General features: G+C 43.3%; 1 protein-coding gene across 1 annotated transcript; it reads right to left on the bottom strand.

Annotated features, from left to right (window-relative positions):
* Positions 1-29,426: 29,426 nt before the first annotated feature.
* On the bottom strand, positions 29,427-56,688 carry LOC144791713 (phospholipid scramblase family member 5-like). Its single transcript, XM_078666479.1, has 7 exons — positions 56,199-56,688; positions 51,646-51,720; positions 49,541-49,733; positions 48,380-48,491; positions 35,995-36,094; positions 32,004-32,062; positions 29,427-29,453 (listed from the first exon to the last, which is right to left on the bottom strand). The coding sequence occupies exons 1-7, from the start codon at positions 56,686-56,688 to the stop codon at positions 29,427-29,429; spliced, it is 1,056 nt and encodes a 351-aa protein (XP_078522605.1).
* Between the last annotated feature and the right edge of the window lie 6,145 nt (positions 56,689-62,833).

The raw sequence follows: 62,833 nt of genomic DNA, 5'->3' as shown, positions 1-62,833 counted from the left end.
CTCCAGTAAGTGAGAGGTAAATGGATCTGCAATATATAAACACAATCGCATAAACAGATTGATAGGTGAATTCCCTTCAAGAGGAAGAACATGGAGGAGAAAAAACCGTGTTATTTATTCACAGAAAAACATTGCTCTGCTTACTAACTCCCCAATCAGACCACAAGATTATTAGGATCTAATATACCAGACATTTTCTCGTATCGTGATTACACTGCAAAGAAAATTGTACTTTGCAAAACAGAGCGCTGCTCATAAATCAACAGAGCTCCTGAACTTATGTTTTGTCAATACAGACTATGCTTAAAAATACCGCACTACATTTCGAGCGGATCATAATGCATGTCATGTGAATATATATCAATCAAGGAAGTGCATAGTTCGTTAAAATGAGAACATCTTCAAAGGGAGCGATAGAGTAAACTGTGTCCGTGGTACTCACAGTCTGTGGCTATTCGAGGCGCCCCTTAGGCTAGTGGCAGGGGGAAACCTTCACGCCCAGCCAGTCTGCAGGAAAAATGGGCAACAAAGATAAAGTCCGTTACTAATTATTAATCACGGGGAAAAAGATTTGTTTTGAAAGGCGACACCCGCCAGAGCAACCGAAGGCGTTTCTCCGTTCACTTACTTGATGCCGGGCGACTGCCCTCCTCGTCACCTACAAAATCCACATCCACAGCCCGAAACAACCAGGAACCGGTCTGGTTTTAAAGCTTAAATGAAAAACGTAGGGGACGTGACTGGCGATCATGTGACAGCGTCACTCCCGGTCACGTGGCCATCTCTTTGGACTACGTTTTTAAAGAAACAATGTTGTTTATTTTAAATAAGGATTTTATCGGGTAGGATTAAATGGATCAAGAGTAGTACGTGTATAACGTTATTGACAGGGAAAACTGTCCAGAATGGGCAAATTGAAATAGCAATATAGCAAAATTGTGTCATGGCCTGTATAGTTAGTATGAGCCAATTAGGTGTGGTTTCTCCATCATCGTGATTAAAGATATAAACAGGACAAGTCCCAAGGTTTTAACCATAAAAAAGATGAAGAATTCGAAACCCAAGTTTGGAGAGGTCACTACATGTCAACCTATATCCTACGGTAAAGTATTATGGTAGAATTTACAGAGACCAAAAGTATTAATGCCTAATCCCTATGTGGGTAGAAATACATATTTGGGGTGCTTAAGGCAGAAAAACAAGGTACAGAATTAATGTCCAAGATAGGTTCATCTCCGCATCACTGACCCCCAAGGAATATCATCGTTGAGGCCATGTGTATGTGTGGAAAGGCGGTAAACCCATCTTTGCTTCTTTTCAAAGATTTTATTCTCATTGGTCTGGGACAACTGTTCTATTACAGTCCATCTTATATCATTTGGACAATGTCCACATTCAAGGTAGTGAGCCGTGAGTTTAGTGGTACTCCTGCCACACCTCACGTTACTACGGTGTTCCCCAATACGTGTTTTTATTTTTCTTGTGGTCATACCCACATACCTAAGGTTGCAGGGACAGGTTATCAAATAGATAACATTGCTCGAATTGCAATTTGTATGGCCTCTAATGTGCCATATTTTACCCTCTTCCAAATTCAAGGTTTTTACACTTGTAGTCAAATGACAAACGCTGCATCCTCCACATGGGAAGTGGCCTGTTACGGGGGGTAAGCCCCATACATTTTCAAGGGTCTGGTCATTTGAAAAGTGATTAGTTCTGGGGCGTGTATGAACAAGAGCATCTTGTAAACTTCTCTCACGTTTGTAAGAAAAGAGTGGTTTTTGCCACACACGGCCATTGCTGGTAAGAATGCGCCAGTGCTTACTGATGCAACGACTCACTGCATTGGAAATATTGTTGTAGGTCGTTACACAGGTCAAAGGAATTTCAGCATTAGTCTCCCTGTTATGATCCTCCAAGAGGGCCTCTCTATTGTTATTTCTTGCCCGTTTGCGACTCTTATGGAGTATTCTTTTCGGGTAGCCCCTAGTCAATAGCTTGTTGGTCAGATCTTCTGCTTGGCTGTTAAAATCCCCGAGTTTACTGCAATTTCTGCGAATTCGCAAGTATTGCCCAAAGGGTAAATTTTCCCGCAGCGGGCGTGGGTGGAAACTTGCGAAATGCAGCAGATTGTTTTTGCTTGTAGGTTTGTAAAAAGTTTTACTTGTTAGGTGGCCATTTTCTTTGGTCAATGTAACATCCAGAAAAACGATGGAGTCTGGGTCATAATGATGGGTAAATCGTAAATGGGGATCACAAGTATTCACCCAGTCGAAAAAGGAGAGGAGACTTTCCTCGGAGCCTTTCCAAATTAAAAGCACATCATCAATGTACCTCTGCCACAGGATAACATTGAGAGAATACGGGTTGGAAACTGCCAAGATATGCGTCTTCTCAAAATTGTGCACATACAGCCCTGCAATGCTCGGGGCAAAAGTTCTGCCCATCGAAGTGCCAGTCTTTTGTAGATAGATGGTGTCTTCATTTGGAAGAAGTTGCGTTTCAAGGCTAGGGTGGCACAATCGATGACAAAGGTTTTGGAGGTGGTGTAATTCCAATCCGTTTGATCCAGCAAATCCGCCAGTACTTTCAGAGTTGCATCTTGTGGGATGCATGTATATAGACTTTCAATGTCTAAAGACACCAAGAGAGAGGCCAAATCAGTCTCAGAATTGCCACTTAATTGGAGCGAGATAGATAAGGATCACACACTCACTTTGGGTGAATAGGAAAGCCCTCACACACCGACCTAGTCAGTGTCATGCTTCATCATTGGGCCCCACCAAAGAGGCCGAGTGCCTCTTTGGTGTGCTACAACGCCAGAAAGACTGCGGAGCTGGTTGTGTGAAGAAGGGCGTGTTGTGAGGGTGAGTTAAGTTAAAAGTGTCTAGACGAGTATCAAAAATAAAAATTTTAATAAATGATCCCTAAGACACGAATTTACAAGTATTATGTGTCTGAATTTAGTTGCCAAGGTTTAGGAATGGTAAAATTCAGAGAAATACAATAAATCAGTCAGTCAACATGTTTCTGCCATTTTGGAGGCTTAAATTTACCAAGGCATTTATCAGGACTATACCCCGGCGGTATGGACTCTCTAATCGTCCACCCTAACCAAGGGACGTGAAAGTGAAAAAAAGGGGTGAAAAAAGTGCATAAAAATGGGAGAGCGAAGGCTCGATCCCAAAAAAACTCCAGAAATCTCCTGAATTTGGAGTTTTTTTGGGATCGAGCCTTCGCTCTCCCATTTTTATGCACTTTTTTCACCCCTTTTTTTCACTTTCACGTCCCTTGGTTAGGGTGGACGATTAGAGAGTCCATACCGCCGGGGTATAGTCCTGATGAATGCCTTGGTAAATTTAAGCCTCCAAAATGGCGGAAACATGTTGACTGACTGATTTATTGTATTTCTCTGAATTTTACCATTCCTAAACCTTGGCAACTAAATTCAGACACATAATACTTGTAAATTCGTGTCTTAGGGATCATTTATTAAAATTTTTATTTTTGATACTCGTCTAGACACTTTTAACTTAACTCACCCTCACAACACGCCCTTCTTCACACAACCAGCTCCGCAGTCTTTCTGGCGTTGTAGCACACCAAAGAGGCACTCGGCCTCTTTGGTGGGGCCCGATGATGAAGCATGACACTGACTAGGTCGGTGTGTGAGGGCTTTCCTATTCACCCAAAGTGAGTGTGTGATCCTTATCTATCTCGCTCCAATTAAGTGGCAATTCTGAGACTGATTTGGCCTCTCTCTTTTTGTTTATCTACATTGAACCGGGGACTGAGAGAAGCCTCCTTGACTCTCCCTACCTCTCCCATTTTTGTTTTGTAAAGACACCAAGAAACATGGTTCTTCAGGCAATTTGACAGTTAGAAGCATCGAAAGAAGACTCTTAGTGTCCTTGATGTAAGTACTGGTGGACTGTACCAATGGTTTAAAAAAGAAATCGCAATATTTGGAAAGTGGCTCCAACTGGGAACCAATCCCTGAGACTATAGGTCTCCCCGGAGGCGGGATCCTATTTTTGTGGGTTTTAGGAAGTGTGTAAAAATTTGGGATTTTTTCATCAGAGTTGGTTAGGAAGTCAGCTTCCTGTTTAGTTATGTAGCCATCTCTCTCTGCTGTCATGACCAGTTCCATGATTTCGTCTTTCAGAAAAGGGGTGGGATCTTGTTGGAGGATGATATAGCTGGTGGTGTCACTCAGTAGTCGTCTGCACTCCTGATCATATGCGGAGGAATCCTGTATGACAATACCACCCCCCTTGTCTGCACTCTTAATGACAATCTCTTTGTTCATCTGGAGTGATTGGATCGCTTTATATTCACCAGCTTGTAGGTTCTTGAAAGGGGTCGGTTCTGCTAGTGATTCCACTTCACTGAGAACTGCCTGCTCAAAAGCTATTATGTCAGCGGGAACTAAATGTGCTGGTGGTGTGAAAGAGGATTTCTTCTTAAAGTTAGTGTCACTAACTGCGGCCTGATTTTCTATTGAATTGTGTTGTTCAAAGAATGTTTTCAGCCTGAGTTTTCTGAAAAACTCGCCGAGTTCACATTTTAATTTAAAGCGATCAAGGCGTGATGTAGGTATGAAGCCTAATCCTTTTTCTAAGACAGCAGTCTCTTCAGGGTTTAGGGTCACCTTTGACAAATTTGTTATTAAGGTTTGATGTTGCTGGGTCCCGCCCTCTGATCCTGAGTTTTGCTTCGTGTGTTGTCCCCTACTGCTTCTGTTGTGCCCCAGTGGACTTGGTTCCCCCCTCTCCTCTTGCCCCTGCCCCTCCGGCCAGAACCTAAAAAAGGCTGGGGAATTTTGCTATATTGCTATTTCAATTTGCCCATTCTGGACAGTTTTCCCTGTCAATAACGTTATACACGTACTACTCTTGATCCATTTAATCCTACCCGATAAAATCCTTATTTAAAATAAACAACATTGTTTCTTTAAAAACGTAGTCCAAAGAGATGGCCACGTGACCGGGAGTGACGCTGTCACATGATCGCCAGTCACGTCGCCTACGTTTTTCATTTAAGCTTTACAACCAGACCGGTTCCTGGTTGTTTCGGGCTGTGGATGTGGATTTTGTAGGTGACGAGGAGGGCAGTCGCCCGGCATCAAGTAAGTGAACGGAGAAACGCCTTCGGTTGCTCTGGCGGGTGTCGCCTTTCAAAACAAATCTTTTTCCCCGTGATTAATAATTAGTAACGGACTTTATCTTTGTTGTCCGTTTTTCCTGCAGACTGGCTGGGCGTGAAGGTTTCCCCCTGCCACTAGCCTAAGGGGCGCCTCGAATAGCCACAGACTGTGAGTACCACGGACACAGTTTACTCTATCGCTCCCTTTGAAGATGTTCTCATTTTAACGAACTATGCACTTCCTTGATTGATATATATTCACATGACATGCATTATGATCCGCTCGAAATGTAGTGCGGTATTTTTAAGCATAGTCTGTATTGACAAAACATAAGGTCAGGAGCTCTGTTGATTTATGAGCAGCGCTCTGTTTTGCAAAGTACAATTTTCTTTGCAGTGTAATCACGATACGAGAAAATGTCTGGTATATTAGATCCTAATAATCTTGTGGTCTGATTGGGGAGTTAGTAAGCAGAGCAATGTTTTTCTGTGAATAAATAACACGGTTTTTTCTCCTCCATGTTCTTCCTCTTGAAGGGAATTCACTTATCAATCTGTTTATGCGATTGTGTTTATATATTGCAGATCCATTTACCTCTCACTTACTGGAGAGACAATAGGAGACAACATCAGTGCAACTTACACAATAAAGGTTGTATAAACGCTCCCGCCCACCCCACATGGTTTCGACACCTTAGCGCGTGTCATCTTTGGAGTGAGGACGGTGTTTTATTGGTCCTGACGAATGCCGAGCTGATTATTAGCTCACTGGCAGAAACATGCTGACCTTTACTTTCACTTTTTTTGATAGGACTTTAAGGTTCAAATTAACATAACCACGTATAAGTCCGCTATTCCACTGGTTTTAATGGAGTTAGAACTACCCTCTTATTAAATAAATATTTCATTTTGGGGAGTAGTCCACACTCCTTTTACCTCACCTGTTCACTATACTATGGATATTTTCCTTTCCAATAAGAACCCAATGAAGACAACTGGCTACCAACTATATGTTGGTGCCTGAGGGTTCTTTTTCTTTTCACATTGCATGCTCACCTAACCTCCCTATATTCTGTATTATTTGTTCTTACCTATCTTGGTGGTATTGACTACAACTACTCCATGATTGGTTCTTTTCTTCCTCTATTGTGATGCGGTCACTCTTCTGTTGTTTATTACTGATATTTTTGAGGGGTATAAGAGTGTCCCTTTTTGACCCTTTCTCTTTGGTTGATTACATTGTTAATGAAATAGGCCTATTAGATGTAATAATAATATAATAATAATAATCCACATTTGTAAAGCGCACAATCACCCGTAAGGGTCTCTAGGCGCTGGGGGCCGTCGGGAAGATTAAGCGAGCTATTGCCCAGAGTCACATGGTGCTGGGCTAACCTGCCGCCGGAGCCGGGGATCGAACCCTGATTCCCAGATTCCAGCGTCAGTCGCCCTGGCCGCGGCGCCACACCTCTCCCAGTATGTAGCGCTGGCATTGGGAATGTCATGTCAGGTTTCAGAACCCCTGCACCTTCACACATACCTTTCAGACACATCAACCGCGCGGTGCCTGCTGCTTTGTAAATGCAAATGAAGGGGGGTATCACAGGTACCCCCCGTGTGCACCCCCACCTATACTTCACTCTGGGGGCCCACAAGGGGCCCCCAGAGTGAAGACCGCATGTCTTTCCGTGGCGGCATCGCCGCCCCGTAAAGGCACCTAAATACAACCATCATAATATGGCTGGCGGTGTCTGATAGACACCGCCACCATATTATTCCTTTTCCGCCCCGGCCGCAAGGCGACCGGGGCGGAAAAGCGGCGGTCGGTCTTTCCGTCCGCCGAGGTCCCCCCGCCATACTAATATGGCGGGGGGGGGAAATGAGTGTGGATGTCGGGCGGATTGCCCCCGACAGGCTGGCGGTGGCTACCGTCAGCCTGGCGGGGGCAATCCGCCCGACATCCTTATGGGCCCCTAAGTGTGCTATTGCCCAGAGTCACATGGTGCTTGGCTGAGCTGCCGCCAGAGCCGAGGATCGAGCCGTGAACCCTATGCTCCGAAGTCAGCTGCCCTGGCCGCTGCACCACACCGCTCCAGCCATATTTGTATCCAACCCCATGGAAAGGAGGACACAATTCTCATTCTCCGGCGTTTGCAATCACTCAAAAGCCTCCTTATGGGAGTTTGAATTAAAGGAGCAAAAAATAGGGCACAGAAATCGCTTCCTAGTATGAGAATACAGAGTGAAAAATACAATAAAGTGCAATGTGCTTTGGGTGACTATGTAATTGCATCGATAGATAGGCATTGTGGTTCTCCCCGGACTATATTCCTAGGAAACGTAACTATCAGGTGCAGTAGACTCAACTGTGATACACTAAGGCTCCCCGTTTAATGGTATTTCTTTTTTTGACATTTCCGTCTGTATTTATCCATATTTATTTTTTGACAACTTTATCTGTTTTTATCTATTATGGGCTTTGTGAAAAAAATAAAGCTGGAATTAGTATATTTCCACATTTATTTAATTGATAAATATGCACTCATGCTTGAATGTCTGCCAGGTTTCAGTGCTGTGAACACCTGCTGAAGATAAATCAATGGACGTATATGAAATATGCACAGTATCTGCCTTGTGCATATCCACTGTTGTTTAAACCTCTTTGCTAAAATAGTTTTTTAACCCCCTTACCTATCAATCTACCCAGTTATTGGCCTGGCAGGCATGGCAGACAGTATTTAGAATCACTCAAAAAGTACCCCATTTCCGTTTTTGTTCGCATTTAAAAATAAATACAGACAAGAAACTAAATGGTTTTCTGTCTGTATTTATCTGCAAAAATCAGTAAAAACGGAAAACAGGGAACCTTAGATACAACATCCAAGGAAGGTCGATCACTAGGGGAGCCTACTGGTCCCGATGAAGGCCTGGAGCTAACACAGTTAAGAATACATCAAAAAGAAAGACAGCTCCCTTGAACAGACGGCAACAAATACTTAACCTTTCCCCGCGGCACGAATTTGGCAACGGCGCGGGTGGGGCTAGAGGGTGGGCGTGGCGCTCTCGTACTTATGGCGCTCCACGCCGTCATGAGTCATGGGCGGCGTGTGCTCATGACAGCGTGGAGCAATCATGACCCCGCCCACTCACAAATTCACCGGCACAGGCGGGGAATAAGTGCCGCGTGGGGGAGCGGCACTTGCATGACGGCTCCACGCCATCATGAGCATACGCCGCCGTGACTCATGACAGCATGGAGCCGTCATGAGCACGGAAATGGTTAAATACAGTGCTGTATTCCTCAAGGCAAAAAAACAATCCACGACAATAGACACAGATATCCCAAAACGCTTAAAATGCAATTATTTACAGCATTATTCAGTCGTGCATATTCTGAAAGAAGACATTTTAGGCGATCTGGATCAATAAAATAGTTACTTTAGGGTTACTCATCTGTGTTGTGTTTTGTTTTTCTATTTAAGATTTGTATATAAGGCGCTATTTAACTAGTACAACTAAAATAATTTTATTGCTAGTATTTTAGGGATTTTAATCTGATTTTAAATTGTAATTTGAAAGTATTTTATTGTGTCAAAAATAATTGTGATATATATTTTGCACAATGTGTTGTTAATAATTTTATATTTTAAGATTTTAATTAATCAATAATACATCTTTTCATTAATTCATCTGTGTTGGGCATCCAATTAAAAAAGCAAGAACGTCAGCACGCCTTCTGTAGGGTTGTGGAAGAGTTGAACATTTTAGAGGGAAGTACTGGCAAGCGGCTACCTAATTTTAACGACACAGGACACCAATATTTGGCAGCCTTCGGGTAAGAACAAAAAAGGAAGTATCTTCTGCCCATACACAGTGGCTTCATTGTGCTCCCCTAATCACTAGGAATTTAATCATCTCCAGTTAAAGAAAAAAACAAAATCCCCACATGGAAGACACAGGAAGAGAATATCCTACCTGCCAAAGGTAAACAAAAGCTTGGCAGAGAGTTCATAATAGGTTCCTTGTTATGCAAACATTTTGCATATTACTAATGCACCTGGCATGATATATAAATTGTCATAAGAAATCTATGACTATAAAGAAAACTACATTGTCGAATCAGGAGTCCTGTTTTAAATATCTGTATCTGACATCAAGTAGAGTGTCATTTCAAGCTCTATATGGGGCATTGTCACATTACCCCTGATTAATTTCAAAATAGTGGTAGGAGCACTGCAGCAGGTACTGGCCTTTAACACCAAGGGTGACTAATGCTAGGCAGTACATTGTATTATAGGCAATATTTATTTAGCAGTGAATGTGTTTTACTCTGTGACCCCGATTATGAGCAGGTCAGTGTTTTCTGACTCCTGCATAACCCCCTGTGTGCACAGGGAGCAGAATTATGAGTTGGGGGAATTTACCACATTTGGTAATTACCAGGTGTGTTAATATCTCATCCTTCATTACATTTCAGCAGGTCAAACCTGATGCTATTTGTCGAGGGAAAAGTGTAGTTATTTACTGTACTGTGTGGTAAGCACCAAAATCCACTTGTTATTCCCCAGAAAACTCCTAATGTGTTGTATTTATCACACACAATAAAATAAGGTACCTCTCAGTCATGTGTCCTGAAAATGAAAAGATATAGGGTGTAAGAGGGCATGGCTGGGACACCCTGAACCCCTGGACCTTGTTGAGGGATCAAAGAATGACCACCCCACCATTCGTGGCAAATAAAAAAGAAAATAATTGGGATTGTCCACGATCCCTTAGGAGTCCTGCGGAAGCTAGCATGGCCCCTGCACTTCCAGGGAAATGCAGGGACTGCACTGGCTCCAGGAAGGTATTTTGGGAATAGAAAAAATTAAAACATAGTGGGGCCTGAGTGTTTGTGGTGGGTTGCTCAGAAAGGGCAGTAGACCCTGGGGCTAACAGTGCATATGTACCGCAGCACCAGGATGCCCGCAGGGTTACAGTGCGCTATATAATTTTTAATACAATACAATACAATACAACCCCGCCACACAGAGACAAAGGCCATGCACGCTGAGGGGTGGATGCAGCCAGGCCCTGTGGCCAACCCCATACTGCGCATTGCCAAAGGCGGGTGTTGGCTGACCTCAGAGGTTTGGACACATGGCCTGGCAGCCGGCCAAGCCCTGTAGCTAATCCCACAGGCCAAGCCCTGTAGCTAACCCCATACTGCATACGGCTGAAGGCCGTGCACAGCGAGGTGTAGCGACTCGCAAGGGTTGGGTGCAAGCCGGGCCTTTGGCCAACCCCTCTGCAGCACACAGCCAAAGGCTGTGAACGGTGGGGGTGTTTGCTGCCGTCGGTTGATTGGGCACAGTGCCTGTCTGCAGGCCAAGCCCTGGTGCCAATCCCACATCGTGTATGATCGAAGGCGGTATGCGGTGAGTGTTGGCTTACTTATGTATGGTAAAAAACATTACGTTACGTAAAAAAAAATACATAGAAATTCACTGAAAAAAGACAAAGGTTAAAGTGATGTTATAGTTAGGTTAAATTTTAAATGTAGCATTTAAAACTAAAAAACACAGAAATCTACCAGTTATAGTTATTTCATGTAACTATAATTCTCGCCCTCGCCATGCCCTCACACATTAAAACACTCATGGCATCTTCTATAAAATTAGTGATTACATCACTGATGACAACTGAAATTATATAGTTGATGATAACACTATGCATGGCGGGGGCACTTGCTGTAGCCTGTCAGTGGCCAGGCCCTACACTTGACCCCCTTGAGCATGCACGGCTGACTATGACATATAACAACGTAAAGGGTGTCATAATAAATTAGGCAGTGTGTTTAGTGTATCATATCCTATGGCGCTTGTAATATGTCGGATGGACAATCTGTGACATTTGTGGCAGAGTATCCCATCTGTTTACAATGCTGTCGGTACAACGCAGTGCCATTACAACGCAGCGCCATTACAACGCAGTGCCCATTACAACGCAGCCACTACAACGAATGCATCGTTATCACGCATTCTATTACAGCGCAAGTCATTACAACCACTTCTCACACTCAGATCAGGAGTGTAAACACCGCCAGGGATTTTTTGCACCCGAATTTCAAGAAGGCTTCGAATGATGACGTGTTAATGTGACACACAAGCTGTTGCTTTTGTTGTGCTGAGTACTGAGTCCTCCACAGAGACCTTTTAGTGTCACCCACAGGCGAAATGCAGGGTTCGGAAGAAGGACTTACACTACAATGGGCATTTTATGAGCTTATGAATGAAATGAATAGTTGCTAAAAGAGCTAAATTTAGAAATATTGTATATCAGATGAGGAAGTGACCTTTTATAAATAGAGGGAAGAGGAATTCAGGGGTTATTTAAGAAATATTTTTTCAACATAGAAAACATGGTGTAAGATTAAGGAACTAGAAAGTTCCACAGTTACAAATGCCCCAGAGCACTCTCAAACCTATATAAAGCAATCAATAGTAGAGTCAAATAATATTCCTGTATTCTTCTATTTCAAGATTCACAGGTGTCTTGAAATCCATAAGCCCACATCTCTTGAAATCCACACAAGCCAATACATGTTTCATCACTCTGACATATTCGTTTCTGACTTAATCAAGGCCTAAAGCAAATATGTCACATTTTTAAATAATTGTTTCATAAACTAAATACTTATTATCTCTCCACCAATCCAGATAGTGAATGGGATAAAGTAGCATAGGGAAAGGGGCACAGTTTATAAGAATACCAAATTAGTACACAATGAAACCACAAAGTGTAAGAGACATATGTACTTTGTTTAACACAAGCCTGGCCGTATTTCATCTGAATGCTTAAAAGCGTGAGATGGATGGAGTCACAAGTTGAGTTTTGTTATAGGATGGTGTTGTAATCACAATTATATTCAAAAAAAAGAATTGAGCTTGACATGGGTTTTATTATAGCCTTATAGCCCACCATAGTGGGCTACACTGGATAGTAAAGGCCTGCTCCAGCATTTGGCAAGGGCCTTTAACAAGGGACCGGGACTTTAATGCCGGTATAGCCCACTACGGATGGCTATAAGGCTATTAGAACATTCCACCACTATAGGGCAGAATGTTCTAAATAGTAAAACAAAGACGTCACTGAGCCAGAGGGGGTTGAAATCCCCTCAGGCTCTTTGAGGCCTTCGTTAAAAGCAACAGCAGTGAACGAACATTGGAATGTTTGAGCTCTGGGCTTCTACCGGCCATTAGAAGCCTGGAGCACTCCATTGTCTTCAATGGAGCTCCCAACATTACAATTTTCTAATATAGCCTTATAGCCCAATCTACCAGGCTCTACCAGCTATTAAAGGCCTGCTCCAGCGTTAAAGGCCCGATCCAAAGGCGAGAGCCTTTAACAAGGAAGTGGGCCTTTAATGACCGGTAGAGCCCACTACAGAGGGAGCTAAGGCTCTTTAAACATTCCGCCCCTAGAGGGCAGAATGTTCTAAATTGTAAAAGCAAAGGCCTCTTGGAGCCAGAGGGGGTTTAAATCCCACTTGGTCTCCGAGAAGCCTTTCATCACAGCAACAGCTGTGAAATAAAAAAAACACTGGAATGTTGCTTCCGGGCTTCTACCAGCGAGTAGACATTCCAGATGTTCTAATATTGTTTCACTCTATGCATGTGGAGTTTCCTTGTGCACCAATTCTTTCCTCTATTGCCATCTCTTTGTTGTCTCATTTGGTTTCCATTCTATCTAGATTTAGAATCTTTCCATCTGAAGTTCACGTATCTTTAAAGTCCATGAGTGTGCTTCCCTATCATGACAGATGAGAGGAGTCACAGGAAAGGCATTTTCCTTTATTTTTCCATCTGATATTTTAATTTGTATACTATCTTATAAACAATTTAATACAATAAATATTCTTTAATAAAATGTGGATAAAGTGCATATTGGAATAGCTGGTTTCTGGTGGTATCGTCACCACTTGGGGAACAGGGAGAGACCGTTATCACTAACATTTTTTAAAACAGGATGAGGCGGAGAGCATTGTTGGCTCATTCCACAAACTTTTACAGCTTTCTAGCCAAAGAACCTGATTTTCTGCCGTTACATCATAATAAAGCCACAGGATCAGCCAAGCAAAGCTGGGCAAGTGTTGGGAAAACTGGTGCTGCTTTAGCAATCAAACAATCAGGGGTTTATAAAGTGCCACTACTCACCTGTGAGGTTCTCAAGGTGCTGGGGAGGAAGGCTGCTGGTCCCTCTGGGTGTGGAGGCTCATTCAAAGAGCCAGATCTGAGGTCCTTCTTGAATTGAGTCAGCAACGCAGATTGCCTGAGGAGGGGGGGCAGGACGTTCTAGGTCTTGGGGGTGCGTTAGGAAAATTAACTTCCTTCGGAGGTTTTATTGATCCTTGGGATGGAGGCTAGGACGCATTGGGTGGAACAGAGTTGTTTGGCGGGTACGTGGAATGCAAGGCGATGGTTCAGGTATGCTGGCCCTTTGTTGTGGAGAGCTTTGTAAGCATGTGTGAGTAGCTTGAAGGTGACCAGGTGCCAGTGGAGTTGTCGGAGGTGTTGAGTGATGTGGCTACGGCGGCGGATGTCGAGGACCAGTCTGGCAGTGGCGTTTTGAACGTTTTGTAGTTTCTTGAGCTGTTTCTGGGTTACGCCAGTGTAGAGTATGTTGCCGTAGTCTAGTCTGCTGGTGATAAGTGCATGAGTGACATTCTTTCTGGATTATGTGGGTATCCATCAGAAGGTCTTTTGAATCAGGCGGAGTGTAGAGAAGCAGGCTGTGGAGACTGCGTTGATTTGGCGATTCATTGGGAGCGATGAATCCAGTATGATGCCAAGGTTTTGTGCGTGGTCCGTAGGGGTAGAAGGGGGTCAGAGAGCAGCTGGCCAGCAGGAGTCGTCCCAGGCTGAAGGGGTGGGGCCCAGGATGAGTACTTTGGTCTTGTCCGAGTTGAGCTTGAGGCAGTGGTGTTTCATCCAGGTGGCGACGGCCTTCATTCAGCTCTGGAAGTTGGTTCTGGTGGATGTGGGTTCGTTGGTGAGGGAGAGGATCAGCTGCGTGTCATCGGTGTAGGAGACGATGTTGAGTCCATGTCTTCTGACGATGCATGCCAGGGGGGCCATGTAGACGCTGTGGAGAGTGGGGCTCAGGTAAGCCCTGGGACACTCTGCAGCTGATCTCTATGGGTTCTGAGAGGAACGGAGGTAGTCTAACTCGCTGAGTCCGGCCAGTGAGGAACAAGAGGATCACGTCCAGTGCCTTGTCGCAGATGCCGGAGTCGTGGAGTCTCATGAATAGGGTGCAGTGGAAAACAGTGATGAAGGCAGCTGAGAGGTCCAGTAGGATGAGGGCTGCGGCCTCGCCCCGGTCGAGGATGGAGCGGATGTCACTGGTGACAGCGAGGAGTGCAGTCTCTACGCTGTGGATGCTTCGGAGCCAGATTCGGAGGTGTCCAGGACATGGCTCACTTCGATGAACTCAGAGAGTTGGGCATTGATGGCTTTTTTGATGACCTTAGCTGGGAAGGGGAGGAGGGAGATGGGTCTGAAATTCTTGAGGTCTGTTGGGTCTGAGGATGGCTTCTTCAGCAGGGGGTTGATCTCGGAGTGTTTCCAGTCGTCGCGGTAGGTGGCAGTTACAATGGAGCAGTTGATGGTGCGGCGCAGCTGGAGGGAGATGGCAGCAGCTGCTCTGTGGAAGATGTGGTACGGGCAAGGATCCAACGGGGCTCCTGAGTGGATGCTCTTCATGGTCTAGAGTGTGTCCTCTTGTGCGTGGGGTCCAGCTGAACATAGCCTTTTGGGGTGCGGCGTGGTTGCGAGTGGTGGTGGAGGGTGTAGTGGCAGGTTCTGGGGCATCGAAGATGTAAAATCTGTCTGATCTTGTGCTGAAAGAAGTTGTCAAGTTTGTTGCAGAGGTCTTGGGAGGGTAGGACATCTGATGTCTCGTTGTTGGGCCTGGCGAACTCCGTGATGATGGCGAAGAGTTCTTTGCTGTTGTGTGAGTTGGCGTTGATTCTGTCTTGGAAGGCCATTTTCTCTATGGTTTTGAGGAGGAGTTGGTGTGCATTGACGGCGGATTTGAAGGTCCCGTGGGTTTCCAGGGTTTTATTGTTCCTCCATTTCTTCTCAAGTCGTCAACAGGTATGTTTGGACTTCAGGAGGGCAGGAGTGAGCCAGCTGGCTTTAGCCTGAAAGAGCAGTGCCCTGGTATATGACTACAGTAACAATGCGAGCACTGGTACTCTAGAAAGCCTCCAGGGACAAGGGCTCTTCACACCCACACCTGGCCCAACTCCTAACTCTGGGGACCAAGAACCTCACTGCACCTTGGATTTGCGAGGAAGCATCCATCTGATGGCCTGCATCCCTGCTCTCTGATCTGCTGCTAGCACCATCTAGTTATAACAGCAGGAAACAGAAAATTGAGCAGAATGAAGTACAGAAAGAGGAACTACTAAGAAAACAACCCTTTGCCAAGTCTGCTATGCTTAAGCGTAACTTGCCAGCATAGTGTAAACGACATTACGTGATTTCCCTCTGTTAATGGGGAGCTGGTCTTGAACCAGATGAGTTTCATGCCCTCTGCCCTCTCGCATCCCAAAACCTCCCAAACGTCAGCAATCCCTATGGCGGACAAGCCCTAGCCGGGTGGCCCTGCCACCCCCTAGATATGGCCCGAAACTGAGCATGGTGGAGTGAGGTGTAACAACCGAAGGTACAGGTCCCTCTTTCTATTGAGAGGCCTAACTCACTCTGGGAATCAGATGGTCAGAGGCTTCCCCATCTTTCCAATTCACCTTGGTAGTTGATGGAAGCCAGATCCCTCAGATCACTCTAAGGGCATTGAGGTGACATCATTGTGACTTTCTGTCTCAAAGGTCCCAGCCCCACCTCCTTCTACAGTCACTCATCAGTGCAAAGAGAAGGCACTTGCTGTGCAGCCGAGTTGCGCAGTGAGAGCGCGTTGACCACATAACCCAGAGGTCGATGGATTGAAACCATCCTCTGCTAAGAAGGGCTTTGCTTCTCTTGTCCGGCTATGTTCAAATTTCTAGGGATACAACAATCCTCGGCCGGCTGGCAAGTGGTCAGTTTCCTTTGCTGCCTCTATGAGCTCCTGATAGGGACCGGTGGACCTTAATGACACCAGCCAGACCCAGGCTCCTCTTTTTGAGCTCCTGTGGAATGTGACCCTTTCATTTTAGGGCCTGTGTCATCACTCTGCTTCAGAGTCTATGAAACCTTTTATCTTTCCCTTTCTTCTTACTTTTTCTCCTGCATGGAAAAGGCGCTCCTTTACAGGAATCAAATGTCCTCTTGCATTTTCCTCTCAGTTGTTATGTCTTTGCTTTCTCTTCTCTTTGCAAGCATCCTTTTTGCTGAAGTCTTTGTTTCTTTCCAATGCCTATGTGTGGTTCAGTATTGTGCCAGATGGCTGGAGAATACACTATGGACTTTTTCCTTTCTTTCATTGGTCCCTTCTTTTGTGATATTGCACAGTAACTGAAAAAGTTTCATACAACAAATTGAGTCCCAGAATGTGGCCAAAATGTTGTCAGCGGCCACTGAGTTCTGGTGGTATAGTGGTGAGCACAGCTGCTTCCCAAGCAGTTGACCAGCATTTGATTCCCGGCCTGAGCAGCTTGAGTGGTAGCTGCTAGGGAGTATTAGTGTGTATATTTTGATAAATCTCTGCATAGCTTGCTAGACCCATCCTGCAAAATTTAAATAGAGCCGGGACTTCTCTTGTTATGTCACAATAGGGAAACAGAATCAGCTTGGCAAGTGCACCTCTAGGGAAATGAGGTGACATCATTGTGACTTCCTGTCTTGAAGGTCCCAACCTCACCTCCTCCTCCAGTTACTCATCAGTGCCAAGAGAAAGTACTTGCTGTACCTCAGAGTTGAGCAGTGCAAATGTGCTGAGCTCATAACTCAGAGGTTGAGGGATTGAAACCATCCTGTGCTAAGGTGCTTTGTTTTGTTTTTCTTGTCCTGCTATGTCCAAGTACAGAGACCACAACAATACTCAGCGGCCTGGCTGGTGGTGAATTCCCGTAGCTGTCTCTATGAACCCCTGATGGGGACCCCAAAAGAATCATGACCTTCTCTCCAAAGAAATGCTAAATAGAAAATATGGCCCAAAATGACACCAGCAAGACATAGGTTCCTGTCTTTTCAGCCCTTTTGGAATGTGACACTTTCATTTTAGGTTCCATGTTGTGACTCCACTACTGATTGTATAAAACTTATTTTCTTTCCCTTTCTTCTTACTTTTTTTCCTGCAGGGAAAAGGTGCTTCTTTACTGCAATCAACTTTCCTTTTTCATTTGCCTCTCAATGACCATGTCTTTGCATTCTTTTCTCTTTGCGGGGTTCCTTGGAGTTACTCTGGTTGTCCTGGGTGCAAGCAGAAAAGCAGGTCTCAAGCAACCGGGAAGTCCTCTGACGTGCACAGTAGGCCACAGGCAGCAGGGAAGTCTTCTGAGAGTCTTTCTGTAGGTCCAGGAGTAAACTGATGAGTGGGCCAGACAGTCCACCTTTTATACCTGGTGCCAGCTTGGAAGTGGAAGAAACTTTTGGAGCTTCCCCCCCACATATCTGTCTGGAATTTCTTGCCTCCCTGCCTAGGCTCCACTAGGTCTAGGATCACAAAAGGCTAGGGTGAGGTTCATTGTGTATATGTTGAGGTAGTGTTTTTGAAGTGTATATGACACTGTGCTTAGTTCAGCTGCTAAGATGGCCCATCCTGCCAACATCTATACCCCATAATGTGCAGCCTTGGAGCAATACTCAAAGCCAACTGACCAACTGACCAACTACACCTAATCATGTGATCTAGGAACCAGGCTGCAGGTACCAAATGGGTATGACAAGAAAATGTCAACATTCTAAAAGTGGTATTTGCAAATTGTGACACACAATCTGACTTTACGATTAAAGAGGATTTTAAATTCCAAATTCTTAGACACCTTACATGACATTTCTAACTGCCCCCACACTCAAGTTATCACTTAATAAATGTAATAGGGTAACCCCATGTTATCCTATGGGTTTGGGTTGTGTGTAGGCCACACAAGAATGAAAAACGAATTTGTGAATTTTTCACTACGAGGACATGTAAAACTTAAAAGTACATGTCCACCTTTTTAAATACAATGCACCCTGCCCAATGCGCTGGTTAGAGCCTACGCTATGGATGACATATATGCATTAAAATGGGAGTTTTAGGCTTGGCAAAGTAGATACTTTGCCAGGTCTAATTGGCAGTTGAAATCTGAGACCTGGCCTGAAGCAGGTTTTGAATGGTTATTTAGGTGGGTTGCACAATATGTGCTACAGGCCTCCAATTAGTATTTGATTTACCATCCCTTGGTATATGGTACACTACTTTACAAGAAATGAGTAAATTAAATATGCTAATCAGGTGAGAGTCACTGTTTCAATGTTTTTGGGAGTGAGCACAAGCACTTTAGCACTGGTTAATAGTGGTAAAGTGCACAGAGTCCTAAGACCAACAAAACCAAATTCAGTGAAACAGGAGAAATGAGGCAAAACGCTTGGAGGAAGATCACCCTAAGGCTGACAGATCTAACAGCTATCATGTCAGATAATAAATTTACTCCGAAATGTTATTTACAGAGTGCAGTTTAGAGCTCTTATGTCTGCAATAGGTATTTTGACATGGTGGTGAGAACAGTCATTTCCCTAGCAATTCTGCTGTATTTGCTTCTCTTCCAAAGCCCCTGAAGGTGTCACCAATTTTAAAACTAAGCTCACCTTTAACTACACTCTTTATGTAAAAAGTAGATAGATGGAAAGATTTGTTAAACTATTCAAAGAAATATAAAAGATGCCTGTCCTTGGAGCATGGTCTTGTATTATTCTGCTATCAAATTATTATCCTTGATTCCTTGATGATGGGATTATTGTTCTCGCGATCTTTTTGTGCCTTGATATTTGTCTCTGTTTTGTTTTACTAGAAACGATTATTTTAGTGGATTAGTCAGACTTCCAATGCTAGTGCCAATCTTAGAACATGGAAGAAAGGTGGAATTCTCTAGGACCTTGAAATATTGCATACAGTGTAAGCCAGATTTGTTGTGCTACAGGGTAACATTCTTTTTGCTATGTCCCACTGAGTTATTTCTAATGTCCATTGGTGTTCATACCTTCTGCGATTTGTCAGATACATAGACCCCAGTAGTGTGGAGGACCAAGGTGACTAAAATGTGCAAATGGGTGATACCACTTTGGATATGAATTTTTCCATGACGATTCCTGTTGTGAAAATTATCACTGACTGATTCTCATGGGTATATCCTACTTTCCTGTTAAACAAATTCCCTTAATAATCATAATCTGTCCATATATTCCCTCTTCCTATGGATCCAGAGGGTGTGTGTCACTATCACATCTCCAATAACCTTAACCTACTGTGCCTTTCCTGAGAAATTCCCTAAATTTTCATTGACCCATTGCTAGGATATCACCATAGGATTTTGAAGTGGTTATAGGAGCAACATATGCCCTACAACAGTGATTCTTAACCTGTGGGCATGGACCCCTGGGGGTCTGTGACATTTATACTGGGGGTCCGGGACATTTTTGAGAAACAAATAATATTAGCAGAATAATAAAGCAGAATATAACATTGAAAAATATAAAACGCTCTATAAATGTGAACAAATTTGAAATTAGAGGCTGAAAATTACCTTTGTATCCCTAGTTTGATACTTCGGCAAAGTCCAAGTACAGAATGAAATAAAATGGGCGATCGGTTGCCTCAATTAAAGCACTATATGTGAGCTGGATGCTATAGGAGCAACAAAAAAGAAAGAAAAAGTAATTTGCTAGAGTCTGTTATATTACTCTGCCTTTTAGAAACAAACACCAATTTTGAACAACTACACCCTCCCAATTAAATTAATATTTAGATTTTTATACATTGCTTTGTTGATGAAGTAAGGAAAATATTTCATAGGTTATGTATACTAGTTTTGTGTATTTTTTTAGGTTCAAATTCTAGCAACCAGTTGGGTAGAGTTCCCCTATTTTTAATAGTGAGTCATTGGGGTTTACAGAAGCCAACGTTTTAAGAACCACTGCCCTGGAGGTGGAGCCAGACATGCGTCAATGCACAAATTACTTGCATTCAGAAAATTGTTGAAAACCCTGCTGTTTTGATCATCCCGCACCAGCTCAATTAGGCGGTCCTAGCACGGAGATACCCTTATGGGGTAATTCGGGCGCTCTATAAGCAAATAAATAAAATAGAATAATGGTGCAAGATGGCGGCTTTGTAGTGTGCTACCCCACCTGGGGCCTTAGAAGGGGTGATTACACCTATGACTGAGGGGCCAGTGCTGTAATCATTAGGGCTGGGGATGCGCGAAGAAAACCCCCATTGCCTGCAGCAAGAGGGGCTCCTCTAAATATCACTAATCATATACCTCTGGGGGCCACAAACCCTTCTATCGCTGTGATGCTGCCTGCAGCTCTGTGGTGCCAGGCTAAGCTCATCCTGGGCAGACCGCGTGAATGCGAAGATGATCCATCAGCTCGGACGCCCCATCAGCTTATCTGTATTTGGAGGTCTACCCCGACGGTCAGTGGGACCCGCCTCGCGGCCTAGGAATGTGAGCGACACACTCAGCACTGCCATCAGGCCGACTCACTGGAAAAGACCGGCGGACCATACGGGACTGGCCTACTGGCCGGCCCATGGCCTCAAAGCATCATGCCCATGGATGACTTGCCAGAGTGGGCACTCTCCACAGACCTCCCTGATTGTCTATGCAGTTTCCCTCGGGCCCAAGGAACAATCGCAACACACCTGATTCAGCTGAATTGCCAGCCTACAGGAAAGGGATTCCCTTCTTGACGGCCTGACACACAAGTGATTCGGGGACCGAGGATATATACAATTGAAAACAAGAGGTGCTCAGCCCTCTATCTGAACTTTATGTCCCCCACTTGTGCCCCCAAGCCAGCCGACAGGCAAGGAATCGTTGGAAAAAGTTGGACTGAAACCCCTAGACTTCACGAGTTGGCCCTTTGTGATCTCCTCTGAACTCCATTCGTGGAGGTCCCATGAAGCCGGTGCTGCAGATAACCAGCCGATCCAGGCAGGCAACGTCCACCCACCTCAGCCTCATCTGGACCCAATGAGGTGACGAGAGAACCTTATATAGTACCAAAAGCCAAACCCACTTCACAGCCCTGCCTCTCTGTGTGATCTATTGACTGCTTTCCTTCACCCTACAATATGGTGAGGCCCTTCCTAACAAACTGTCATGACTTGAGGAAGCTACGTGGGGGCTCCCTCTGGGTCCTCCCCACCACTAATCGCTCTCCTCCAAGGGCTAGGCCTGCCATAACATGAGATTGTCTTTAGAGTGGCCCCATGTCGAGCTCTAAAGTGTCACACCAACTCTCATTCTCAGAGGCGCTAGCAGGTTCAAAGTCCAGAGTTGCCTTGAAACAGAACATGGTGCTAGACACCATACTCAAAGAAATTGTGGGGCTCTGCTCCAAAATTCTCTGCCTTCGACACCACAACAAATGGCCTGCCACAGAAATCGTATCACTCTGAGGCAAATTTTCAACAGTACACAAAGCCTCAATGGAGTGGACGAGCGCACAAAGGAAATGGATTGGTGAGTGACCCAACAACCTGACTGGGGCACAGAGCTCTGGTGCCTCCAACAGAAATTCAAGGACTTAGAAGACCCTTCCTCGCTGAACAACATACCCATTCTCAGAGTGCAGGAGGTGGCTGAGGGGAGTGGCACAGTGGACTTCCTACTGGCATTGATGCCAAAACTAATGGGCACAGGCTTTAAGGAACAGCTAGAATTCCTTAGGGTCCCAGACCCAACTCCTAACGCTCTTGTGGTCCCTCCAAACCTAGGACAATTATTGCATGCCTCCGACATGCCCAGGTGTAAGCAACTCTGCAGGTGGCCAAGAAACATGAGGGCCCATTACTCCTGGATGGCTAACTGATCTACTTAACAGTGGACTTTGTGCATAAGATGGTGGTAAAGCGCAAAACGTTCCTTGCCCTTCGCCCTTGCCTCTGCCACCACTGAAGGACGGGCACATTGAGGATGTGGTCTCTGTTACAGCACACCCTTGAGCCACCTTCTGCTCCTCTCCAGCAGAGCTATTAATGTTTATTAATTTCCTAAGGGACTGCCACTAGAGGAATATGTTTATATTTTGCACTCCTTACATAGAGAAAAGCTAGAATCTTGCTGCAAGTTTCTGCACATTATGAGCTACTGCAGTTTTTTTTATTAAGAAAAAAATTACTTCTATCAAACTGTTGTAACACATATATTTATAACGGTTTGCAAGAAATATCTAACAGGTTTTTTGTGTGTTTTGCACTGGCGGTTTTATTTTTAATCTTGATGTTTGCAAACATGCTCACTCTTTGTATGAAAGAGCTACACACTAAGGTTTTAAGTGGTTTGTTGGAAAGGTGATGGTGTGCCAATGTATTATATGGGGTAAAGTACCCCTGGTGTACAGGATAAGGATGTTGGGAGTCACCTTCATTCTCGTTCCTCTATATGGTTATGGAACTCCTCAGTGGCTTGCATTTGCTTATAATGTATGGCACAGGATACTTTAACCCTAATATCAGTATGGCCTTTCCGCCTGTAACTATTCATAGTTATTTTTTGCTAATCGTATCTATGTTTGCCAAATTTAATTTTAGGGTTTGTGAAAAAACTGAAACTTGTATATTTCCATATTTATTTAACACATGAATGTAAACTCATACTTGAATGTCTGACAAGGTTTGATGATATGAATACCCAGAGATGATAATTCAATACGCTCATATTTAAACATGAATAGTTTACTATCAACCTTCTTCACATCTACAGCTGTTTAACCCTTGTTAGGATATTTTCTCTTTTTAACTTCCTGAACTGTTGCTCGACAAAATTACTGGACTGGCAGGCATGGCTGACAGCATTTAGAACCACTCAAAAATAAACTAACTTCCTTTTTGATCCATATTTAAAAATAAATACAGGCAATGAAAATAGATGGTTTCTGTTTGTATATATCTGTAACAAAAATCTGTAAAAACGTAACATAGTCTTAATTATAATATAGGCTAACATAAAATACTTCATTTTGCATTTTTGCACAGAATTAGCAGTAAATCAAATTATAAAACTGGTGAAAGAGCTTTAGTCAGTCAGGTATTAGCATGGAAAAAACTCCTTTAATGGACAGAATTGAAAGAATTCAGGGGCATATTACCAAGCAATAGCGATAATTATCGCTATTGCTTGGTTAGAGACAAAAATGTATCGCCGACCTGTGGCGATTTTTACCGCAGATAAACCTTGGTATTACCAAGGTTTATCGCAAATGCGATAAAAATCGGCCACAATGCATGAATATCGCTGAAAAGTCAGCGATATTCAGGCATTACCGAGCTAATGCTCTTAGCCATGTTATCCACCTCCCAGTGGATAACATGGCTAAGAACTGCTCAGGGCAGGTGTTAACTTTTGGAGATATTCGCGCTTAGCGCGAATATCTCCAAAAGTTGGTAGTAGGAGATAGCGATGTTAGCGACTGTTTCCAGTCGCTAACATCTTGGCACGCCCACTTTGCATGTCATTAGTGATAAATATCACTGACATGCAAAGTGGGGCCCAAGATGGTCGCTATCTCCTACTAGCTGTCGCTAACTGGTGTTAGCGACAGCTAGGTAATAGGGAGATAATTTTATCTCCGCTTTCTTGGCTTTTAAAGCCAAAAAAGTGGAGATAAACCCCCTTGATAATATGCCCCTCAGTTCTAGGCACTCTCCCTTGCTCATCAAGCAATGCATAAGAAGGGACCTTGGCTGATAAACAAGAATACTAACACCCTACTACTCTACAAGAACGTTGAGCTCCACTAACCAGCAACTGTTCATAGTACCCAGGATAAAGTCAACTAGTAGTACAAAACCCTCCTTAGCTTTCCTTGCTCCCAAGTTCTAGAATGCTCTCCCACTACAACTAAGGAAAACCGAGTTTGAAAAGCAATTAAGGAAATTGTTCAAAACTGTCCTTTTCATATAATATGTCTGCTCCAAGGCTATGTAACCTGAATTCTGTCTTAGCACTGGGAGGCCCTTCTGGGTAGCCACGCGCTTTAGAAATCCCAGGAACAAACAAATTAACATATTTTGTTACCCAGTCATGCATATGTGTAGCACCCAGGTACTCATAACCAATCAGGTAGGTGTTAACTTATTCTGCTAGTAATTAAATTGTAGTAGGGAATATGGAAGCCAAAATGTTGACGGGTGACTATATTGCGATCATAATATTGAGGGACAAAATATTGAATAGGTACGTTTACAGGTAGGCATGGATTTACTATTCTTTACTCCACATTTACGTACCTTGAAAACATATATATCACCAAGGTACATATGGGTGGAGGTAGGTGTAGAAAATCTATACAAACTTAGAGGCAGATTTACAAGCCCCTTGCGCCACCAGTGCGTCACTTTTCGAGATGCACCGGCGGTGCATTTCACTGCCCACCTTGCGTGACTTTTCATATCCTTGTAAATGTAGCCCCTTTACACGCAACACTTTGCGTGAACAGGGTGTTCCATGGGTGTTGCTGTGGGTGTTCCCACGCAACACCCATGGACCCTGACACATTTCCAGATTTACGATGAATCGTAAACCTGGAAATGCGTTTGAATGCTATGCCGCCCTAGGGGTGGCGTAGCGAGGCGCAACGAGGAGTAATGTTTTAATTTCTCCTCGTTATTTTCCTCTTTCAATGCGTGCTGCATTCTACAGCACACATTCAAAGAGGAAAAAGCCTGTAGTGATTGTTTTTGGGCAGGAATGTCCCCTTCCTGCACAAAAACAATCTCCCCATGATGCAGGCTTCCTTGCACCATGGTGTAAGGGTGCCTGCTCCGGGGCATGGCAGCTGTTTGTGCGCCAGCGCAGGGGAGAGCACAGGAATATGACATATTATTGTAAATATGTCGCATTCCTGTGCTTTGAAAGTGCCGCAGCGTGGCCCTGCCAAAGGGCTTGCGGTGCTACACTGTGGCATTTTCTTGTAAATCTGCCCCTTACAGTTGAATATATTCGATAATCTGGTTCAGACAGACTTGCTTTGACATTCCCGGACTAAACTTAGCTATGAGCCGGTGTGGTGTCATGTTTCATGTCAGTGGGCGGAACAGGTCATACGCACAGACATGATCAGCTGTGATTGGGTGATTGTGTACCAATAGGAAGGCTGCAGAGAGGTGAGCACATAGATGCTGACTCTTTATTGGATGGCTGCTTCTACCCTCCAGCCGTCCATCTCAGGCGCCTCCATGCTTCAGACAGGACGAAGACCCAAGTGCCCCAACAAGGGCGTTTTGAACCACCCTCTTTCCTGGTTGGTGGCAGCAGAGGTTGACTCTGGGCCACTGCACTATTATTTTTGACTCTTCTAAGCTTTGATCTTTGGTTCCAGGTCTGTTCAGAAGATGATAAATGCAAAGTGACACATTATGAGAGCTGTGGTTCAGAAGCAGAGGGGTGCCAGAAAAGCACAGATAAGGGAGCATCAGAAATGATTAAACTGTCAAAGAAAAAAGTGAAAGGGGCATTTGAAAGAATGCATGAAAAGGAGATGGAAGGAAAGACAGAGGAGAAGGTAAAGACTGAAGGAAAGAATTGTGGCAGGAAAAAATCAAAGATAGAAACAAGGATGGAAGGAAGAAGATGAAAGAGATGGATGTATGGAAGAAAAGAGATGAAAGTAAAGGAAAAAGGAACATGAAGAAAACAGAGATGAGGCCATGATAGTAAGGATACATGATGGAATACAGATATGCTGGAAGCCAGGAAGAAACAATGGAAAGATGCAAGGAACGGTGCCACAATAGAAGAAAGTTTGATAGAAAGCTGGAAGAAAATCCAAGAATGAAAGGAAGAAATGAAAGGTCGAAGGATGGATGAGAAGAAAGAAAGAAGGAAGGATGGAACTAAAGCTGGAAGGAAGGATGAAAGGTGGGTCAATGGAAGGAAAGGTGGGATGAAAGATTCACGGAAGGACATAAATCATTTAAAATACTATAAAAGGCATTACCCGGCATGTTTATTTTTATTTTCCATAGCTTCCTCAGAGTGAACACCAAGCACTGCTACATACAATGAGGCTTGTTTACTTTGCTTGCTTGCTGGTTGCCATCCAGAGTATGGCTTGGTTCAAAGTGGAGGGTGTATTATTTTTCTGGCCACTCCCTTGTATCTCACATGAATACAGTCAATGCAGCTCAGAAGGTTATTACCAAAGCCTTACTCGGCTTTCCCTCACAGCAACTTCTGTAGAGCAATATGGAGCCGAGAGCCACCTCACCTATACCTATGTCATGAGAGTGTCACTTCCTGCCCACTCCAGTCGTCACTTCCGTCAGCTGGTTCTGTGACTATTGGCTTTACACCTGTTCCCAGCCATAACTTGTTTTGCCACCAGAGGGCACCCATTTTGTGTCCAGGGCCCAAAGCCACACCTATGTCTCCTGCCTGGTTATTCAATGGTCTTTTTTACCTACACCTGGGTCTTGCCCCTTCTTTGGCATCATATGCCACTTAACCCCTTCGCCGCAGGGCTAATTCCCCCGTGGCGCGGGGGGGCGCGTGCGGCGCTGCGGTGCTCGTGGCGAGCTCAGCTCGTCATGCAGCACAGTGGAGTTGTGCTCATGATGAGCTGAGTGCGTCACGACTCCGCCCACTCAATGGAACGCACCGCACAGGAGGGGAATTATCCCCGCGTGGGCGTTCCGCGGCAGTTCTTACGAGCTCAGCTCGTCATGAGCACAGCTCCACTGTGCCTCATGACGAGCTGACCTCGTCATAAGCGCCGAAGGAGTTAAGTGCCAACTTGAGCTGTCCACCATTGCACAACATCTCTCTTTGCCATGAAAGTTCTGTGTGTGTGAGAGAAGCTTGCACTGCTGCCTTCCATGTCCTGAAACTTCTCTCTTCAGGAAAGAATGCCCTGCAGCAGCCAGTGCAATACCTGCTGTGTGTTAGGGAAGCTTGCTTTACTGCTGCCTGTGTGGCATCTGTGCTGCCTGTTTGAGGATATGCCGCACTGCTAACGCCCAAGCAATGCCTTTTTTGTATGTGTGAGTGAAGCTTGCACTACCATTAAAGTGTTGTTAATTTATAACAAAGTAAATTTGAAGTAGGCTGAGAGAAGTTGTATTGTAAGGATTCCTGAGAAGCTAACAAGCACATAATTGTACTATCTTGCATTAACGTGAAAGGGTTCTCTCAAGAGAAATGTGTGTAGGTGCAGCAAAACTGTTAGAATTGTATTGTGTGATTTAAGCTACTGCAAAGTAGATTTTCAAGCAGACTGGACTGGATTTTAATACAGTTTAAAGCAGGAAAGAGTGAGAGATTTAAAAGACTGTCTTAATTAGAGAACGGTTCTGCATTGCCCTTTCCTTTGAGGAGGCTCATTCGGCGTTCGTCCTCTGATATATAAGAGTTTGATTTAATTTTGAATTGCATATTAATCAACACTTTTTGATATTTACATTTTAATCGAATGTTTGCCTTCTGTAAACCTTTTAATCTTTACTAGACCTTTATGGGTTGAAAACAACCATCCTCTGTCTTTCTGGTAGAGCCTAATGTGTGCCCCATTTAGTAATGTAATGATTTGTTGGACAGCATCAGTTGTGAAATTTGATCCATCCAATAGCGCTTTATGGGCACTGGAATTTGCACAAATAAAACGCTAAAAGTAAAATAATGTCCACCTGTTTCCTGTTCGGGGTTTGTGATGGAAGCACCCATTTCGGATGTCCATGTGAAACATCTTCTATATGTCTTAATTAGGTTCCTCACTGCACAAAAGCTAAACTGCTGGTACTGTCAATGTTTGTTTAATGTTATGCGTGTTTTAAAAGCAGTACAAATGTTTTTAATATGAGAGAAGTAAACCGTTGTTAGTAAAGAGCAACACAGTCAACTCTCAGAGGCTCGTAGAGGTACCGAGCAGGTAAGACACTTTGGGGCATGTGCACGGTCATCCATGTCCAGTGTCACATGCGTGGGCACTACAGACTCTGGGCCCGATTCACAGAACTAACTTAAGACAAAATCCTAAACTTACTACTTTTGGTATTCACAGAAGTTAGGATTTTGTCTTAAGTTTGTCTTAAGACAGACTTAAGACAGACTTAAGACAAAATCCTAACTTAAGTCTGTTTTAAGTCTGTTTTAAGACAAACTTAAGACAAAATCCTAACTTCTGTGAATACCAAAAGTAGTAAGTTTAGGATTTTGTCTTAAGTTAGTTCTGTGAATCGGCCCCATTATGATTTTCGGTGGCCTGTCATCAGCGCTTTAAACGGAAATGGAAAAGTGCAGGTACTCACTATTTAGAGTGCCTGTTTGCTCTTGAGAAGTGCTGAAACTCTCCCATTGAATGTATTGCAGCAGTGCTGAGAAGTGCAGGCACTCTCCATTTTAAATAGAAAAGTGCAGGTACTCAGTACCAGACAGTACCTGCCCATTTAAAGCGCTGCCTGTCATACAGTAGTGACAGCATGTCTTGGTGACATCGACTGACGTCATTTGCATTCATTCCATGCCCACTAACGTGGCACCAGAGCAGTGATTATCACAGCAATGGCGTCATATCCCTAATGCCAGCATCACTCTGATCTCAAGGCAGGCCCAAGAAGTGAGCAGTCAAAGGGTTAATTAGAAAGAATGACCACTGGGGTGTGGGATAGCTCAGGAGTCAACGCCTTTAGGCGCTTCACAAAACGTAGACTCAATAGGATATAAAAAATAAACACAACAGAGAGCTCGACAGCCATTCACATGTCCAGGAAATAGGCAATTCTCACCCACTGCAGAGTAGAGTCACTTCTTTGAGAAAGTCCCTTGAAACACATTAACACACTGAGTCAAAGGTCAACATGTCACCCAAAGTAGAGGCACCCAGAGCTTTACAAAAAAATGTCTTCGTATTTTGATAATTTCCGACACCCTTGCTAAGGATTCCCCTTGTTCCACCTCAGCAGCCATGGGTGTGCCCTTTGTTGCAGCAGAATTGTCAAGCAGATATCTTCCCTGTGTTGTATCACTAGAGGCCAGAAGTTTCAGGAGAAGTTTCATCTAGGGGCGTGTTTTTGTACTGATGCTCAAAATCTTGTTTGCAAGAATGTCCGAATCATGATTTCTTCCTGGAGAGAAGGCATCTGAAGAAGTAGCTTCAGCTCATTTCAAAGAACATATAATTCTGGAAAACAAAGACAATATAGAAAGTGAATTATTATTTTTTTTACGAAAAACATATACTTTGTTTCCTATTTATGTGCAGCCTGTCCCCCAGTCAGTAAAGTCAAGCTCAAACTTTAATATTCCTGTAACTTGACCATAAATAAAGTGAATCGTCCACTTAGGCATCTAGCGCCTAGTTTACATGATAGTGGTGGCAGGGCCGGCCTTAGGCATGGGCAGCGTGGGCGGCTGCAGAGGGCCTCGCACTCAGCCCACCAGCATGGGGCCACGCACTGGTGATGCGTCCTGTCGGTTCCCTGGCGATCTATTACAAAGAAAGGTGTCGCCTGCAATTAAGGTCCATTGGAGGGGGCCCCCTCCCCGGGCCTCTCCTGGATGCTGTCCTGAGGCATAGGGGAGGGAGAGGGAGACGCTCCCTTCAATTGAAAGAAGACCACTCACAGACACTGTGGGGGGGCCATTTTCCAGCATTTTGGCCCCCCCACAGTTTTAACTTTTAGACCACAATCAATTCTCACACCTATCAGACTGAAGGTGTGAGAAACGCTTGTGGAGTAAAAGTTAAACTGTGGGGTCGCCAAAATGCTGGAAAATGGGCCCCCCACAGTGTCTGTGAATGGTCTCCTTGCAAGGGGCCACTTATCTAAATTAGAGGGGGCCTCGCATGGTCCCTTTTAGCCCAGGGCCTCGCAAATCCTAAAACCGGCCCTGAGTGGTGCACTGAACAGGCGTCAAAAACTTCATACCAGGTTCCACATGTCGCAAGGACTCGTGTCTAAGTTAAACAAATGTCTACAGGGAAAGAGGTGACATTGCAGTGTCTGGCGCCATCTAGTGGTGTTAGCTGTGTTACCTGTCATTGACTCTTAACTCGGGGTCCCCAGGCCCCTGGAGGTCCGTGACGCCTACTCAGGGGGTGCGCAACTGTTAAGTACAATAAATATTAGCAGAGTAATAAAGAAGTATGTGTACATAAAAAAGCAAACCGTAATTTTGAAAAAATTAAATGCTCTGTAAATGTGTAGGAATTTGAATTGGAGGCTAAAATGATGTTTGTGCTTGATTCATAAAAGCAGCACAAATACAGGCCAGCAAACAGACTCTAGTTTTAGGAATACTCGAAGGTATCTGCCCCAGAGGCAGCTTTCTGGGAGTGTACAAGTCGTAAATGTACACTCGTGCATGTATAAATGCAGTGTATTAGGGCAATTTTGCATGTCTCCACATTGAAAATGTTTCCCATGTGCAGCAACTGCTTCGCCTACAGTCCCCGTAAATGTGTGTCTTACCTCTACCTGAAAGACTGATTTACTCCAGTCCTTGGAAAGTAAATATTTGAAAATGGATTTCAGGGTCATAATCTACCTACAAAATGATTGTGAAAAAAATTCTGCTACCTCATTTAGCACAACAGGCAATGCACACTGATTTTAAATGATCCCTTTACAGTACTTAATTTGTAAAAAAAATAAAATAAGTGCCAAGGTCCTCCAGGAGGCCACTACAGCTTGCACCACCCGTTCTCCAAGCCAGTGCCACCAATGACAGTGCTGACAGAACTACTAACAATCGTTCTCCTACAAGTGTGCCAAATCAGACTATTCCAGGACCTCAAAGCCATAAGAATGGCTTGGGCGGCCAGTATTAGTCATTTTAATGTACAATGAATTAATAAACAACTGTTGTTGTGCACAGCGCCACCATGTGGTAGACTGCCATGAATGCTGGTATTGGCAGTTAAGTGCTGGTGCTGTGCACCAGAAACCACGGCTCAAATTAAGCACTGCCTATACGAGTGGAGCAGTACAGATGGCAAGAAATTTGACAGCGTTAGCAGTATTTAAATGTAAACGGTCACAATATGAGGCACGTGATGTTGGATAACAGAAAACCTTTTTGGCACAGCATGGGGTTCACACACTTTAGCAGGGTGACCAGGGATATAAGGATGTTGCTGTGGGCTACATTGAGACTAGTCTTGAATATAGTTGTGCAAAACTAGTGTAATTTGCTTTTGTGTATTATGCTAAAATTCAGCATAACCATGCAAAATGAGTCATATTTTTGCGAAATGCGAAACTGGCATTTGGCCCTGTGTTTTCGAAAAGTGACCTCACATTCAATTTGGAAGTGTAGATTCATTCCACACACAAAAAGTGCAAAAAAACAACAAGCACAGGGAACAACAGTCCCTCATACTCTATTGTTCACTTATAATCTCATGCATACATTTTACACAATTGTGTTTATTTGCAAACTGCGGCGTAATAGGATCATTTTGGGAATTTCATGTAACAAGAATAACGCAAAATTATCAAAAGTATCCTAATTACATCAGGATAACGCAAATTACATCAGGGCCTAGTCTTGAGAGGCCAAACTAGTCAATTTTTCACAGTTTAAACAAAGATTTTACAGCCATCTCTTGGGTAATGTTTGGCAGCTGACTATTTAAAACACCATTATTTAAAATTATTTCAATTTTTTGCATTAATATTTCATTTTGTGTTGATCGAAGCTGCTTCGTTTTTTTTTTACTACTACTCACCAGCAGAAATGCAGCCGCCAAGAGGAGAGCTCTGTTGCACTGACTCATTTCAGCTGAAACTGAAGGACATTGACGGATAAGTCACTCAGAAGAAAAGAAGGAGTCTTTACATTTGACCAACACCCCCCTCCACTCTAAGGGCCCGATTCACAGAACTAACTTAAGACAAATTCCTAAACTTACTACTTTTGGTATTCTCAGAAGTTAGGATTTTGTCTTAAGTTTGTCTTAAGACAGACTTAAGACAGACTTAAGACAGACTTAAGTTAGGATTTTGTCTTAAGTCTGTCTTAAGACAAACTTAAGATAAAATCCTAACTTCTACCAAAAGTAGTAAGTTTAGGATTTTGTCTTAAGTTAGTTCTGTGAAGCTGGCCCTACCCCTTTATCGCTTCCATAGTGCTACTCAGGCATCCCATGTGTGACACTGAAAACATCCCCATGCCTACTTGAACAAATTAATCAAGAGTGAGCAAGAAATGGTGGCTGGAGCACATCACCAAGTTCCCAGGTAAAGAAGAATTTGATTTTTTGTAGGTTGTGATACTCTTGATTAAGCTAAATAATACAAAACTGATTTGACATATTACAATCATGGAAAAGCCATATTCCCTCTTTAAAGTTTTATTACAAAGCTAATATTAGAAACCCACTTGCCCCAGCTTTACTTCCGTTAATGTTTTACAATTCCCCTAACTTGCCGCCATGCCCTCTTACTGGTGTCTTAATTTAACTTTTCATGCTCTTTCAAATGTCTTCTCTTGCAATTGTATTTGTGGCTATTTGTAAAGTACACAACACCGTTCAAGACATAGCTGTGCTATAGAAAGTAGTGATTAAAATGAATAAATACCCTCTTCTTAAATGGGGCAGCTGACCATATATAGTTGAGTTTACCTGATCCCTAAAGCTTACTAGGAAAAGGGTCTTTACTGGTTACAAATGATATCCTAATAATTTCATAGAAAGCAAATGCTCTTCATAATGTAACAAATAGTTTTTCTGCCTTTTGCAATAAGAGAGTTCTAAAATAAACTTGGCCAAGACAAAATGAAGGATCTTCAATCCATCAAGAAGATATGTGAAAGGCATTCCATCTAGAAAATTAGGCAATGGGACATGTCCATGTGTTTGACTGTCTAGGTGTTAGAATCATGTTGAATCTAATTGTTAAAAACAGATTGACTTTAACTCATAAAGCTAAAGGTATGTCATCTTTTCCAGGATGCATAGGGCCTCAAAAGGTTTCAACACTACTAGTAGTGTATAGAGCCCAGGCCCAGACTTCAGCATTCTATAGTGTAGAGATTTGTTGATGTTTTTAATTTCAGACAATGGTAGGGGCAGACAACTGCTTTCTGAAGCGCTTTTAGGGATGGGAAAAAGTGTCCCAACTACACTAATGATGATCAATCTAGACTTCAGAAGTATTGAACACATTTTTAAACAGAGGCCTTAATCTCTTGGTGCAGGATTTGGCCTTATTACCATAATAAAGTTTTCTGGGCAAGTGTGGATCAGGAGAGGCTACTGGGCAATAATTGTGGTAGAATAACTGAACACTTAGGCCCCCATTAGGATGGTGGACGGACTTTGTCCGCCTGCCATCCCATCGGTAAAAAGGATCGCCCGCCTTACGGACGGGGGTCCCGATGTATGCATTAAGATGCACCCGCCACAGTTGCGGTAGCATCCCTCATTTTTAACATTGTGGCGGGCGGTGCTCACTGCACCACCCGCCACAATGCTAAAAATGTATGCAAGCATTTGCATACATGACGCGGCAGGCACCGCACAGTGCCTGCTGCTTCGTGTATGCAAATGCTGGGGGGTACCTGTGGTACCCCCCGTGTGCACCCCCCACCCCTCCTTCACTCTGGGGGCGCGCAGGGGCCCCCCAGAGTGAAGACCGCATGCCTAAAGGCATCTCTTTTGGCCCCTACTAATATGGCTGGCGGTGTCTATGAGACACCGCCACCATATTAATCCTTTTCCGCCCCGGCCCCAAGGCGACCAGGGCAGAAAAGCGGCGGATGGTCCTTCCGTCCGCCGCAGTCTCCCCCACCATACTAATATGGCGGGGGGAATTGATTTGATGATGTCGGGAGGATTGCCCCCACCAGGCCGTCGGTGGCTACCGCCAGGCTGGCGTGGGCAATCCACCCGACATCCTAATGGGCCCCTTAGTATTGCCCAAGCATTTTCCTACGTAAGAGATATAGTTGGATTTAATACAGCCGTTCCCAGCTAAGGCATCATGCATCATTGTTTTTTTTTTACCTTTAGAGGGTTTTTATGTGAACTGGAACTTTCATGGGGAATACTCAAAAACTATTGTTTAAGCACACACCAAGTAGAAACTCAAGTGCAGTTTCTACTCCTCTGTCCTTTTTATGACAGAATTAGAAGATGGTTACTATTTCTGAAATATGGAATTCATAATCACCTGCTGGTCTCTAAATAAGCATGGACCTTAACATCCCTGTAATGATGCTTGCACGTTACACTCTCTAGATTCTCACTGTACGCATGGAAGCTGAGGTCAAAGAAAATCGATGATGTATTCTAACAAACCGTGCTACTACAGATTGTAGCTACCCTGATAATTTTTGTATTCATTGTATCCAACACCTTAATTGGAAATAGGTGTTTTATCTCTACTGTGTATTGTGGTATTGTAAATATTGTTTTTAGATATGTTTTGCTGCATTTTTTTATCTTGCTGTGTTTTTTGTTTTTTTATCTGAAAAAGAAATATGATAACAATGAAATATACGAAGCAGGTGTAGGACATTCATTTGTAAAACTTCAAAGGTCCCTTCTTTGGATGGAGTAATCCTACGTCAATTGATGTAATCTGTGCAATCTAAGGCTGTGCATCACAAAGATCATATTGGACAATAGTCATTGGGACTGCATAATTCCATGCTATTGGCAAAATTGTCCATTTCATTACTTGGTTTGTAGACTCTTAGGACATCCAAACATTCAGAAATGTGAAGATGGACACGCTTTGAAGCTCTTGACTGGGATAAATTAATGAATCCTAAAAACAGTGATGTATATCAGTCAGATGAACCACTCCTAGGCTCACTCAGGAAATGTATGGATTTCAGTCTAAAAATTGTCCAAAAACCCTGGACTATTTAGTTACAGCTCTGTGTATGACTTTGATATACATCTGGCATTTGTAATATTCTAAGATCCTTTGTTCAGTTTGATAGCAACATGTTTGCCTCAAAGTGCTGGAGCGGGAGATGTAAACTTAGGGCCCGATTCACAGAACTAACTTAAGACAAAATCCTAAAATTACTACTTTTGGTATTCACAGAAGTTAGGATTTTGTCTTAAATTTGTCTTAAGACAGACTTAAGACAGTCTTAAGACAGACTTAAGAAAAAATCCTAACTTAAGTCTGTCTTAAATCTGTCTTAACTCTGTCTTAAGACAAACTTAAGACAAAATCCTAACTTCTGTGAATACCAAAAGTAGGAAGTTTAGGACTTTGTCTTAAGTTAGTTCTGTGAATCGGACCCTTAGGATCAGATGAGAGTAAGTGGAAGGGGTGGGTACAAGAAAGCAGGAACAGAGGGAATGAGGCGGCATCCAAGTAGCTCCAGCGGTTCTCCCTAAAATGCCAGACAGAAGCCAAGATGTCTGGTCCACATTCAGACTGAAGAGGTGTTGTGGCAGTCAGACATTAACTATAACCATGTTCTGAATAGTTGTCAGGAAAGACCAGGTCCGTGTATGAGTTTTCAGTAAGCATATAAAATAAATGCACATCTAGTGAATGTAAATAAAACATATTTCCCAAAGTTATTCAGAAAATCAGGCAAAGTCTGTCCTCCAGCTGGACCTTTGTTGGACACCCCTGTCCAATGGTTTTCAATATCATAAGCTAGGAGAAAAGTCTGGGTTGCTATAAAAGATTAATATGTCTGATGCATGGAAACCCTAATCTTTTGCATCACAAAAAAGTCACACTTACTATCGAGCCCGAAGAAGTCGTGGTCCATATTGCAGTCCTCGTTATAGCCCGGCCATCTCTTCCATATCACCGCCACAGGGTGTCTGTCAGGAGAGGTGACCTGTGGGACCAAGCCAGAAGAAAGGGGCTTTGAGAAAGCTGAGCCAGATACTTTGGATTCAAGTAAATTCCTGTGATGCATTTCTATCTGAGAAGGGTTCTCAGGAGACCAGCAGGGGCTGGTTTAAAGGAGTTTGATAATGGAGAGTCTGTCAAAAAATTATAGATTTCTTTTCCACATTATACCTTCTGTATTTAGGGTATAATAGATCCATCCATCCATCCATCCATCCATCCATCCATCCATCCATCCATCCATCCATCCATCCATCCATCCATCCATCCATCCATCCATCAATGTAGACCCTTCTGGCTGTGCTAGAGTACAGAGTTAACTCCCCACACACAGTGGTAGATGTGTCACCCATGCTAGTGTGAATGGTGGAATAAACTGCTTGAAAGAACACAATGGAAATGGTGGCCATGTTTTAGGATAAAGTCAGTATAGCTCTTCTGTCAACCTAGGAAGCCCTAACATTTACTGGCCATTATCAAAAATGGGGTGTCCCAGTATCTGGTCAAGGACCTGGGCTACATATGGTATCAAACACAATGGTCCAAGACTAACGATCATGTATGAAATAAATATACGCTTGCAATCATTATTTGCATTTTTTGGAACCTCTAAACAGTAAGTTCATATTGCATGAATCCAGTTACTCAGTGTTGGGTATATGCAACAACTGACCAAAAGAGAAAGATAGTTTCAGAGATAGAGTTTATTAAGTCACTCCATCCTATTAACTCAATTATATTTTGCTTTTACTTTTCAATTTTTCAGCAGTTATCGGTACAAAAGGAGCATAGTGTGTCCAGGAATGTGCAAGGAAGGGTGCTTGGGTTATAAGAAGGGGTGACGTGAAAGCATCAAAAAAGTGAGAAAGCGTGTAATCCCCGTGCACTCAAGTGTGTGATAAGTTTTGAATAACAATTTTAGTCTGATAAGTTTGGCGCTGCAGACGTCGCACGTAGTCAGCGTGCCTTTCAAAATGCAAAGGATTGTTGTGAGTAGCGTCCCCTACCCACCAATCTGTGCGCTCAATAAGTTGTGAAACACTATGGTTTCTTCAACAACATAAAGTTTATTCATAAAGAGTCTTGTAGTTTTTCAAAATAAAGTTCTTTTTGAAAGATTTCATAAATTCTTTTCATTTAATCATAATGTCCATCTTATGATGCAAATTGCGACAAGATTGAAAATGTTCACATCCACCCAATGCATTTCGGGTCATAGGAATGAGACCCTTCGTCAGGGGTCTGAAAATAAGGGTCAAAACAGGACCAAATTAGTTACTCCTCTGGGGTAATGCAATACATTAAATCTAGAATGCTAATACATCAAGCAAATGCGCAGTGGTTAAAAGGTTGCATGCTGGGTGAGGACCTTGTGATGGATAGGACGCCCGTGTGTTATCTCTTCAATGTGACGAACCTAAAACTGATGTACTGTGTCCGTGTTAGTGATAAACACCAGAACGATACAAAAACGTGAAGGTGCTTCCATCGAAATCAAAATTAAAAATTAAAAGTTAAAACGTTAACTGATACACACAAACACTCACATTCGTGCCGCAACAAGCCGGGCTTTCAAAATCCTCAGATAGTTCACCCTCGAATGAATCGCGCTATGATTAGTGCAAAAGTAAGTCACGTGTGCCGTTTAAAGAACCAAAGGGAAAGACGGTGTATCCGGGAACCCTCACCATGTGACCCGAGTGCACCAGCTTCAAACGCGGAAGTGTGTCACGCAAGCTCGTAATCAAATAACAGGTGCTGATGAGTAATATCTGGATATGTCAAAACATAATCGTAACAAGCTGAAAATATATATGACTAAAGTACAACTAATAATGCGCAATTTACTATGCAATGCGAATTCGGATGATCGTGGGGGCACGGAGGACTAGCTCAAACCAATGCATAATAATACAATGCTCAGTGTATACATTATAAAAAACAAGAAAGTTCAATCCGATCATTCATCCCGAACGGATGAATGGAATTCAATGTTCTGATCCAAAAGAATTCAGCTCTCAGTCTCTGTCTTAAGGGATCCATGTCTCGACGTTGTGGGATGCTCTCCAACACCATGAACCTCAACTGTGAGATTTGGTGACCTGCTTCCTTCCAATGACAGGCTATATTGGATTTCATGTTGGCTAGCCGTATATTGCTTTTATGTTCAGTTATACGAACCTTAATTTTACGTTCCGTTTGACCCACAAATACTTTGCCACACGGGCATTTGATGACGTATATACAATTCATGGTGTCACACGTACTGAAGTGACAAAGTTCGATAGTGTGACATTTCGTGGGATGCCTAAAAGTTTTACCTTCTATCACATTATTACAATGTGTGCAATTATGGCATTTGAGCATTCCTCTCCAATTGTGCGTGGTTCTTTTCCGTGAATTCAATAGTTCTTTCAGATTCTTCGATCTTTGAAACGCAAATGTAATTTTGTCACTGTAAAGATCCTTCAGATCAGGTTCAGTTGTGATCAATGACCAATGAGAGTTAATGATTTTCTTGATTTTGGGTGATTCTACAGAATGCTTCAAGAAAAAATGAATCACTGAAATCACAGACAACTAAGTACCGACACAGAGGATATCCCCAAGAAATCTTGGACACAGCACTGAGTAAGGTTGAAATATTAACCAGAGACACCGTGTTACAAAGCAAAGAAAAAGACATTGTTAAAAAGACTGTATGTGTCTTGAAGCATTCTGTAGAATGGAGAGGAATGCTCAAATGCCATAATTGCACACATTGTAATAATGTGATAGAAGGTAAAACTTTTAGGCATCCCACGAAAGGTCACACTATCGAACTTTGTCACTCCAATACGTGTGACACCATGAATTGTATATACGTCATCAAATGCCCGTGTGGCAAAGTATATGTGGGTCAAACAGAACGTAAAATTAAGGTTCGTATAACTGAACATAAAAGCAATATACGGCTAGCCAACATGAAATCCAATATAGCCTGTCATTGGAAGGAAGCAGGTCACCAAATCTCACAGTTGAGGTTCATGGTGTTGGGGAGCATCCCACAACGTCTAGACATGGATCCCTTAAGACAGAGCCTGAGAGCTGAATTCTTTTGGATCAGAACATTGAATTCCATTCATCCGTTCGGTATGAATGATCGGATTGAACTTTCTTGTTTTTTATAATGTATACACTGAGCATTGTATTATTATGCATTGGTTTGAGCTAGTCCTCCGTGCCCCCACGATCATCCGAATTCGCATTGCATAGTAAATTGCGCATTATTAGTTGTACTTTAGTCATATATATTTTCAGCTTGTTACGATTATGTTTTGACATATCCAGATATTACTCATAAGCACCTGTTATTTGATTACGAGCTTGCGTGACACACTTCCGCGTTTGAAGCTGGTGCACTCGGGTCACATGGTGAGGGTTCCCGGATACACCGTCTTTCCCATTGGTTCTTTAAACGGCACACGTGACTTACTTTTGCACTAATCATAGCGCGATTCATTCGCGGGTGAACTATCTGAGGATTTTGAAAGCCCGGCTTGTTGCGGCACGAACGTGAGTGTTTGTGTGTATCAGTTAACGTTTTAACTTTTAATTTTTAATTTTGATTTCGATGGAAGCACCTTCACGTTTTTGTATCGTTCTGGTGTTTATCACTAACACGGACACAGTACATCAGTTTTAGGTTTCTCACATTGAAGAGATAACACACGGGCGTCCTATCCATCACAAGGTCCTCACCCAGCATGCAACCTTTCAACCACTGCGCATTTGCTTGATGTATTAGCATTCTAGATTTAATGTATTGTATTACCCCAGAGGAGTAACTAATTTGGTCCTGTTTTGACCCTTATTTTCATACCCCTGACGAAGGGTCTCATTCCTATGACCCGAAATGCATTGGGTGGATGTGAACATTTTCAATCTTGTCGCAATTTGCATCATAAGATGGAAATTATGATTAAATTAAAAGAATTTATGAAATCTTTCAAAAAGAACTTTATTTTGAAAAACTACAAGACTCTTTATGAATAAACTTTATGTTGTTGAAGAAACCATAGTGTTTCACAACTTATTGAGCGCACAGATTGGTGGGTAGGGGACGCTACTCACAACAATCCTTAGCATCAAAAAAGTGACATAGAGAGAATATTTACAATGGTTTTTGTTAAAACTGGTCATACACTCCCAGTTCTCAGGGCACCTGGCCACTGGACTTTTGTAATATCAAATCAACATCATAAAAAGCAATAGATAGAAAGTTGTCAGCTCGCGCTCTATTGTCAACAGTGCTAGGTAGAATTATTAGAGCTGCTACTAGGGATAATAATGACGTCTATCTATCGTCATGAATAATGTTGTAAACCACATTAACAAATTCATATACAATATATCCCGAGCAGAATCAAAGTGTGTACAAAACAAGTATTAAATAAAGCATCATATTCCAGATTAGATGTCAATCTTCTTCTTTAATGTTCTTTACAGCCTCTTTGGATTACTAGCCAACACGTGTTTCGGCTATTTGTTGCAGTATATGCATATAGACTTCATCAGGGCTAGAATGCATAACAGAGACAACAATTACTAACTAAATATGTCAAATAATACATATTTAAAAGCAATTTAAAAAGGGCAAGTTTTAATCTGAACCTCGTCACAGCCTTATTATTACAAATGACAGGAGCGTTCAGAACCAAATTTCACTTTTTTATCAGTGTAGTTAATTTAGATAAAAACAAAAAACCAGTGTGAATCCACCATTACAAATAAACCAAGCAAGAAGAGAAAATCCTACTTTTAGTATAAGAAAAAAGGGAAGTGCAAAGACAGCTTATGAAACCCTGACCAAAAAGACCAAGATTAAAATTAATTAAAGTGAAAAAGGAAAGAATCTTAGAAGAGCATATCCAGCCAAGTGTTATTCAAGAGATAACCTCCAGATACCTCCAAACCCTAGATGGCTCACAAAACGTACATAAGTGAGAACCCGAAGTTAAAGCTCACCATTCTCATTATTTGCGAAACTGGCGTCACCATTAACTTTCTATTCCAAGCGGCGTTGTGTGTGAGCTGAACATCAAACCAATCATAAAGAAAAGGAAACATTTTATCATAAGAACTGCAACTCGACCCCAGAGTGACATTACCACTCTCACTTTTATATCTCATCTCACTACGTAATCAATTCAAAAGACCAATTCTCAATACTCACTAATGATCGTAGTCGGATGGTAAAGTCAGCGAAGAAGTAGCACCTTTATTAATATTAATGAACATGAACCCTCGTCAGGGCAAGTCCGGTTTCCACATCTAAAACAAGCATTGGAAATGCAATAGGTCTCGCAGCATTAGAGTTAGTGCTTTTAGAATTGTTTATGGTTTTTTTTGTAAATCTTTAGCATTTTTGTTTCCTGTAGCCAATGCTAAAGAATTAAAAAAAAAAAAAACATAAACATTTCTAAAAGCTCGAACTCAAATGCTCCGAGACCTATTCCACTGTGTGAGGGTGAGGGGTTGAGGGTGAGTGAGGGTGAGTGAGGGTGGGTGAGGGTGAGTGAGGGTGAGGGGTTGAGGGTGAGTGAGAGTGAGGGTGAGGGTGAGTGAGGGTGAGTAAGGGTGAGGGTGAGGGTGAGTGAGGGTGAGTGTGAGTGAGGGTGAGTGAGGGTGAGTGAGGGTGAGGGTGAGTGAGGGTGAGGGGTTGATGTTGAGGGTGAGGGGTTGAGGGTGAGTGAGGGTGAGTGAGGGGTTGAGGGTGAGTGAGGGTGAGGGTGAGTGAGGGTGAGGGGTTGAGGGTGAGTGAGGGGTTGAGGGTGAGTGAGGGTGAGGGTGAGGGGTTGAGGGTGAGTGAGGGTGAGGGGTTGAGGGTGAGTGAGGGTGAGGGTGAGTGAGGGTGAGTGAGGGTGATGGGTTGAGGGTGAGTGAGGGTGAGTGAGGGTGAGTGAGGGTGAGGGTGAGTGAGGGTGAGTGAGGGTGAGTGAGGGTGAGGGGTTGAGGGTGAGTGAGGGTGAGGGTGAGTGAGGGTGAGGGTGAGTGAGGGGTTGAGGGTGAGTGAGGGGTTGAGGGCTTTCCGTGGCTCGCATGCTGGCTGGTAGGCGGCTGCCCCGGAGCATGCTGGGATCGACATGGATGCCTTCGATCTGTTCCGAAAGCTCGGAGCCGGGGCTAAGTTTGACGTGCGACGCTTCAGTGGGGATGCGGAGCGGTTCAAGGTGAGGTCTGCTACGGTTAGGAGCGGAGCTAGAAGTTGGTATATGAATTTTCACTGGCAGTTTTCCGGTAGAGAACTTGGATTGTTTTGAAGGTCTACTCAGTGCACACAGGCGTGCACATCAATTATGTGGCACTGAGTGTGTGAGGGTGCAGTGTGTGTGAGGGTGTAGTATGTGTGAGGGTGCAGGGTGTGTGAGGGTGCAGAGTGTGTGGGCGTAGTGTGTGAGGCCTAAAGTAATTTGAGGCTGCAGTGTGTGTGTGGGCTAAAGTAGTGAGAGGGCGCAGTGTGTGTGTGGCCTAAAGTAGTGTGAGGGCGCAGTGTGTGTGGCCTAAAGTAGTGTGTGGGCTCAGTGTGTGTGTCATAAAGTAGTGTGAGGACGAGTGAGGACGAGTTCCAAGCCTGGTAGAGGAATGTTGGCTCGGTCATATTCCACAGGAGGCGCCCCAGCCAGGCTGGTGGTATGACACCAGCAGATGCAATATTTAGCAATCAGACAGTGTCAGAGAGGAAACGGACAGTCTGGCTGCGAGCAGAAGGCGTCAGAGGCATGGAGTGGGAAATCAACACTGGAGGAGACAGAAGCCCGTGAAGAAAGCACACATGAGATGGAGGAGCAGAAATCCGGAGGAAGAAAGCTTGAGAAAGTTGAAGGATGGAAGGATAGGGAGAAAGATGCAGATAAAGTCAGTGAGGAAGGAAAAAATGGGGAGAACGGAATGGACCTAGAGCAAGAAATACGGAGTTAAAAGGCATAGAGGAGGCTGAGAGCACGTGGCTAACTGAGAACATCTAAGCGGCCGAAAGGGGATAAAGGAGGTGCGAGTGCACGCCGAGGTGAAGGACTGTGCTAGAAGGGAGGGGGAAATGCCAATAGCAGAGGAGCCTGCAGGCTGTTTAAGGCAGATGGTGTCTGCGCGCAAAGTACTGGGCGAGAAGGGAGGGGGAAATTCCAGCAGCAGAGGAGCCTGCAGGCTGTTTACGGGAAATTGCATGAAAAGGGTGGTTCATAACATTCAGAAATCCGGAGGAAGAAAGCTTGAGAAAGTTGAAGGATGGAAGGATAGGGAGAAAGATGCAGATAAAGTCAGTGAGGAAGGAAAAAATGGGGAGAACGGAATGGACCTAGAGCAAGAAATACGGAGTTAAAAGGCATAGAGGAGGCTGAGAGCACGTGGCTAACTGAGAACATCTAAGCGGCCGAAAGGGGATAAAGGAGGTGCGAGTGCACGCCGAGGTGAAGGACTGTGCTAGAAGGGAGGGGGAAATGCCAATAGCAGAGGAGCCTGCAGGCTGTTTAAGGCAGATGGTGTCTGCGCGCAAAGTACTGGGCGAGAAGGGAGGGGGAAATTCCAGCAGCAGAGGAGCCTGCAGGCTGTTTACGGGAAATTGCATGAAAAGGGTGGTTCATAACATTCACATTAGAAGAACCACACCAGTCAGCAGAGTAAGACCATCTGCAGCGTCTAAAGACAGGAGTGTAGCCAGCAGCATCAGAGATCAGTTGCACTACTTAGTTGCGTTATGTATTTTAAACATGCACAATTTATATTGGTATGTATGTTAAACGTACACACACTTTATTTTCTTTTACAGCATGACTGCTCATGTGGCTCCACATGGCGCCATCCTTAAAAGTTACCGAACAGTGCGATGGTCGTTAGATGAGTGCCATGCTGAAAGCAAAATGTTTTTAAAAGTTACTGACAGTGCGGTGGCCTTGATATGGGTGCTAAGAGGGGCGGCTTGAGAAACAAGGCAGAGCGCACCATATGGAGAGGGAGGGGGGTGGCAGTGGGAGGGTGATTGATGGGCGGGGCAGTGCTGGGGAAGCCTTTGATGTGGCCTGGCGGCCGTGGAAGCCGGGCCTTTGAAGTGAAGCTAAGCTTCACTTCGAAGGTGTCGGAGGAATGCGGGCGGCTGTGCACGCGCTTTTAAGCTCAATGCGCATGCGCATTGAGCTTAAAAGTCACGGGCACTGCAAGGAATCGCCACGATTCCTTGCAGTGTGGATAAAGAGTGGATGAGCCCCTATAGTCTCGCTTGCTCGATGCGCATGCGCATCGACAGGCGAGACCTAAAAAGGGGGGGGGGATATTAATGTTAAGACCCCAGCATTGTAATGTATTAAATTATCTAACTAAAAGTCACTAAATTCTTATTTAATAGCCCAACTCGATCTAATTTATCATACTCGAGTCCGGGCATGCATAATTCATCTTAACGGAAAACGTCTCAAGGGATTTCCGATTTTTCCAGAAATTATTGTAACAATGTTCAACAATCGTTCAAGATTATGTTGAACGATCAATTCTACAGTTTAGGGGTTCAGAGGGGGTTAATTGCAAAGCTCTTACCAATGTAGTATTGGTCGTTTTCAATCAAGATGGCATCACGAGTACGGCGTCTAGCACCCGCGCCATCTTTTGATGTTCCTATATACTACGTCTCAGACACAGGGGAGGGACCAATTGTTCCTCGGTCTGAGACTTTCTCTCAGATGTGGAAACCGGACTTGCCCTGACGAGGGTTCATGTTCATTAATATTAATAAAGGTGCTACTTCTTCGCTGACTTTACCATCCGACTACGATCCTTAGTGAGTATTGAGAATTGGTCTTTTGAATTGATTACGTAGTGAGATGAGATATAAAAGTGAGAGTGGTAATGTCACTCTGGGGTCGAGTTGCAGTTCTTATGATAAAATGTTTCCTTTTCTTTATGATTGGTTTGATGTTCAGCTCACACACAACGCCGCTTGGAATAGAAAGTTAATGGTGACGCCAGTTTCGCAAATAATGAGACTGGTGAGCTTTAACTTCGGGTTCTCACTTATGTACGTTTTGTGAGCCATCTAGGGTTTGGAGGTATCTGGAGGTTATCTCTTGAATAACACTTGGCTGGATATGCTCTTCTAAGATTCTTTCCTTTTTCACTTTAATTAATTTTAATCTTGGTCTTTTTGGTCAGGGTTTCATAAGCTGTCTTTGCACTTCCCTTTTTTCTTATAGTAAAAGTAGGATTTTCTCTTCTTGCTTGGTTTATTTGTAATGGTGGATTCACACTGTTTTTTTGTATTCATCTAAATTAACTACACTGATAAAAAAGTGAAATTTGGTTCTGAACGCTCCTGTCATTTGTAATAATAAGGCTGTGACGAGGTTCAGATTAAAACTTGTCCTTTTTAAATTGCTTTTAAATATGTATTATTTGACATATTTAGTTAGTAATTGTTGTCTCTGTTATGCATTCTAGCCCTGATGAAGTCTATATGCATATACTGCAACAAATAGATGAAACACGTGTTGGCTAGTAATCCAAAGAGGCTGTAAAGAACATTAAAGAAGAAGATTGACATCTAATCTGGAATATGATGCTTTATTTAATAGTTGTTTTGTACACACTTTGATTCTGCTCGGGATATATTGTATATGAATCAAATCAACATCATTGATTTACAGAAATAACAATCTAGAAATGAATTCCTAATTAACAAGTTGGTAAATAGTATGTACAAGGAGTGGCGACGCCCATTTTTTCTTGCGCCCGGACCACTCCTTGTACATACTATTTACCATTTTTATGTAACTTTTTTATGCTTTCACGACACCCCTTCTTATCACCCAAGCACCCTTCCTTGCACATTCCTGGACACACTATGCTCCTTTTGTACCGATAATTGTTGAAAAATTGAAAAGTAAAAGCAAAATATAATTGAGTTAATAGGATGGAGTGACTTAATAAACTCCATCTCTGAAACTATCTTTCTCTTTTGGTCAGTTGTTGCATATACCCAACACTAAGTAACTGGGTTCATGCGATATGAACCTACTGTTTAGAGGTTCCAAAAAATGCAAATAATGATTGCAAGCGTATATTTGTTTCATACATGATCGTTAGTCTTGGACCATTGTTTTTGATACCCTAACATTTACTGGGGCAATTTCAAACAGCACCGACAGGAAGCGCATTTTCATATGAAAGGTTTCTCCAAAAAAGAGACGGGTCCCATGACAGACACTGTCAACTTTGTGAAGAAACTACGGGGCATATTTACAAGCCCCTATAGCACTTTTAGTGGCGTTGTGGTGGCGATAGGGGCTTTGCCTTCTTTACAAGGCAGTGTTAAGCCACTTAAAGTGGCTTAACGATGCCTTGTAAATAAGGCACCCTGGGCCAGATGTATGACCCTTTTTCCAGACGCAAAAGGGAGAACCTCCCGTTTGCGGCCACAAAAAAGGGTAATAGCATGTACAAATACTAATTTGCGAGTCACTGACTCGCAACATAGCATTTGTGATTCTCGCTATTAGGAAGGGGCGGCCCTTCCTAATAGCGAGTCAACATGCTATGTACTAGTGTTTTGCGACCGCATTTGCGGCTGCAAAACACTCGCAGTTTACCATCTACTTCAAGTAGGTGGTAAACCACTCGCAAAGGGGAAGGGGTCCACATAGGACCCCTTCCCCTTTTTGAGTATGTTGGAAAAAAAAATGTAAGAGCAGGCAGTGGTCCCAGAGACCACTGCCTGCCCTTAAAAAAATGAAACAAAAAAGTTTCATTTTTCTTTTTTAAATGCAACCCGTTTCCTTTACGGAAAACGGGATGCATTGAAAAAAACTGCATTATTAATAAAGCAGTCCCAGACATGGTGGTCTGCTGGGCCCACCAGACCACCATCCCTGGGAGGGCCTGTAATTCCCAATGGGCTCGCAAATTGCGAGATGCTCATTAATATTCATGAGCCTCACAATTTGCGACCCCATTGGGAATCGCAAACAGTGTTAAACACACTGTTGTACATACAAAATAGCGACCCGCAAATTGCGAGTCACAAATGACTGGCAATTTGCGATGCGCTATGTTGCAGGTCGTTCATCTGGCCCCTTACTGTACTTAGCGTGAACGGGGAGGGCAATGGTTGTTGCTGTGGACGTTCTACCACAAAACACATTGATTTAGACACTGTTCCCTTTTTACAAGGGCAGCGTAAATAGGAGGCATCCCCAAAATTAAGACCAGGGAAAACCTGGTTTTAAGCAGGCAAGACGAGGAGAAAAGCTTTATTTCTCCTCGTTTTTGCTGTTTCCATGTGTGATGCGTTGTGCAGCACACATAGAAACAGCAAAGTGCCATTGATTGTTTATGTGCAGGAAGGTGACCCTTCCTGCACATAAACAATCCCCCAAAAATTATGTTTTGCAACTATGTATGCTGCATTAAGCAGCACACATAAAAGTTACAAAACGTCATTTAAAGGGAGACCTTCCTTCCCATAAAAATCTTCCTCTCAACGCACACACCCTTGCACTATGGTGCAAGGTTGCCTGCGTTGGCGCCAGGACGCAAAATTTAGCGTCACCACATGGGGAAATGCAGGGCTGCATCATATTGCTGTAAATATGGTGCAGCCCTGCGTTTCTGAAGTGGAGGAGTGAGGCGTTAGGCCAGGAAGGCTAATGTTGCACTCCGTCACTTCCAAATATGCCCCTGCGTTTACCCAGAAAAATAACCTTAAGTACAGCAGAAGTTCAACCACTGCCTTGGTAGAGGTTGAGCTTCACCATCCAACCTGTAATCAGGCATATTTATCACCTAGTAAGCAGAAAGCATAGTGATGGGGGTGGTCCTGAGACCCTCCAGAATGTATATGAAAGTCCTCCACCGCCCGCCTCCACCAGACAAAATGGCCGCTTAAAAGAGGTTCTGTGCATCTGGAAGTTGATCAAGGAAGCCTGTGTACCTTCGGATCTGTCACACCTTTGTAGCCATCTGCTTAATTTGTGACTCTATTTTATTTCACTTCGAACCTTTCTGAGTGGCCAATTAATATGTCACATCTTTCATATCTACATATTAATTTCTGCACATAAATTGGAAATCTTTATTTATTTCTATGTGTTATATAGTACCGCTCGACCTAAGAAAGGCTTTACATAAGGAACAATATGGATGGGTACTGACATTATTTCAAATGAGACAAAAAACAATAAACTAGAGCTTACATTAAACTCGGCATTACAAGAGGAGTAAATGATTTGATGCAGTCATGATGTCATACCTGGAATTCTTGGTCGGCATAGCAGCGGGTGGCGCTCCAGCATCCATGGATATTCATCACCCTGTTTCCGTCAGAGTCACACACTTCCAGGAGGGGACTGAATAGACTCCACCTGTGATAAGAGACAGCTGTTAGGATAGCTCAGTGAGCTAAGAGCTCCCTAACAGGGTACACTCACACTCTCCCTGGCCCCTCTCGCTCGGCTACAGCGACTGGACTTGCAACACAAAGCAATCCATTCAGACTTTCACTTTAATAACTAAGGGCTAGATGTACGAAAGTTATGGATAGCGAACTTAATTGCGATTTGTTGTGAATCGCAATTAGGAAATCGCTTTTTCTAATGTATGAAACTCTTTTTAGTTTCATTAGCGATTCCTAGTGGGTTGCAAATAGACCTACCTCATGAATATTAATGAGGGTGGACCATTAGGAATCACAGCCATCACAGGGATGGTGGCCTGCTGGGGTCAGCAGACCACCATATCTTCGATCTCTTTTAAATAAAGCCTTTTTGTTTAAACACAGCCCGTTTTTCTTAAAGTAAAACGGGATGCTTATAAAAACAAAAAAATGAAACTCAGAAGTTTCATTGCCTGCTTAAAAAAATATTTTACCAACCATTCTCAAAGGAGAAGGGGTCTCTTATGCAGCCCTTCCCAACTGCGAATGGGCTTCCACCATTATTCATATGACTGTAAATTGTTAATGTTTTTCAACCGCATTTCAGTCGCAAAACATTCATACATCACAATACGAAATCAGTATTTGGAATGGACGCCCCAAACACGCCCCATCCAAATACTGAATCGCAAATCCAAATTGCGATTTGGTAACAGGTTACTGAATCTTAATTTGGGCTTTGTACATCAGAAAAATCATTTTTCGTTAGAAAATGGCTCGATTTTGCAAATCCGGCCATTTGGGAATTCAAAAATGTTTTGAACATCTAGCCCAATATGTTGTAAAACAACCAACAACTCTAGGTGAAATCCGACAGCCACCTCACCATACCCAACTGAAAGCACCTGTACCCAACTATTTACTAGAGAATACATTTATTAGGGGGGTATAACACCCCCAAAAAAAAACATAGAGCTACGCCCCCGGGTATATACATAATTATGTCCAGTCGCCCATCTACTTCATTATGTGGCTCACCTCTGGCGCACAGTGCCAATGATCCTGCCGGCAGCGGTGAACGCCCTCATCTCCATCAGGCAGCAGGCCATGCAGCAGACGTCCATGCGGTATGGCCGGCAGAAGCGGAGTACTTCCTGCGCATTCTGGTCATGGAGCCGCAGGCAACTAGAGCGAGCCGGGCCGCATAGGTGCAGGCACAGGCAGTCAGTTTCTAGCAGAGGAAGACAGAGAGGTGCTTGGTATGCCAGGAGGACAATAAGTCACAGAAAGCTGAGACTGCTCAATGGGTTTGTGTGCATACCGACTGAGCATTTCATCAATCTGAGGCCAATAAGATAAGTGCATTTGAATTAGGCACTAAAAAAACCTTTTTATTTGAAACAATGCGAAGTGGCCTAGTGGTGATAAAAAAAGTGATCTATAAAAATCAATATATTGTCCTAACCATCTAATAACTGAGTGACTTTGCATGGGTTCCCAATATGGTTGATATACAAAACTGCACTTTGTTTCAATCTTATACATATTTCAAAGTCTTAATTTCTTCATATTTTTGTTTTAATTTATAGGTGAGCGATAACCTACCACCGTTCATTGTGATATATATTGACATAGAACTTGTTTCATACAATTAAATGTGCATTCCAGCCACACCTTCACTTTCGGTTATTTCATCTGAGACTGTGTTCTGGCTCATTGGGGGAAAGCTACTCCTTATCATAGAACAAATGTTGGGATTCTATGTTGGAATGTTGGAATTCAGTGTCTTGTATAACCACGTTAAATTATACTATTACTACTCTAATTTAATGACTGAGGATTTGAATTATGAAAGTAATTTCCCCAGTCCATTTAACTGGTGTAAGGTCATTATGGTGCTCTGGAGTCTTTCCCAAGTAACCAAAAATAACTGAACGTAAAAATGGCATTTTCCTGATAAAACAATAGAAGACCTTCTCCTTAAAATTCTTTGTAGTTAAAGATATTCAATTGATTATTTTACTGTCACTTTTGTTCTCTATTCAATATTGTTCAAAATTGTCATCTCAAAATACAGAATATATCATTTGTTAAATTCCAAACATATGGCCAACATATTTTAGTTCACAACCAAGGATTTTTCAAGGCTTCACATAGAATACACATTGATATATATAAAATGCCTATTACTATACTCAAAATATAAATGGTGTAAACATTCTGCATTTATCCTCTGTTTGACAAGATGCAAAAATAAATAGTAATCCAACCTACGCCTAGGTTTGGTGCATCAATTGTCATTTTAAAAGTAACCTATGTTCTTCCTTATTCAACTTAGCTTGCCCTTCTATACACATAATACCATAACTTACTAGGACTCCCATGGCAGATTTCCATTTTTACAAGAAAAGATCCCCAATGTTAGTGTTTACTCAATTCTTTCATTCTTTGAGGCATGTGTCTCTCATAGCAAACTGCAAAAACCTAGAAATAAGAAAATATCATCTGCCAATGTTGTATTTGAATTTACAAATTATCCTATCTCCCAAAAGCGCCTGAACAAGTTAAAAACTGCAGATCATTTATCAGCAAAATTGATTGACCAGCTTTTAGCAATCTCAATTTACAGTCATCTGACACTTAAATAAAGTATTGAATATATGAGTAAGTTGCGTTTTTTCTAGCTAATTTGCTAACAAAATCATTTTTGCATTTCAATGTAGTTAACATAAACACCTAAAAAAATCATAAATTTACACAACGCAAAAATCAAGAGTTTATCCCTACAAACCAATGGAACAATATGTCACCCATCCATGCAAACGTATAGGATGTTTTGCAAAGCAGAAAAAACAGAAAGAAGTTGTCACTGGTCAGGTAATCCTTAATTAAATCTTATATTGCAAATAATATTAGCTGGGTGATATAACCAACCCAAAAGAACATTTTTAAATGCGCTTCATAAAAATCTAATATAAAAGCTTATGTTAAAACCACTTTTCCATAGGAGACCTGACTAACCCCATGTGTGCAGTGGTATTATATGCATTGAGGTCTGAACATTAACATTCAGTTTAATGAGGTGGCTGCCTTGTATCAGGAGGGAAGAGGGAAACAGATGGGAAGATGAAGAAATGGATTACCTTCGAGGACCACAAACAGTTTTTTGCCCTTTCGGGTGCATATGGCATATGAGCGTCCGGCCGAACAGGAGAGCCCTGAAAAAGGAAACACAATTAGGTTTCAATATTGCATTAAAGCACATTCTTCTCCCACCTTCTCAAAATGCACCACCCTGTCCACTGGGTACATAAACATTGCCTCAAATGAACAAGTTCTACATTGGTCAATTTCTGCCAAAATTGGCCTCTACCAGCATGCCTATTTTAGGGGTACACCGGTCATTGCTGTACCAAACGTAATACATTTGTACCTAAATTCAAAATCATATTTTATTATTTTTCAATCGACAACATTTAATCAATCTAATTTTTACATGATTTTACCTACATTTTTGATTAAGCCCTTGACGATCAAGGTCAAAATGCATATCCGTCTCACAACAAAATGGTCCATCTCCAGTGCCTCTGGTCCAGTGCCACCGTTCAGGTAGAACAAGTTGAGACAGGCTTCGATTAGGCAGATGTCTAGGGTGGGAACGTTCAAGGGCACTGTAGGAGGGACTGGAGTGAAATAAAACAGTGCGCATGACCATCATGGAGATCTCCTAACACAGGATAGTCTCAGTCGAGGAAGTGTTTACAGCCATATGAGGTTTGGAGTTGATCTATTTGGAGAACTAAACTAGCGGCCAGAACAGTGGAGTGGTGTGGCTCACTGGTTAGAGGTGGCAGACCTGGAAGCAGGAGTCGGCCCGGGACCAGGGTTCAATTCCCGACGCGGCAGGGTCGTGGACCAGGGTCAGCGGACTCGATAATTCTTGCCTCGGTGCCTACTCTAACCAGGGGTCCCACTCGGCAACTCTGGGCATTAGCTTGCCTAATCTCCACAACGGCCCCATCAACGCCAGGGATGCCTGGCTTCACCTTGGGGACTTCCAGTAGGGACCATCCCACAGGGAAAGCCAGGACGGGTTCCCCAGCGGTATACCGCGCCAGGATACTCCGGTAGTAATTGAGCGCGTTACAAAACAGCTTACAACATTATAACTTGCCGACTTAATTCCATCATGAGGTACTATCACAAGGTTTTTGCCCCTGATGAAGGGACCACCGTCCCGAAATGTTTTGGGCCTCAACTCACTGTCCTTTGTCGGAATCGAATGCCTATGTTGCATTGAATTGATTGTAAAATTCATTGTTTGTAATATCTTTGTTCAATTTAAAAGGAGTTGGCCTAACGGCTAGGGCGGTCGACCTCGAATCTGTGGAACCGGGTTCGAGTCTCGGCAATGTCACTGAACATCCTGTGATCCTGGGCAAATCACTTAATCTCCCTGTGTCTAACAAAAATGAATGTGTCCTAATGTAACGCAACTGGTGCTATGTAAAGTGCACTGATACCCGATTCGGGTCAAGTTCGCGCTATATAAAACTCTATAAAAAATGTTTTTTAAATAAATAAAAATTACAAAATGTTATGGTATTATAAATACACACATGAAAGAATGAACTAATAGTAAGAGTAAAAATAAATACGCTCTTGACCAAACAGTATTTAATTGGTCAAAGGTAATATACCCAAACCGTTGCTATATTGTCATTAATGCAGGGCCATTCCCCATTGTATTACATATGGCAGGCACGCTGATCAACTTATTGTGATTAACTAGATTATCAATATCACAGAGGAGTGTGTAATCCAGTCTTCATTTCTTATTGTGAGTGTCTAGACATGTGGTGGTATGGCCTCATGTCCAGGGAAGTTGCAACGATTGCATGTCTTGGACCGTTCTGAATCGGTAGTCACAACCTAGTTGTCGTCTCATTTCTCTGCTGATAAGAGGTGTTGACAGTCTCATATCTTGACCCATCACAGAGTTTCTGTGACTGCTGTTTGTAGTGGTTGTGTGTCTGCATGGGTATTGGAGAGTTTTAAAGGTTGTTGTTTAACCTGTTAACCGTGGCCGTTTTTTTCGCGGCAGTGAGGCCGTTTTAAAGAACGGGCAGGGCTGTGTCTGCCGTTGAACGTGTTCAGTACCAGCCAGGTAGTGCTCCGAACGTTCAACGGCCGACGGCAGCACTTAACGGGTTAATGAATGTGTAAGCTAGACATGTTGGAGTTTGAGTGATTGTATATGATTTTCCCTGTAATTTATAAGAAAGTGAATGTGTGCAGTATCCGTTGTGTCCCTACTCACTGTATGTCTAAGCTGGTGAATGTCGGTGTGTGGTGGAATGGAAGCTGAGAAATAGAGATGGTTGGAGAGAGGATGTAACTATAACATAACATACCTCCAGTGGTTGTAACTTAAGGGCTTAACATGAAATAAAGAAATATGGGTCAGATGTAAGGGCTGGTCACAAAATATTGGTCACAATGTGTGCCCAGTATTTTGCAACCACTGTGCTAATTTGTGAACCGAATAATGTACCAATAGGTCGGTTCACAAATTACAGATTCCTAAAGGGTTGCATTTCAACGTACCTCATGAATATTAAAGTGGTAGGCCGCAAACTGCAACCCACAGCCATCACAGGGACGTTGGCCTTCAGACCACTGTCTGTGCTTGATTTTAAATAAAGCATTTTTAATGTAACTAATTTTCCTTAAAGGAAAATGGGATATGTTTGAAAAAAACATGAAAACTATAATTTTTTAAGAGTAGGCTGTGGTCCTTTTGATAACATTCAAAAAGGGAATGGGGTGCCATGGGGACGCTGTCCCATTTGTGAATGACTTACCACCACCTTCGAGGAGATGGTAAAAACTTAGGGGCATATTACCAACAACTAGCGATAATTATCGCTATGTTGGTTTAGCGGCGATATTTTTATCGCCGAGCTGCTGCGATTTTTATCGTTTAGGAACCTTGCTATTATCAAGGTTTATCTCCTAAGCGATAAAAATCTGCCGAAATGCATGAATATCGCTGAAAAGTCCGCGATATTCATTCATTACCGAGCTAATGCTCTTAGCCATGTTATCCACCTACCATTGGATAACATGGCTAAGAACTGCTCAGGGGCAGGTGTTAGCTTTTGGAGATATTCGCACTTAGTGCGAATATCTCCAAAAGTTTGTAATAGGAGATAGCGATGTTAGCGACTGTTTCCAGTCGCTAACATCTTGGCACGCCCACTTTGCATGTCGTTAGTGATAAATATCACTGACATGCAAAGCGGGGCCCAAGATGGTCGCTATCTCCTACTAGCTGTCGCTAACTGGTGTTAGCGACAGCTAGGTAATAGGGAGATAATTTTATCTCCGCTTTCTTGGCTTTTAAAGCCAAAAAAGCGGAGATAAACCCCCTTGATAATATGCCCCTTAATGTTTTGAAACCAGAATTCGGTCGCAAAACATCAATTCATACCAATCCAATTCGGTATTTGGAAGGGATGCCCTAAACATGCCCCTTCCAAATACCGGAACAGTAGTGCATCACAACCCCAAATTATGATATAGTAATGTATTACTGAGCCTCAATTTGTGGTTTGAGTACATAAGAAAATGCATTTTTGCAATTACGGACAGCTCTATTCTGCTAATCTGGCTGTTTCCAAGCAGAAAAATGCTTTGCACATCTAACTCTTACCTCTTACGTGAATGGCTCCAGATTCATGTATGCCATCTGACTACAATACGTCATATACAAAACGCCTCTGTTGAATTATTCTGGGATAAACGAGAGAGCATGGATGGGTGGATTTTTTAGTTGATAATAGAAAGTTTGACAAAATGACATATGGATAAAAGGGTATAGGGATATGTGGCTGGGTTGCATAGACGATAGATAGATAGATGGATAGATGGATGGATGGATGGATGGGAGTGTAGATGGATGGATGGATAAATGGATGGAGGGATGGATAGATGGATGGATGGATGGGAGTGTGGATGGATGGATGGATGGATAAATGGATGGAGGTATGGATGGATAGATGGGAGTGTAGATGGATGGATAAATGGATGGATGGATGGGAGTGTGGATGGATGGATGGATGGATGGATGGATGGATAGATAGATAGATAGATAGATAGATAGATAGATAGATAGATAGATAGATAGATAGATAGATAGATAGATAGATAGATAGATAGATAGATAGATAGATAGATAGATAGATAGATAGATAGAAAGATAGATAGATAGATGGATGGATGGATGGATGGATGGATGGGAGTGTGGATGGATGGATGGATAAATGGATGGAGGGATGGATGGATGGATGGGAGTGTAGATGGATGGATAAATGGATGGATGGATGGGAGTGTGGATGGATGGATGGATGGATGGATGGATGGATAGATAGATAGATAGATAGATAGATAGATAGATAGATAGATAGATAGATAGATAGATAGATAGATAGATAGATGGATGGATGGATGGATGGATGGATGGATGGATGGATGGATGGATGGATGGATGGATGGATGGATGGATGGATGGATGGATGGATGGATGGATGAATGGATTGATGGATGGATGGATGGGAGTGTGGATGGATGGATGGATAGATGAATGGATTGCTGGAAACATACTCGAACACCTAGAAGGGGTTGCAGGGCTCACCTGGTGACTTCTCTCTTGAGGTGATGCACAGCTGGTCCACCCCAGCCAGTAACTGCAGCTCGGCGCTCACAAACCCCCCATCTCGGGCTGTCTTGGTGCCATTTAAGAAGCCAGCTCCCCCGCCCTTCTCTCCTCCACATGCTGGCTCTGGGGGCAGGGAGGTCTGGATGCCTTGACTCCTCACCTCAATACAGCCCTCGCCTGCCGGTCCCGGTGCTTTCGGCGGGCATCCATTCCCTGCAGCCCTGGGAGCAGCTTTGCGCGCAGCGCACTCCGTCAAAGCGACGCCTCTGGGCGCTTTCCTCACACACGTCTCCTGGATAGGGACCCCCGTGCCCCTCTCACCTAAGGAGGGGGACCCCCTTCCATCGCGGGCCTTCGGCGCCTCCAGGCCCCGCCACTCCTTCTGGGAGACCCGGCGCAGCCACTCGATGTGCTTCTCGCGCCTCAGGTGGCCGAAGGGGGACGGCTGGCAGGTGTGCACGGACATCCCGGGGCAGGGGTGACGGGGGGCGTTGGCACCGATGCTATTCAGTGAGATGCCCCGGCCCTGTGGCTGCAGACTCCGCCGACGGCTGCGCATCGGAAGGAAAGTGCGCAGAGGGCCGGGCGCCCCCAATCTCTGAGCCCTTGTATCCCACCCCAAAGGCGGCCCTCCTCCCCCACCCTGCCCCACCGAGGTTTCCATCTCAACCACCCGGATGTCCCGGATTACCCTGGACAATGGCACCGTCCAAACACAGCTGGTAAACATGCCCCGTGGCCCGCCCTCGCTTCCCACCCGCAGAGGGGCATCGGCAAGTGGCGGGAACATGAGAGAGGCAGGGGTTTGAGAGGGTCCCTGGTAATAGCCCAGAGCAGGCGGGGGCGTAGCGAGCAGTGCGCAGCAGGTGCAGTGGCGCCGGGGCACCAGAGCCCGAGGGGCATGGGCGAGTGGCGGGAACATGAGAGAGGCAGGGGTTTGAGAGGGTCCCTGGTAATAACCCAGAGCAGGCGGGGGCGTAGCTATCAATGTGCAGCAGGTGCAGTGGCACCGGGCGCAAGATCGATCTATCTATCTATCTATCTATCTATCTATCTATCTATCTATCTATCTATCTATCTATCTATCTATCCATCCATCCATCCATCCATCCATCCATCCATCCATCCATCCATCCATCCATCCATCTATCTATCTATCTATCTATCTATCTATCTATCTATCTATCTATCTATCTATCTATCTATCTATCTATCTATCTATATCTATCGATCTATCTATCTCTAGACAAATCTATCTGTCTATCTATCTATCTATCTATCTATCTATCTATCTATCTATCTATCTATCTATCTATCTATCTATCTATCTATCTATCTATCTATCTGTCTGTCTGTCTGTCTGTATCTATCGATCTATCTATCTCTAGACAAATCTATCTATCGATCTATCTATCTATCTATCTATCTATCTATCTATCTATCTATCTATCTATCTATCTATCTGTCTGTCTGTCTGTCTGTCTGTCTGTATCTGTCGATCTATCTATCTCTAGACAAATCTATCTGTCTATCTATCTATCTATCTATCTATCTATCTATTTGTCTGTCTGTCTCTCTATCTATTTATCTATCGATCTATCTATCTCTATACAAATCTATCTATATATATATATTTGTCTGTCTCTCTCTCTAACTCCATACAAATCTGTCTATCTATCTATCTATCTATCTATCTATCTATCTATCTATCTATCTATCTATCTATCTATCTATCTATCTATCTATCTATCTATCTATCTATCCGTCTGACTGTCTGTCTGTCTGTCTGTCTGTCTGTCTCTCTATCTAGGTATCGATTTTCTATCTCTATACAAATCTATCTATCTATCTATCTATCTATCTATCTATCTATCTATCTATCTATCTATCTATCTATCTATCTATCTATCTATCTATCTATCTATCTATCTATCTACCTGTCTGTCTGCCTGTCTGACTTGCAAACAACTGTTTATATGACAACTGGGCTCGGTCAGTCCCCTCATCTGTATTTCCTCCTATCCACCCTTCCCCCCAACGTTTCATTCATCCATTTCCGACCCATCCCATATGCGCTCACATATTCCACCCGCCCTTACGTCCCAGGGACTGTCCGTTCGCTCGTATGACCCAGGCCTTTCAGCCTCTGCTGGAGATGGGCAGCAAGCAGAGAGGTCCTCCTTTCAACATGAGTGGCTCCTTACCGAGTCCAGTCCAAGCCATGTCTGGGGGTTGGTAGAGACGCGTCGTTAGTTGTAGGGTGCAGGTCTTTTTCTCTGCACCCCAGAGTTTGTCCCAGTAACCTTCTGATAACTCTGCACTGCTTGTCACAGCTTTCATCTCTCACTTCCCTCAAAGTGTCAGATGTGTGTGATTGAGGCGTCCATTGGATGCCGGGGTACCTCAGTTTGGGGTCTTTCTTGCATGTAGTCCCAATAAGTCAGGACACTTTTAGGACTTTCTGGTAGCCATTTAGTTGCCCCCAGGCAGGCCCCTACTGTTTATTTCTCCCCCTTCCTAACCAGCTCGTTGTAGCAACGTTTGCTGTGGGTCTGGGTTCGATCAACAGACTCTTCAAGGGAGCACCGGGAGTCTCTTTGGCAGGGTGGGGCTGGAGTTTGGGGCAACCAGGCAGTGCCAGAGGGGTTGGTCTGATCGGTCAGTGTGTGGGCCATTTGTTGCCAGCCTGTTTTTTTGCCTGGTGGGCCGGTTTATACTATTGACTGCCCTGATATTACCACAATCACTGCCGTTAGCAAGCACACATACCTGCAGTCTCACACACCTTGCCAAATTCCTAGACAAACAAACGTGTATTTACAAGATCAAAACTTTTTAGCTGTCTGATGTGCTAATGAGGGCACTATTATTTTGGTGCCATGGCCTATTTTCTCATAATCAAAAACAGTGGTCCTTAAGTAAAGGACCACTGCAGTTCAACGTGTATTGTCACGTGACGTACTCGCGTTCTCCGGATCTATTTACTAATTTCTCCGGAATTGTTATTCGGACTAAATATTTTATCATATCTCAGCACTGGTTAAATGTAGCAGATGCTACAACCCGGTTTCCCTCACATGTTGAGGCAATTTCTTTATCCCATCAGGCATGCACCTATCTATGTCCTGAAGATGATCCTACTATCATGCTGAAAGGATCGAAACGTCGTCGACCCATGTTAGACAGCTTTGCGCATTAAACCACTGTGTAAAACAAGCGCACCGACTGTCTATACTAAACTTGGTCTCATTTGTATTTTGACAAGCTATACCTGTCTTGCCTGAAATGTCTTTGTGTATGATTTTTATTTGTTTTGTGCCAGAGTGGATACACGATTGTGTCCCACTAATCTGATGTTCTCAACTACGGTTGATCATATTTCGCGCATTATTAAATTACTGTCCGGCTGGACATGTATAACATAGCTCTGATTCAAGTCTATGTTTATCTTGCTAATTATCTGTTTACTTAAGGACCACTGTTTTTGATTATGATTAAGGCTCCCTGTTTTCCATTTTTACGGATTTTTACAGATAAATACAGACAGAAAACAATGTGTTTTATGTCTGTATTTATTTTTAAAAGTGGATAAATACGAAACGTGTTTGCTTCTTTTAAGTGACTCTACGTGCTGTCTGTCATGAATTATAGGCTAGCAGCTGAGCAGATGAACAGCATGGTTAATTGAAAAACAGGATGACATTTCTTTAAATAAGAAATTTATGGTATAATGCTAGTATTTACCAATGGATGTATTGTTATGTAATATTTGGCAGCTTAAATAGCTAAAACACGACAGACATCAAAGTAAAAGGTGAGCATCTATCAGTTAAATAGATATGGAAATGCACAGTTTTACAACTTCATTTATACGCAAAACATAAAATAAATATGGATAAATGCAGATAAAATTGCCAGAAAATAAATATGGATAAATACAGACGGAACTGGCCAAAAAATAAATACCATAAATCCAGGAGCCCAAATTATGATTGATACCCAAGGTCCTTACTTACCTTGAGGGTTCCCTTGTTACTTTTGACAATGGCCTATTTTCTGTCATCGTGCTGTTGCATAAAATGTTTTAAAAAATAGGAAAAAAATTGATGGAAGACTAGGCTGAAGCCCTGGGGGTAGGGGGGCGGGGAGAGGAGATGTGTGTGTGTCTCTAGTAACACATGTTCTGCCCAACCCTGAATGGGTTTTGGAGATGTGCTGGTGGTACAAGCTGTAAGATCAAATGGCAAAGGGTAGTGGTGACAAATGACTTAGGTTTCTTTGCAATCACTAACAACTGTAGCGCTTGTGACGAAACTGCACGTATGTTTGTGTTCTATCTGTTGGCTCCAAAATAGATTTGAATTAATGTGTCAGATAAATTACATCCACTTTAATAAATAATGTCCCCACCAAGTAGGTGAATGTGGCTGGCCACCTGGGGTGGATATAATAACAGACCCTCCATGTGGGCTGTCTTCGAAGCTTGGCTTGGTCTTGAGTCTGCAATGACAGGTGATGTGAGGTAATATAGCTGAGTATAATCCTTCAACTATTTCTCCAAGACTGAATCTATATTTGGTGCCATGGCATTGTGGACAGTGCTTAATTTGTAAAATAATGGGCCCGATTCACAGAACTAACTTAAGATAAAATCCTAAACTTACTACTTTTGGTATTCACAGAAGTTAGGATTTTGTCTTAAGTTTGTCTTAAGACTGACTTAAGACAAAATCCTAACTTAAGTCTGTCTTAAATCTGTCTTAAGTCTGTCTTAAGACAAACTTGAGACAAAATCCTAACTTCTGTGAATTCCAAAAGTAGTAAATTTAGGATTTCGTCTTAAATTAGTTCTGTGAATCGGGCCCAATGTGCCCCGGTGCCCTAAACTCTGCTCAGAAGCCCGCGGCCGACCTATTAAATGTTGGCACAGCCAACACCATGGCTGTTCAGTCCTGCATCCACTGCCAGGCACCCCCCGCCCCCATGTTTCACTCTTGCAGGTTTCTGCGCTTTTCCTTGGTGATGACGAGTTTTCAGACCTTATCAAGGCCAGTCTTTACGCTTTGTTTGTTTTTCTTCTCTTACTCTCAAGAAATGTCTCATCAGCAGGGCTTTAAGTGGGAATAAAAAACAGGGGGGTCTCAAAGGGGCGTGGCCAGTCTAATTAAGGGCGTGGTTTAAAAACACCTAAGCTAAAAGTCTGTGCTCAGCATAGTGTGCCGCCCGACTTGTATTTTGCTGTTTCTGGCATTGCATCCAGATATATGATACAACAAGTCACATCATACCTACAAGTCAGGACTATTGGTTTTGTCAATGGTTGTTAGTTGCATAAGATAAATAAGCAGCAACTATGGCTTGTATAGAATATTGAAAAAAACTTAAAGCCCTGCTGACACAAGGGCAATGTTGCTGCTCATGAAATTCAAAAAGAGAAGGGAAATCCAGAGAGAACATGACTCTCTTTAAAGGATTTCCCTTCCCCTACAACGCTCACCTGGCATGACGTCATGCCGTAACTTCACTAGTGAGTAGTGAGCAGTGTGAGCAGTGCACATCCATGTGCCTGCTGTCACTGCATACCGCCTGTGCCTGGGCACAAAACAGAGCTCGATAGAGACCCGTTTCCAGGCCCCTTTAAAAAGCTGCAGGTACTCAGAACCTGTGAGACCCGGCCCACTTAAAGCCCTGCTCATTATTAAAAAAAACAATACTAGTAGTTGCCACAATTGACTGAGGGTGCCCTCACTGGCAAGCACTGTTTCAAATTAAGCAGTGACTGCTTCCAGGTTAAATGCTGTGAAATGTTTGAAGCTAATGGCATAAGGCAACCCAAAACAATAAAAACTAAGGGGCATATTACCAAGCCCGCGAGAAATGCGTTAGCGACTATGTAAAGTCGCTAACTAATTTTTTTTTACATCGCACTATTACCAATACGTCTCTAACCTGAGTTAGAGACGTATTCTTGACGATATCTATCGCCCCGCGCTGGGGGCGATAGATAAGGCTAATGGGATGCAGGGTGGGCGTTCCCACGTCCAACCACATGTAAAATATGGTTGGAGGTGTTAACACCCTATTATCAAGGCAGGCGTTGGGAGAAGGAGACCTGCGATAAACGAGTTTGTCGCAGGTCTCCCAACGCCTGCTTTGATCAGGTGTTATGCATAGATAACATGGGTGTGTGGATCATAAAGCTGAATCCACCCCCCCATATTATCAAGGCACACATTAGCGCGTGAAAACAACGCTTGTTTTCATGCGCTAATGTTCCATATCGCCGACTATCACCGGATTTCATTTCGCCTACGTGATGCGCGTTGACAATTACGCGCTATCACGGCGAAAAAAACCCGGAGATAGCCGGCGATATGGAAATGTGCGATGTGCGTATTTTAAAGCACATCTTGTTAATATGCCCCAAAATGCTTTATCCCCAGAATTCCGCTGAGTTTCAGCAGCCAATAAGGAAACAGGAGAAGTCATACACACTTGAAGCCAAACACAAGGGTACAGGCCTGCAGCAGCTGTGTCAAGGGAGGCGTTCTGGTCTAGTGGAGCAAAACCCACGGAGTGAATATTCGAGCTGTTGGCTGGAGTTCCAGATG

Source organism: Lissotriton helveticus, chromosome 11 (genome assembly GCF_964261635.1).
Source record: "Lissotriton helveticus chromosome 11, aLisHel1.1, whole genome shotgun sequence".
In the NCBI taxonomy this organism is placed as follows: Eukaryota; Metazoa; Chordata; class Amphibia; order Caudata; family Salamandridae; genus Lissotriton; species Lissotriton helveticus.
The sequence above is the reverse complement of the archived record's forward strand: the minus strand, read 5'-3'. Positions and strand labels throughout refer to the sequence as shown.

Excerpts from the sequence above, each read along its gene's own strand:
- LOC144791713 (XM_078666479.1), bottom strand. The coding sequence starts at position 56,688 with ATGTCCGTGCACACCTGCCAGCCGTCCCCCTTCGGCCACCTGAGGCGC. Across the intron at positions 49,734-51,645 it reads ACTGTTTGTGGTCCTCGAAG|AAACTGACTGCCTGTGCCTG; the intron begins GTAATCCATTTC and ends TTCCTCTGCTAG. Across the intron at positions 48,492-49,540 it reads ATTGGCACTGTGCGCCAGAG|GTGGAGTCTATTCAGTCCCC; the intron begins GTGAGCCACATA and ends CTCTTATCACAG.